Below are 72,089 nucleotides of genomic sequence, written 5' to 3'. Positions count from 1 at the left end.
GCTTAAGGGGTTAAGTCCTGAGAAGGCTTATAGCTCATATCTTATCCTAGCCTACCTAAAATATGCTCAGAACACTTACACTAGCCTACAATTGGGCAAAATCATCTAACACAAAATCTATTTTATAATAAAGTGTTGAATAACTTATGTAATTTATTGAATACTGTACTGAAAGTGAAAAACAGAATAGTTGTATGGGTACAGAATGATTATTAGTATCAATATGTCAGTTGTTTACCCTCATGATCAAGTGGCTGACTGGGAGCTGTGGCTCACTACTGCTGCCCAGCATCAGAAGAGAGCATCATACTGCATATCACTAGCCCATGAAAAGATAAAAATTCAAAGTACGGTTTCTAATGAATGCATGTGCTTTTGCACCATCATAAGGTTGAAAAATTGTTTTAAGTCAGACCATTGTAAGTTGGGGAATTTCTGTAGTTCTGTTTCATTAGAGAATCAGTGGTACTACTTTAATTACAGTCATTTGCCTCCTGATACAATTTTTGATTCTTGACATTTATTTCAATAAATACTTTAGTAGGCATTTTACTACTGTTATCTGTGTGCATTTGTAAGCTCTCTTAGGAAAAATAACCAAATAGGAAATGCTTTCCAAATCTATGCTTCATTGCTGCTGGATGATTAACTACTTCTATTCCTTAAGAAGTAAGATCAGTCTTGCTTTCTGAATAATCAGTAGATTAAATTAGTGTCAACAGAAACTTGGTGATGGCTGGGAGCATGCTATTAAAAGAGCACTTTAAAAATCATTATTAAATAAATGAATACAGTATAGCTGTCTGTTTTGCAAGGCTATCATCTTCACTTTGAAAACTTGTCTGTTCCATTTTACATTTAATTAATGTCATGACAATTTAGATTTTTGTCATGTGCCTGTTAGGCATAAAATGAAAGTATGTTTTAAAGCCCAAGGTTTTTACATTAGCAAGAAGTTTTAATAGATGTTATACATTCAGTTTATTAAACACTAATGGCTTTATAGTTATTCTGTAAACACATAACATGTAAAACATATAGACAATTCTGCTTTTATATCTGGGATCCACAAGGAACACAGTTTTCAGAGTATGTGTAAATATTCTGGAAGGCACCACATTTTAGTGAAAATATTAGAAAAACTTTGAGAATTTTCACTAATATACCAGAAGAGACTGAATCATAAGACAATTGTGTTCACAATGGCATAACTGCAACAGGATTTGCCTTCCTTAGTAAACAACAAGAGAATTTAAAAAAATAAATGAAAACATTATTTTACCATTAGACAACAGACAGAACAAGACAGTAATCTGAAAGAATGGCAACAAGCAAGGTGAGTTTGACAGTCACATTAATTACTGGCTATAGGCACTTTCTAGACCGCGATATAGATGCAAGATGTGGGAAAGTAAACAGACTGTGACAGTCTGGCTGATTTGAGGAGATGGAGATTGAAGTTTGGAGAGGCTGAAGTAACTGGAATTTGTGGAGCAAAGGACCACAGAGAGGAAACTATAGAGAAAAGTTATTCCTGAAATGTACATAGGGCTGCACATGAGGTGGTATTTTTGGCTGAGAACTAAGCTGCTCATGCACAGGGCAAGAATGCATGAAGCTAAGCAAAGACTCACTATTGAAGAGCAACAACTGAAAAGTTTAAGTAGAACAATTCCTAGAGTCATGCAGGGAAGGGAGATTTTCTAGTCCTGATCAACCTGAGTAAAGAAACTTTGTTTACTAACTAGGAAATCAGTAAAGAACATGAATAGATATACTAATTCCTAGAAACATACAACCTACTAAGACTGAATTATGAAGAAATAGAAAACCTGAACAGACTAATAATAAATAAAGTGGTTCGATCAGTTGAACAGTTGAGCTAAACTAGCTCAAAAACAAAATCTTCATAGTCATGCCAGAAAATGAAGTTTAAAAACGAGGTTCAAAAATATCATGCTGATCTACATGCAACTAAACTTCCTGTTAAAACAAAAATCAAAACACTTTAAATGAACATAACAAAATCTAGGCATTCAGAAAATTAGTATTCCAAATGTAACCCATAGCAAGAGAAAAATTAGGCAATGTAAATGATGCAACAACTTAAGGAAATAAATAAAATGAAACAACATCAAAGCTATATGTAGTATCACACTGGAAGAGATAAAATGAAATTAAAATATGCAGTTTATTCAAAAATGCAGAAAAGTAGAAAAAATAACAAAGAAAAATTGAAAACAAATAGCAAGATTATAAACTAAGGTTGCATATATAATTACATTAAATGAGTATTCAGTCTCTTCAGTTAAAGATGGAGATTTTAACAATAGATTCAAAAAGCAAAACCAAATTCTATCTTGCAGTGGTAGTCAAAATAAGAGCCCCCAAGGATGCCTACATTCCAAACTCTGGAACCTGTGATTATGTAACATAATATCATAATACTTGATACATACATAATACTTGATATCAATATAGTATCAAGTAGCAAGGGGAAATTACAATTGCATATGGAATTAAGGTTGCTAATCAGAAGACAGATTATCCCGAATATCTAGGTGGGCACTACATAATCACAAGAATCCTTGAAGGTGGAAGAGGGAGGCAAAAGGAGAGTCAGAGTCAGAGAAATTAATGTGGAGATGAAAACATCAGAGTGATTCTATGTGCTAAGGATTTGGCCTGCCCTTGCTGCTGTCTTTGAATATGGAGAGAGGAGGTGATGAACCCAGGGAGGTTGTTGGCTGCTGGGATCTAGAAAAGGCAGGGAAATGGATTCTTCCCTACAGCCTACAGAAAAAATTAAAACCATAAAAGAGATAAAACTGTAAACAAAAATGACTTTACTTCCTCACCTTTATGCTCTAATAAATTTTTCATATTTTAACAGCATACTTCGCAAAATAAGATTTCCCTACCTTACTATAATCTTTCAATAAATTATTATTTTTAAATCAATGGCAACATAACAGATGTAACCATTTCTCTTGGTTCCTTTATTTACATATTAATTGACATCAAATTTTATTTATATATCTGGATGCTAACAATCTTATGAAATGAAGAAAGAATTGAATTATTTTAATTGATTTACTTTTATAATCTTTTAGAGGAAGACATTATACTATAAAAATACATATTTGCTCTTTTGAACAGTTTGTTGCAAGAAGTATGTCAATATCATATGAATGAATTATTAAATAAAGTATTTAAATGATGGTATTTTTAAAACTTTAGCTATCAATACATAGTGATGCAAAAGTGGTTGTGTATGATAATCTTGCATGATGCCAGTTAATATATTCATTTAACAGATATATGTTAAGCAATCTAACAATGCAAGGTACCAGATAAGTTTGTGCTAATATGTGGTTAAGACTCTTAATCTTAATTCCAGTGAAATGTAAATGAAGGATCAAGTCTTATAATTTCTTTTACTGTATTCCTGCTTTCCAAAGTAGTCAAGTCAAGTAGTATCTCATGCATACATCTTTACAGAGGGGAAAAATCTATAGTGTTTAGATATTGAGCATGTTAAGTCCAGATTTGTAGCTGGAGGGGAAAAAAGGGGAACTTTTCATTGGAATAGTTATGGAAAATGCACATGTCCTTTCCAGATTAAAAAAGAAAAAGACTGATTTTTCAACTATGGTCAGAAATTGCTTTCAACCCCTAAATGAAATAATTAAAACCCCAATAATTTGAAGTTACAATCTCTTAGTATCTGTTTCTTGTCTATTTGTTGGCAATAATATCTGTTTCTTATCTATATCTCTGTCTGTACCTCTATCTAAATCTATATCCATAAGCATCTGTATATCTCTTGATATAAGGAGAGAGAGAAAAAGAGCCATAAAATATTCAGATTTTATATGTGGTCTAACTATAAAATATATTGCAAGGCAAGAAAAATACTATTTTTTTCCTGTCCACCGTTACTTGCAAGCTATATTGAATCAGAGACTCATGTTTTTCAACAAATATGTATTATATATTTACTATGAATCAATATCAGTTTCCTTATGAACATTTAATAAAATGGGTTGTGCAAGTGACTAACTTAGGGTTAGTTTCTTCAGCTTGGCATAGTGTGGAATGTAGGAGCATGTTTGGGTTGTTGCAGGACCCACAGCTTACTATTAAATAAGAATGGATGTAGATGACCCAAACACATAGCAGGTTATTCCTGAGGGGACAGCTAGCCTGATAAATTGGATAAAAGCCACATTAAAACTTGTTTTCCACAAGAATTGGAATTCTACAGACGAAGTGACTGATGGGCTATGTATGTAAGCCTTGTTGGACTGGCTTTACAATGATCAGGATGTTCACCCACCCAATATACCCCTTACTCAGGTCATAATAAATGCTGCAATTAAAGGGGCTCTATTGCATGGGCACCCCATGTAATCTTACTACTACAAAATCAAGTAATGATCTGAGAAGCCGTATCAGATTTGTTTCAGCTTCCACTTATGAATTTTACATATGGTAAGAAAATTAGAGCAATCTACAAGACAATATGGACAGACCAAAAGATAGTCAAGGGACGCACACTAGGAGGTTGGAACACTTTAAGGAACATGATGAACTTAGCAGACCCTGACTGGAGTGACACAGGGGCTTAATTCTGTACTATCAGTTGTTGGGTGGACTGATGACAGGCTCTGCTGATCCCCCAATATTGAGGGGTTCTAAACAAATGACTCTACTTACTCTAGTTTGGAGGAATTTATGATGCCAGAAGGCAAAGAAGGTAATGAGAAAATTGACCTCAAAATGTCAGGGTGATAGTGGGACAAATTAATCGGAATGAGTATTGATGAAAGGGCCACAGTCTGCTGGCCTGACCTTCAGTTGGGGACTTAAAGCCATATGCACATATGTGAGTGAAATGGCCAGGGGTTGGAAAAGAAACTTTTCTGAGGTTTCTTGCCAGGAGATCCCAATGCACTATGATTCCAAAATATGTTGGTGAATTCCTAATAGAGTCTAGATTAGTAGTATATGAGAATGCAATGGTTGATGGGACTAAGATGAAAATTTGGATGAAAATTGGAATATTTGGACTGACTTTATGTAAAGTGATTGTGGCTCTTATACCCAGGATTATTACAATGGATATTGTGTCTGACTGGGGAACATTTCCCCTATCTTGCATAATAAAGCAGAAGGCATGCATTTGTTCTTTGTTAACTATTACTTGGACATGCTAAAAAGGAACTTATATAATTTTCCAAGCTCATACAGTTTTTCTTTCTTTTTTTTTTAAATTAATTTTATTGGAGTATAGTTGATTTATAATGTTGTGTTAGTTTCAGGTGTACAGCAAAGTGATTCATTTCTACATATACATATATTCATTCTTTTTCAGATTCTTTACCCATATAGATTATTACAGAATATTGAATAGAGTTCCCTGTGCTATACAGTAGGTCCTTGTTGGCTATCTATTTTATATGTAGTAGTGTGTATATGTTAATCCCAGACTCCTAGTTTATCCCTCTCCCACCCGCCTTTCCCCTTTGGTAACCATAGATTGTTTTTGAAATCTGTGAGTCTGTTTCTGTTTTGTATATAAATTCTTTTGTAACATTTTTAAAAATTAGATTCCACATATGAGTGATATCATATGATATTTGTTTTTCTCTGTCTTACTTCACTTAATGTGATAATCTCTAGGTCCATCCATTTTGCTGCAAATAACATTATTTCATTCTTTTTTATGGCTGAGTAATATTCCATTGTATATATGTACCACATTTTCTTTATCCATTCCTCTGTCAGTGGACATTTAGGTTGCTTCCATGTCTTGGCAAGTGTAAATAATGCTGCAATGAATATTGGGGTACATGTATCTTTTAGAATTATGGTTTTCTCCAGATATATGCCCAGGAGTGGGATTGCTGGATAATATGGTAACTCTATTTTTAGTTTTTTAAGGAACCTCCATACTGTTCTCCATAGTGGTCATATAGATTTTCAATTGTACCAGTGTCAGATACGTGGTGGATAAAAAGATATTACTGTAATTACTAACATGCTAGAATGTAGAGTTCTATTTTCAACAAATTCTCAGTACCATAGTCCAATGTGACCCATGAAAATTGTGCAAGTCTCATGGAAACCAACAGAAGATAATTAAGGCTTGAATAAAGTACTACCACCTCTATTGTCATCAGTTCCTGATTTGGTTTTAACAGAAAAAAAAAAAAGATAAACCTAAAGGAGACCAGTACTCAGTGATAGATCTTGCATTGCTTTATCTTGATTTCAGTCTTGGAAAAGAAAAAAAAAAAACAAAACTGCAGAGTGCCTTCACATGCAAAGTATCAAAATTTGAATTTACTCTGTTTCCCCCAATGTTATTTGAATTCACCAATTTACTGTAATGATTTGGTTAGAAGGGATTAATGCTGGTCCCCAGTTGGATAATATTCTACATTGATGACATAATGATAATTTTCAATGGTGACACATGTGACTAAGAGATGCTGGTTGATAAATCCAACAAAGTATCCAAGGGCCATCCAAACAGGAAAATTCTTATGAATAACAGGCAGAAGCTACCTGTGACATTCATAGGCAACTAAAAATAAAACACTGTCATTGCCTACGCTCATAACTAAGCAAGAAGCTTAGTGCCTGGTGGACTTGTTTGGATTTGAAGGATTCATATTCTATGTGGATGCTGAAAGCTCAGCCTCTCTGCACTAGTCCTGAATCGAATCTCAGAGACAGGGTTTTGGGTGAAGTAGAAAATAATAGTTTTATTGCTTTGCCAGACAAAGGGGGACACAGCAGGCTCCTGCCCTCAAAAACAATGTGTCCCAGCCCAGGAGGATTTGATGAAGAGTTTTATAGCAATAGTTAGTTCAAGGGTGGGGTCTCTGACAAGACTAGGGTGTGTGCAGGGCCTCCACTCCCTTAATCTAGCCTCAGATGGTTGGTCTCCTAGTCTTGATGAGTTTCTCTGCTCCCTTTAATCTTGCCTCAGGTGGTTTCTTGGTTGCTGCTCCCTGAATCTGCCCTTTGGAACTCAAGGAAGGTCATAGAGGCTGGAGTCTTGCCTACAAGAAACAGGGAACAAAAAAGGCTTCCATGTTCAAGAGTCCCACAGGGTCCTTCTCAGTTTCAATATCTGGGAATTTTGCTAGACACTATCTACAAAAATACCTGAAAGAAAGTCATTTTTGAATGGGGCCCTGAACAGCAGCAGCAGGCTATGTCTGAATTGTAAAAAGTGGTGGCTCATTCCATGCTTTCTAGCCCTTATAACCCCATTACAACTTGGTTTGCAAGTCTATGCAGTTTGAACTTATGCAGGTGGAAGCTTATGGCAAAAGCCTGTGAGTGTTGCCCAATAGCAAGTACTGGGATTTTGGACCAGAAAATTTCCAAACACAGTGGTAAGATACATGCCATTTGAGAGACAATAATTGGCTTATTATTCTGCATTAATTAAAACTGCCCCTATTACTGAATGACTTAAGATAATCTTGAAACCTGAAATACCTACAGTGTCTTGGGTTATGTCAGAAACACTCTACTAAGGCAGTATTCAGAAAAGTTCCATAATAAGATGGAAAAGTTATATGCGAACTTCCTGCTGAAGGGAGGTACTCATTGTATTCATGAGCAGGTAGCCTCTCTTCCTCTAGGGTTGGCTTTGAAACCACCTAAGTAAGTTGCTAGATCCTATTGCTACAAGTGTGTTGCCCTATGAACCGTTCTCAAAGGACACTATAAAGCACTCAACTGACCAGCAAAACACCATGTTTACAGATGGTAGTTCCAGGGGGATGGATGAACAGCATCCTATTTTGAAGGCTGACACAGTACTACAGACTAATGAAAAACTCTAAAGAAGATAGTAAACAAATCAGTTCAGTGGACTGGATTGCAGTGATGGAATAATTGAATACCAATAAAAGCCCTGATGTTTGGGTATATACTAACTCATGGCTGGTGGCCAGTGGCCTGGCCATATGGTCAGGCAGATGGTCAATAAAAAAATGAATTATTAAAGGGATGCCTCTAAGTGTTATGGACTTACTTTAATGTGCTCCTTAAATTCCAATAGGATTTTAGTAAGGCATGTCAAAGCCCATCAGAACCCAGTCACAGACTGAAAGTTAATTAGAACAACCCAGTGGATATCCTGGTGCAGTTGCTTGAAGTGACCACCTGGGTTTCTGAAGTGAGGAGACATGGGGGAGATGCATCAATACAGAGATGGGTTACTCACAGCACACAAGGGAAACCAGTCTCAATACAAACTGTGAACTAATGAATAGTGACTAGTTTTGTCCTCAACTGACTTAAAACCCCAAAATAATTGAATCATGGCCAGTTGTAATGACATCATTCCATAATAAATTCTGATATATGGAGAAAATTCAATTTTGTTAGGAAGGTATAACAAATACTTTTGTAATTCTCATTGATTTGTTCTATAATAAAACTGAAATTTACCATGAGGATACTGCAATGTGGTATAACACTGGCATTATTGGAAAGATTCAAGTACCTAAGCAAGTAAACTAAGCAAATTGGCTTTATAATAATTCTGATATGAATGATCAAATGTAGTGGGAAGTCAAGTTAAATGCTCCTTAGGATATAATACTGATGAAAATTGTCTTGCCTGACTAAAAACTGAATTTGGCTAACCACAAGTTGATTTCTATGCTTGCTACTTCCATGCAAGTTTATCTTAAGGTACAAGTAACTGTCGATCGAGAGAGGAAGCAAATAACTAAATTAGTACAAAAATATTTTTTAAATGTATGTAATGGCTTTATAAAATGGATTAGTTGTTTCTTTAAATCCATCCCTACTCTACACTGACTGCCCCAAATGCTAGGCATATTCGTGCTCATACTATTGCTGTGTATGTAATATAAATTCTTCACTAAATATAAATGCCTAGAAAATTTTGATTATTTTGCTGTAGCAGAATGTAGGCCATGGAATAGAGAGGTAGTCTGTGAAGGAAAGGGTTAATTCAGCAGACCTGAGTTGTTTAAATTCTGCACATCCCCCCAGAAAGGCCTGTCTTCAGGACTGGTCCTTGGATGGCTCCTAAAAGTTAAGCTGAGTCCATGAATATTCTGCCTGATAAGAATGTTTTTCTATGCCTGATGCCTTGACCTACGTATCAGCAGTTTAATAGGCTAACAATGTGGTTTATGGTGAATTCCTGTTTTTGTTCTAAGACTTGGAGTCTGAGTTACTGAGGTCAGTCATATGGGTACTGCATGACTATATGAGTGACCCCCAATCAAAACCATGGACACTAAGGCTCAGATGAGCTTCTCTGGGTAGCAATACTTCACACACGTTGTCAAACATTGTTGCTAAAAAAAATTAAGTGCATCTGTGAGACTCCATTGGCGTGGTCCCTTGGAAGCCTGTGGCTGATTTCTCCTGAACTTCATCCCATGGGCATTTTCGCTTTGCTGATGTTAATGTGTATCCTTCTGCTGTAGGAAGCTGTCACCATGAGTATAAAGCTTTTCTAAGTCCTATGAGCCATTCTGGTGAGTCACAAAGTCTGAGGTAGCCTTGGAGACCTTTAACATAGTTAGAAACTTAAAGAGTGGATCAAATACTATGTAAGCTAGATACAGAGTAAATTTGTCAATAGGCTGAAGAGAAAGCTGAGGAATAAATGTTACATATACCTCATTTACTGTAGTATCCAAAACAGTACAAAGAGCAGAAATAATTGGGTGAAAGGTCTTATGTATACTAACTCAAACATTTTATTCATAATGACTCAGTATGTGGCATTTATATCTTTTTGAGTTTGTGTCCTTAAATCTCTAACACCTGCCCTCAGACATATGATATTTACTGTCCAGCTCTGTTGCTGGCTCTTTTTCTCTGAAAAATAGACTAATTCATGCCCTTCCAGGACCTGGAGGCTATGTCACACATAGAACACCAGAAGCTGGCAGGCTTCTTTATGGGAAAAAAGAAATTTTAGATATTTTGCCTGTTATCTCATTATTTTCTTCCTTTTCCCCCCAGTTTTTTCCACTTTTATGAAGGCTTTTCCTAAAAGCATCTCTTAGACTTCCTCTTCTTGGTCCTGCCTCTCAGTCAAATACATGAGCCTTTCTTTGCATAGTACTTTTGAGGACATACCATACCCTGCACTAATGACAGACAAATGATCTGTTTTCTAAATATATGTATATGTATGTACTTGTTAGATATATATTATGATACTTTTCAGGAGCAAAAAATACCTTTGTAGGTAATTACTTTACATACAAAATAGACAAAGGCAGTGACAGGTACTGTTTTTTGCCTACAGAGCCCACCTCCCACCCTTCCTCCTTTCTAGGAATGACTGCCTCCCTCTGTATATATGAAAATGCCAGGCACTCACTTTCCCAGCTATCTTTGCAGGTAAAATAACATATGTAGTTAAATCCTGGCCTGTGTGAACAAATATAATGTGTTCGTGTTATATATTGTGTTTCTAGGAAGAATTTGCCATCCCTTATAATAGAAAGTGATGCAAAAATAGAAGTCCCCTCCCTCCATTTCTCTATTTAGATGTTTCGATTCACTGAAAATGTTGCTTGGATCTGTTGTAGGCAGTTTGCAACATAAGCGGAGTATCAAAAAAGAAGGTGATATAAGACTATGATATCATTGTTTTGTTAAATGAATAATGGACTCAGCTACCTCTGGTTTCCTGTGTTTAGGGAAAATAACCACTTGGTGTTCTACAATAACAAACACACTAATAGGTTCATAGAAAATATTTTTGAGCCTAGGAGACCAAAATAAAGATGCTTAAGTTTAACTAATATTAAATTTCATAATCAATCATTAACATGAAATAAATATATTGACCATGTTACTGAACTGAACTCAGGAAAGTACAGCATTTATTTGCAGATCACCAAGCAAGGAGAACAGGCAGCGAATGCTCAAAAGACCCAAACTCCCTGATGGCTTTCAGGCAAGGGTTTAAAGGCAACATTAGGGGTGAGGGTTGCAGGGTGCATGATCAGCTAGCTCCTGGACATTCTTCTGATTGGTTGGTTGTGGGTAATTGGGCGATGTTTTGGGAATCTTAATCATCAGTCTTCTGGTTCGAGTGAGTCTGGGGTCTATGTGCTTCTCATCAGCATGTAGTCAACATCCTTCACTGCATAGGAGTCTTAATTTCTGCAGAACAACTCAAAGATATGCTTCAGATTGTTATCTATATCCCTTCAGGAGGAACTAGGAGTTCTCTGACTCTATTATTCAAGCTATTATTACTTTTCTTACTTGACTGCTTTCCTCTGTTTCTGCATTTTCCACTTCTGTCATCATTAACTGCATGATTCTGCTCTTGGGAACTCAGAGAAGGCCTAGGAGACAAAAGCTTTTTCTACAAAAACGAGGTGGGGGACATGCAGTAGCTTGTAGCTGGGAGGGCCCTGCAGGGTCCTGCTCTGTTTCAACCACCTGCTAGGTTTTGTATATTGTTGACAAACTGAGGATATAGAAGTTAAATAAATAATTGTTGCAATCAAAGGTGGAAATGAGATGTTGGGGAAAAATGCTTCTTCCTCACATTTGGAGGAATCAGGAATGCATCACCCAACCATGTTATTTTTTAGAAGCTGATATGTCTGGAGAATGTAATTTCTTTCAGTCACTCATGGTTATGAGGTGAGCTTAGAGATATGACCTTGCTTATGGGAGAGGTGTGTATTGGTCTAGTATGAATACCTGTTCTATAGTGACTGCCGAATTCTGATATTCAGAAGCTCACTTGACCTTACAATTAAGCCTCACTTACAGTTGTCCATTTTAAGAGGTTTTTAATCTCCATCTGTATTATTTACTTCTTACTTTTCAATTAGTCCAAAACTAGCATGTGAAAGAGTGGTTTTACTACAAGACTTCCCTCAAACTTCAACATGATAAGTTAATAATGACCCATTCAGGTAATTAAGAAAATGGCATAGTAAACTGGTGCTGGTGCTGGTGCCCCACATGTATCCCTTTCGCACTCATCTGACACTAGTAACTATGGAAAGATTTTCTGAGAAGCCAAGCACACCACAGAAATCTAGTGATAAACTGAATCATTTGTAGTTTATATGTTTTATTTCCCTGAAGTTAGTTGGGGAGTGGTCTTTATTTTGGCTCCCTCACCAATAAAAATGGCTAGCTGTGTCAAAATCATCACTTTCCTTAGATTGCTCTTCATTGCATATGAATTAGGTTGAATCCCCCAATAAAGCACAAATACATTTGCAGGATACTCCAGCATTTCCTGAAATCTTGATGATTTCCTTCTTACTGTCTCATGGCCTTTGCATTTTGCACTCTGACTTGAACTTTGTGTATTTAGAAAGGACCAACAAATTCTTTACCAACTTTTTTTCTATTTTGCATGGAATCAGTCAAAATTTGGTAGGAGCTAGTTGATGTTTCCTTCAATCACTTATCATAAGGTTAATATTTCCATACACTTAAAAATGCTGACTTCCTGGTGGTACCTGTTTTGTGGTGTTACAATTCATTTTTATATAAAAACTTATTTTGGGTTATTTTATTCATATTTTGAGATAATAGTAGGTGTTTGGTCTCTAGGCATCATACTGAAAATATTCTCAGGTATTTGAAAATAAACTTTCACATAAATTGAATCATAATCAATAAATATTAAGGGATTAATTTCTGTTAAACCTAGACACATACATACAAACACAACATATTAATCAGTCCTGTACTTTTTTGTATAAGCAAATTAATGGCATAACAAATTTCTATTTAAGAACACCAGAGCTCTTCTGAACCAAGAATCACTTATTTTGGCCAGTAGATGTTTTAATTGAATACCTGGGGCTTGACTGCTGGGTGGGAAAATAAACTAAGTGAAAGTGTACATTATTTACCACCACAAAGAGAATAGGAAACATATGAATAATTGAAATAGTTTTATTTTAAAATATATACCTATAAGCTTCACAACTGCAATATAAAATACTCATGTATTCAAAACCACATAATATCCATAAGTCAAATGACTACTGTTAATATTTACAAGGGAAGAAATTCTTTTTAGTCACCTAAAGAAACAATTAAATGGTGAAAACTTAACAAACATGATTGAATAAGTATATATAAACAAGAATTGGGACTTCTCTGGTGGTCCAGTGGTTAAGACTTCACCTTCCAATGCAGGGGGTGTGGGTTCCATTCCTTGTCTTTTTATTTTCATTTATATGAAGTGTAGTGAAGTTGGGCACATTTTCATGTGCTTACCTGACAATTCTTATGATTTGCATTTTACCTTTGGTTTTAATTACTGATGAGTTTTTAAGTTAGTCACTTACATAGTTGTTTATAGTGAACACTCTCCACATTTCTTTCAGTAACTTTTTTTTCTGTAAAGAGTTTAAGATTTTTCAAACCCGAGATGATATAAGGAGGGCTCAGTATTCATGGATAACTTTCCTTTGCTAAATGTGTATCAAAAGTGAGGAAATATCTGTATATTAAATCAGTTTGTCAAGAGAAATAAAAATCAAGCTAAAAAAGAATTACATGATATTTCAGCACAAAAATTAGGGTTTTTAGAAATGTCACCCTAAACTTCCCACATTTTCACAGTTTGAAATAATTTTGCTTAAATAATAATTTGAAATTTGTGAAGATATATGAAAAAAGCCAAACTCTTTTTGGTACCCCTTTTCAAGAACGCCAGAAGAGAGATAATTATCTAGTTGTCTTGCTAAATATACATGTAGTTTAAATATATGATTACTTAATGCTTTTCATTTTTTATGACAATTTTACTTTCTTCCTTTTTTTATTCCTTCTTCTCTTCTTGTAAACAAAATACAAAAAGAAGGCCAGTGTGCCAATGTACTAAAAATATTGTAAAGAATTTCAACTAATAATAACAACAATAATTTAATGTTAAATATTGATAACATACTTTAATAAATGTGTGTGTATACTTATTTAATCCCCATAATAATGCTCTAAGGTAAATCATACTACTCTATTCCAATTTTACCCATAAGGAAACTGAGGCAGCATTGTTATCCAAAGTTATACAGCTAGTATTTAGCAGAGCAGGTAGTAAAACCTAGGCCTTCGGGCTTCAAAGTCTACTTCGTTAAAACTGGAATAAAGGGCTATACACATTGAGGCTTTAGTTACTGGCCAGGTCTTAGGGCTAGGCACTTGTGTGAACATTTAACACATTTAACCTGCAAAAACAACCCCCTGAGAATAGTTTCTGTCATTGTGTGCCTGAGGAATCAAATGCAGAATGACTAAGTAATTTTTCAAAGTTTACAGGAAGTTATATTAGAACTGAAATTTATACTCATTGTTCTATGATTTCAGATTCAAAGATTTGAGGAGATAGTATGCCCAGGTTTGTCCCTTTGAGTGTCAGTTTGTATCTGTTATTCCAGCCTGATTATTCATAGGAATTCATTTAAATATGACAAGCATCTCAATTAGGTTGGTAAATTACATCATTATCCTATTAATACCTCCTAGTTTGGAGCTCTTAAACTGCTCACCTTGAGTTGCAACTCAGAACTGTTACCAGGAGATCACATTATGCTGACCTCTGTAGCAGAAGCTATCTTACTGATCCCATCACCTCATATCAAGCTTCCTTTATAACTGGCTACTTGTATGGTTATCCCCTTAGGTCTCCTCTGGCCATATTTATGTCCGAGTTTCTCCTGCAGGGAAAATGTGTCCCTGTCTCTGTCATCATAAATAATTCTTTTACAAATATAGATTCACCATGAGAAAAATCATTCATCACTTGGGAATTTCTGGGTTAGATGTATTGCTTCAGACCTGTTTGGAATAGGACCAGACACCTCATCCTACCATTCTGATCATTGCTAGGTTTTTAATATCAAACAGTGTGTGAATACTTAGCCATTTCTATAAAAGAGCTTGGATTGCATACTTCTTCAAAAATGTCATAGGAATAAACATGATACTAGATGATACAGATCGTCTGTAATAAAGATGATTTAAGCCTATATTTCCACTATAAAAACATTTCAAATTAGCAGGACTAATGGGAAAGCCAAAGACCCAAACTAGTATCACTGATTGGAATGTCACACAAAGAAGGAGATAAAAGAAATGACAGTATTCATTTCTTTAAAATTAAATAGAAATTCTGTGGAAGCATTTTTTTCCCTGAGAAGCATGAAGCACTGTTGTTATTAGATGCAGATGGGTCAGTTCCAAACTCTAGCTCTGCTTCTCACCACTCACTAGCTCTGCTACATTATATAAATCTACTCTGACTTTTTCTTTATATGTGAAAGATGAATAATAATAGTGAATACATCATATGGTCCTTGAATATTAAATTAGATAATGCATGCTTGACTACTGGCATATAATAGATGCTTAATACATTGTTATCATTGCTGCATTTAACAATCTTATCAAATTTTCAAAAGGGAAATCTCACTCAACCTACTATGACTTTTAAGATAATTATTTATAAGTCAATAGGCATTTTAAGCAAGTGTCAGAACATTTAAAAATTCTTAACATCATAAAATTTATCAATTGTTTTGAAAAGTCAGAGTAAAATATTCATAGTTCATTCTTGGGATTATTTCCTTGTTTTCATTCCGTAATTTGGTTTTGTAGTATGACAATATATTCTTCTTCAAAAAGAGACAATATTTAGACATTTTTTGGGGGGGTTCTTATGCAATATTAGAAAGGACCTGTGAAAATACAGAATGTTAAAAGAAAAATTAACTGCTGTACACAAGTGTGGCTTTAATAATGTCTCTTCATTTTGGAGAGCTTGCTTTGGTGGCAGAGTTTGTCCAGCCCATGAACTTTAGCTCTTATTTAAGAAAAATGAAATGGATGACCCAGGGATACTATCACTCTCTGAAGATAATCATTAACAATTCATGGGAGAGTAACCTCATAAGGTCAGTGACAGGCTCATCTAAGATTTCTTCACCTCAGTGCACAAAATTGGGAGGTAATTGACCAAGTTACCACTGTCCTTTTAGCACTGAAGATTTGTTGATTGTTAGTTGATAGGGAAAATGACATTACTGTAAAATCTTGTCCCTCACATTATCACCCTGTGCATGCAAAGAGATGATTTTATATTAGATCAGGTCTAGGACCTTGAATGAATGAAGAGAAGTTTTATAGGTCTAGTGAAATCTCTTTGCTTTTAGAGGATGAATTATAGTTTTTACTAGAAGGGAGTATTAAGCTAATAGCTTTCAGGCAAGTAATGTATTTCAAAGGGCAAAAGAGCTGCTAAGGTCTCCTGTGCCTTTTTCTTACTTTTATTAAATATTTTATTACTCTAGAAAACACCTTAGAGCTTGTTACTGCAGAAGAGGGTCCTAAAAATGCAATAACACAATGTGCTGCAAAGAAAACTCCCATTCTTATGTATCTAACTTGAAGCTCCAGACTGTAAACAATGATCCTCACAGCAGATGTACCTGTTTTTCAAAATGTATTTCACATAATTTACTAGTAATTAGGCAGAAGCCTTTGTATTGAAGCTGTTTTATAGGTAAGCATCACATTAAAATACCTTCTAGGTATTAAGAAAAAATGGCACCCAACAAGAGGAGAAAAAGGAAGTTGAATTTATTCTTATACTACTGCAGTAGGGGAGTGAAACAGAACCCAACTCCACTGTGGGAACAAAAAGGCTGGGAGTAGGCTGGGGATTTAAGCACTGGGTAAGCTAGTGAAAAAGCACTGGAGGACATTCAGAAAGGAGTGGGGGTAAGGTTGATCAATGGATGTGCCAAGCATTATGTGAGTTATTCCTGAGTTTTCAAATGTTTCTCTTTGTGATCAGGTCATCTATGTTTGCTAATTTGTGCCCACTGAAATTAGGCTCATACCCTCCCTCAGAGCCTGGGAGATAGAGGTGCTATCTCTTTCTATGACTACATTTCAGAGATAGTTCCAAGGACCTTAAGAGAATCTACAACTCTTAGTCATCTTATTATCTGTAAAGCAGGAAAGATGATAATAATTCTTACTGTTTTTGTGAGGATGAAATCAGCTAATGAAATACATCTAGAATAGTTACAAGCACAGGGTATGGCTTTTCGTAAATGAGAGCTTTCATTTTCATTACGTAATATCCACTGCAGCTTTTTTTTTTTCCTGAATCTCAGTGGAACACATTATACTCTTAGAACTGCAGTATAAAAACAAATAATAGAAAATATAAAATTGTAAAGAAAATTATTTGACATTATATGAATACCTTCAATTGTTACATCGATGAAAAATATCAACAACTACTATTACCCAGCTGGTAGAGTTCAAATCTTTCCCCATTCTCTCTCCCAAATGCAGACTATCAGTTTGAAGATATGTGTCCTAAGTATTTGGATCAAAGAAAAGAATAAATCACTTAGTAAGAACATGAAATTTAACTTTACATGCTGATTTTCTGTTTGAAATCTATGATGGGAAATAAAAAGTGGCAATTTTAATGGCTAAAAATGTATATATACACACATACGTATGTACGCATACATACATATATGAACACATATAGGATAAGTATGTATTATATATGGTCTTACTACATACACATATAGGTTAGGTATATTAAATCCATATTTACTCTCATAAAAATTTAGGATAGATTTTTAAGTGGACAAAAATATTTTAGATACCTTTTAATAGAGCCTTAATTACTTAAATAAATAAATGGTAGACGTTAATAATTATTAATATCTTTGGAAATCAATCCCTTATGTAAAACAACCTAGCAGGAAGACAGGCTGCTCTAAGTCTTGTATATAAGGTTTGTGAGAAGTCAGACTGCTCTCTCTAGTAACAATTCAGGAAGTCAAACAATAACTTCTATAGCAATCAGCTCAACATGGCTCAACATTAATCAATAATCAACAGTTATTGATTAATAACTGAGCATTTCCCTGATTTCTGAACCAGTTTCCAATTTACGGCCAATCAGAGAAAGCCCAAATATGCATCCCTAACCAATCATATAGGATGCCCCACTTCTGGTTAGCCTGCTGATAGCTTTCCCATACCAGTGATCTCCAATCAAGGCACACCTAAAGCTTTCTCTTTTTGTTCACTATAAATCTTTTCCACTGCTCTGCCTGATTTTGAGTCTGTACCAAACACAAGTGACAGTGGCTGACTTTCTTGCTGTAGCAAGCTCTAATAAATAGCCTTTGCTTGTTCTTATTTGGTTGGCCTTTGTTTATTTTCACAGATACAGTGGAAGTCCCACTAAAGCCCACCAGTCTGCACTGCCCTTCACCACAGGCCCTAGCCTTTGACCAGGTGCAGTATCCACAGGGGTCCCTTGTGCCTTGCTACTTGCAGGTTGTCTAGTCTGTGAAGATGTAGTAAGTCAGCATGGGGATCTGAACTCCATTTTTTTCATTCTCTTTATGTTGAGTTCCTGGGCTATTTATTATTTGGTTTGGTACTTGGATTTTATTACTGGTTCCTATTTGTTTGGCATCCTTGTTGGAATCAGGCCATTCTTTCTCATCTCTCTTTGCTGTCCTTGTTAACTGTTTTGTGTTATGCAGTCTAAAAGTGTTCTTGTCATAAGAACGAGAATCACAGTGTAGAACACAGGCATATGCCTTATAATCCTGTTGTTCAAGCCTGCCTCACAGACCAGTGCAAATAATTTGGTCATTCTTTATTTCCACAAAATGCAAATGAACTGTTTTCTAGCTCAAGAAAGAATTTATTAACACCATTGTGGAATAAGTCAATTTTGTAGTCCTGATTGCCTATAAATGTGTCTGTCGTTTGCATTCTCCTCTGAAACATTTTTTAAAAGATCTTACTGATTTCCTCAATAATTAATAAGTAAAATGAAATTGCTGACCTATGTTCACTTATATGTGTCTGTCATGAATTTCCTCTTTAAAATTATTTTGAGACTGCATATAAACCATATGAGCTAAAATTTATATAAAAGTAGATATTTTTAACTGGTGAGAAGTTTCATTAAGATTTGAGTCCCTTTAAAGAAATTAAGTAATGGGGTCTTCTTCTTGATAAAAACAACAAAGAACAAAACGGTACACCAAAAATGTTTTCTTCACATTTGAAAAGATGCCTTTCAGTGATTCAAGAATTACATATGAGAATCATAAGGTATGTGTTTAATATGTTTATTATTTAATTTGAAAATATTGCATAAGGCATAATGCTAATTTTCAAATGGATTATCCTGCATCAATTCTTATTTGATCCACTTAAGTTGCTGTTTTAATATTAGATTGTTTTGTGGTTGATATGAACATAGTGGTTGATGTTAGATTTCAATTCTCAGAGATGCAGATGGCTATGACTCAGTCACTACATATCATATTTTCAACAAACAATAAGGAAATACACGCACATACACACGCATACACAAAACCTAAAACGTAAAGGAAGTAAATATTTGTTGCTTCTTTGTAATCTTTTGCAAAGCTAAGCAGGTCTTGTGTGACTCTCTTCAGAAAAGCGTGGAAATCAGGGTAAGTCTATACAGTCTCAAAACAAAGTATTGAAAGCATAAAATTGAGAAGGTACACTGGGTATTTCGTCAACCAAATTATTAAAAATGTATATTTTTTAAATTAAATATCCTTTTTATTAGCATAGGGACAAGCCTATTTCCCAAAAGAAAAAGAAAATTACATGTTTTCTGGTAAAAAAGAAAAATCAGAGAGTGATAATGCTTTGTCCTTCCTAAATGGAAACATAGCTAGAGATTGGGATAAAGAAGATAATGAAGGAGAATATTTTATCAGAAATTATTATAGGAAAAATGTGTGATGAGGTTGTTAATAGAGTCAGCCAAAATAAAGGACAGGAATTGTGCTTTATCAAGTACTTGATGTCTAGGCCCAGCGCTAATCTGTAGTTATTGGAGAACATTGAAAAAAGACAGCTAAAAATTACAATGAAAGGTTATCTGTGGCCCCTAGGTATCCTTTACAAGTTCTAATTTATTGTTTTTCACTGAACTGTTTCAGTCTTTCAATAACCCACACATTCTATTTACTCTAAAACCAAAATGACAGCTAAAGGCCTTTTGTACACGTGTACATTTGAGAAATAGAGTACATTTCCCAGAGTGTTTGGCCAGTATTTTTTTACAAAGACATTGAAATATATAGGCAAAATGGCTTAAGCTTGTTATGTGTCCCTGCTGTATTTTTATACTGTGCAACTTTGATTTTCAATTCCATAATCTGCTGGCTGAGTTTAGTTTGGCTACTACTGTTGGGACACTATCATATATACTTTTTGCTGGTTTTCATCACTTTGATAGTATGATTTTAATTCCCTAGTGATAACACATATGTTCTCGGACATGATTCAAGGAATTATTAAAAACAATTTAAAGAAAATTGAATAAAATAATGGCAAAATATACATCTTGGATGCTTCCAAAAATGCTACCATTGTAAAGTTGTGTGATTTCCTTCACTTAGTTTTACATACATATTTAAAAAAAATCTTTTGAAATCATAATTTATTTGTAATATTTCATCACATTTCTTTGCCTAATAAGATAAATAGTTAGCCATGTTCCTGAATAGTTTTCATAAGCCTAATTATACCATCTGTATTATATACCTTTAATAGATGCTCTAAAATATGAAAACTCTCCCATAGAAGCTTTAATTTTGTTGTTTTTGGCTTTCATTGATGTCATATTGAACACGTATGTGCACATTTTTAAGTCTACAATTTTGATTCAACTGAATGAAATTCAATTGTATTTCTGGGTTAGCCATTGGAAATAGACAGATGATTAATAATTTGTCCTGTTCCCAACAAGCTCATGTTTTAGAGAAAGAGACCATTAAAACATACGTACACAAACACAGTATCTTCTCTTGGTCCCACATATACACAAATATTATGATTAAAGATCTTAAAAACCTAATGAGAAAAAGAGATTAAAATAAACTCATGAAAAATTTGATATAATTTTATGTATTATCAAACACCAAATAAATCTGTGACTTATAAGGCTCATTAATTAGTGTCAATTTCTCTTCAAAATTTGTTAGTTTTAAAATGCCCATTTCAAAGGATATGTGTAACATTTTTCTCTTCTTTGCACTAAGACTTCTTTATAAATTCATAGTATTATTCAAACCTATATTTAAACAAATCTTTACCTACCAGAGAAGTTCTTACTCCACATTTCCCATTCAATTGTATAAATACACAATTTAATCTTACTCCACCCATGACAATTTTATGCACAAACTTATCTATTAGAATAGGGTAAATCATTATAACTTCAGTCCTTCAGTGTCTCACAGGTTTTATCTCAGTTTCTTTTTGAGAATGCTGCAAATAGTTCTGAAGGGGTTGGCTTTGTCTCATCTGCCTTTTATCTCTACCTCTGCTCCTGATCTGTCATCTCAGCTTTGTGTCCTTTGATGTTCCAAAGTTCTAGTTCTCTTTTTCTAATTATTTCCAACTTGAATTACTGCGGACAAAGCTGTACGTGATCTCAAACTCCTTTGACAGTGAAATCTTAAAAGTGAGTTAAAGACAATCACTTGAGGAATTGAAAACTTTCAGCCTGAGACATTGGCTTGGAGCTATGCATAAAAGCAGAGAGAACTTGATACAGTCAGAGGACTGAGGAAGAAAAGCGTTTCTTTCCTTCATGGATTTAACATTAGTGTGATTGTCTGAACAACAACAAAAAAAAAACCTAAACATTTTATATTATTTTCAAATATTAAGTTTTCTTATGTTTATGGAATGAATCTTTTCAATCTATTCAATATGTGATTGAGTGAATCTAACCAATGAGCTTCCAGCTTAATTCGGTATTATTGCTCTCAGTTGACAATTGTTTTCTCTTAATAATTGAAACTAATCTGTGTGACATAGTTCTGCTTCCAGCCAAGATTTAGTGCTTCAGGCAATGAATGATGGTGATACTTGAGAGATGAGAAACAAGAAATGTGAGCCTTATGACTGCCTCATTTACTTCTGTCAAAGCAAAGATTGCACCACACAAAGTTAAACAGGCAAAGAGTTTATTCAAGTTTATTTCAATAGAGAAGAGAGACTTGAACTCAATTCTGCTGGGAAAAAAAAAAAAAAGAGTTGGAGGGTTTTTCAGTGCTGGGTTGGGCTTTTGGAGAAGTACTGGAGGGGGACTTTAGGGAGAAGGTAAATCTATGGGATGTTATTTGTGAGTTAATGGGAATTAATAGAAGTTATTCCTGAGTTTGGAAATGTTTTTCTCTGTGATTAGGCCATTTGTTTGCTTATGGATGCCCACTGGCTCCTACCTCCCATAGGGACTGGGAGACTGGGGCCCTATCTACTTTGTTGTATACATTTCAAAGAGATGGTTCTCAGGTCCTTGAGAAAGACATTCCCTGGGTCCTCAAGTGGTCAAGAGGCTTCTATGGAGATTTACATGCATTGCAGAGAGGCAGAAGAAGAGTTTGCAGTTATAAATTTTCAAGGTAAATGCTCTGGGAAAAGGGATGTCAGGACCATGTCCAGAAATGAATCTGTCTGAAGTACAGTCCAGCTGGGTGGAACTTTAAGACCATCTTGGTCACTGCCCTGAGAATTTCCTTGCCAAGGAGCAAGGATGGAGAACAATACATATTCTTAACAATGTTGAACTTTGCCTGATCCCTGTACACCTGGAAAGCAGTGATGGCTGTAAAATTCCTGATCACTTTATCTTTGGAAACAGTTAACTGCAGGGACCGCCTTTCCTCATGACTAAGATAGTCGTTGCCCACCATTCCCTGTGAGTCCCTTGTTTAACTGCCTCTATAAAACTTAAGGCTTACTTCCTTTTCTGTAAGACATTTTCCTGCAGAAATGAACTTTCTCCCTATTAAAATAGCCTGAATAAAATAATCTTCTTAATTGTCCAATGCATTTCTTTTTCTTTTACAGTTTTCATGCCATGACTCATTTTTAAATTCCCTTTAAAAATGAGTCTTTTTTGCTCCTTTCTTGGCTAGTAACCTGGGGACCAGACAGGAAGTTTAACACCTGATCTTGCGCTTCTGAGTCTTGCTCATGTGTAGCAGGGCAAGAATTTGATTTTGATTATTTTTGAGTACTGGCTTGATTTTAGTGCTGGTTTCTTCTACTTTGAGTTTTATTTTTGGTTTGTTTACAGCCAATAAGTTATTTCCCATTGGGAATTTGGTTTTATGGTCTAACAATTTGGTGATCTCTATAAACAGATTAATGGCTTATAGAGCTCTTAGCATTATTGGATAAGAGACAATGGGTAATCTGGTTTATTATTCTTTTCATTTTTTTCTGTTTTGAGCTCAAATCAATTAAGAATGTGTCCCCACTGAGAAGAGAACAGATCTTTGATATGGACCTGTGAGTTTTATATATCTGTGTTTACTCCTGATCCAGGGATGGGATTATAGAATTGAGTTTATAAGCTCTGATATATGTGTGTATGTACATTTTTGTGTCTGTAATTCAGAGAAGTCTTTACCACTCATTAAGCGTGTAATATTTCCTCCTGCCAGATGGTAATATCAAATTAGATTGTAGAATCTCATTAAAAAAACTATATTCTGATTGGATTAGAGATAGACTTATAGACCTTACATAAATGCAATATTCTCAATTTCTTTTATAGAAAATAAGAAAACTGAACTAACTTCTGAGAGTTTCAATTCTGAGATTTTAAAAGTATCCTTTAAGAAACCAATTTGGAAATTTTTAAGAATTCAAGTTCACATAATTAAGGTAAATCTTTGATAGGTGAGATTGTTACCTAATCAGATTCAGCTGCTCGCTGCTCAAAAAATCAGTACTTAAGTGAGAGAGACAAATGTTGGTAGAAAGAAAATTGCTTTTAATCAGAATGATGGCAATCTGGGGAGATGGTGTACTCAGTGTCCCCCAGAAACCATCTCCAAAGATTCTGCTTGGCCATGAAAGTTTTTAAAGGGAAAAAGGGAAGTAATCTCAGTTAATCATTAAAATGGGGGTCAGAGTCATCACCATCCCCCACTGTTTGCAGGCTTGTGTGCAGGCTTGTCAACTTCTTGTGATTTTTCTTTAGAGGCTATCTTGTTCGCACAGTTTGTGAGATTACTGAAGGGGAAACTAGGAAAGAGATCTGGTCTTCTGTTAATTACTTATTCTTCATTTCTACTTCTTGGATGTATGGTAAGAACCAGCAAATTAGGCAAGGTATTGTGTGGTCAAAAGATTTTAAAAGAGTGCTAGGGCCAGAGATGAGTAGAGCATGGTGGTGCCTGGTTTTAAGGTTTGTGACAAAACAAAGGAGCCTCCTGCAGAGAGCTCTTTCCTGCAGAGAGCCCTTCCCTGTCAAAAGGGGCTTACAAATCCCCACTTGTCAGAACACCATTCCTTTTTTTGTGGGATCATGGGCAAAGGTCCATCTTCTGTAGCTTCTTCATGCTGACGTAGGGTGCCATATTCTTAGAGTGGAAGATGTCAACAGGGGTCTGTAGCATCTCTTTGCTGACAGTTATAGTTGCCTGTTTACATATATGGGCAGAACAAGCTACAATTATTTTGATGCCCACAAAGATATAGATTATTTTGAGCAATAGTGTTAATCCCATTCTCTTAAGGCCAGTTCTTGGAACTGTGGTAGCCATAGACTCAGTACTGCTCAAAATAGAGCAGTTTATGTCATGGCTGCAGTCTGGTCACCATGCAGTGAGCCTTTCCCCTCTGGTAGCAGTTACAGTATATGTAAAACAACTCAGGAATGTGCATCAGACACTGTCTGTGACTCTATAGTCCTAATCATTAGCTGCTTGAGCCTGCTTCTTTATGACTCAGGAAGACCTGGGAGACTTCAGCTTGTCTAAAAACAAGAGGCAGGAAACATGGAGGGGCCTTTGTATTTGGGGGGCGGGAGGGCAGGCAGGGTTCTGCTTGGTTCCAAGATTAGTTTAGTATTTTTGGTTTAATGAAAACAGCTATGCATTTTCTGATTTATCAGTATTAAATATAATATACACATTTTTATTCTACTTGGGTATTTCTCCCTAAACTTATACAGATTTACTGATTAAATAGGCTAGAATTGCCTCTACTTATAATTATGAAAATATAAATTTTTAAACCAAATTGAATCATTATTCTGACAAACTATTGCAATAATGGTTGTATTTTATAGTGTGTCAGAAGATAATTTCAAAAAACTTTAGGTAACTTGCATACTTGGACTGATAGTAGGTTGAGTTAATGGATACTCATAAGATATCTAGAACATTTCTAAGTAAGAGAATGCTACATTGATTACTAAGCCTAATTTAATTTTATATACTTCCACCTTTTATTTTTATATGCTGCAGAAAAACTATATCTTTAGGTCTATCCTGAACATTCATTTCTATCCCTTCGAGAACTGTATAAATGATGTGTATGGCTGTAGACAGCTGTGTTACGTTTTCATGAGCTCTGCAAATTTGCTGTAAAAGGCTGCTGTGTGATCATGCACAATTATCAACATCACCCTATCCCAGTTTTCTCTGTGAAATACAAGTTAGTTTCTTTGGTTAAAAGTTATAAGTAATATGATGTTTAAACTATACATAGATGCACTTGTTCAGAGAAGTAGATCTGTGTAAGTTCTTCTGTAGTTCGAAGGAATAACAAAATCTGCACACAGTCTGTCCAGTGTAAATAATATAATACATTATCAGGCCAAACTTTGCTCATTTTTACCTTTTAAATGACCCCAAAAGTCCATTACTTAGTGTCAACATATCATTAAATAATTTTTAAAAGAGATTCTATTAATATTTATACTTGGTACAAGGATAACTGAGGATAAACCAAGACTCTCTGGGCAAAATAGATATTAAACTTACCCCACAATTAGAAATTCATGGATGACTGGAAACATCAAAAAAAAAAAAAAGCAAAGTTCCAAAAGCACCAGAAACACCAAAGTAACTGTTTTCCTGTACTCTAAGTCAGTTAACATTTCTAGTCAGAATATGCTTCCACCCTACTGTGATTAAGCCTTTTTAAACGTTTTTTTCTTCTTTTAAATTGTGGTAAAATACATGTAACATAAAATATACTGTTTTTGCCATTTTTACATGTACAGTTCAGTGATATTAAGTACATTAATATTGTGCAAGCATCATTACAATCCATCTGATGGAACTCCTTCATCTTGCAAAACTGAAACTCTGTACTCAAACAATAATATTCCATTTCTCCCATTTCCTGGCAACAACCATTCTTTTTCTTGTCCCTATGGTTTTGACTACTCTAAATACCTCAAATAAGTGGAGTTATACAATATTTGTCTTATAGTGATTAATTTATTTTACTTAATATAGTGTCCTCAAGTTTCTTCCATGTTGAGGCATATATTAGAATTTCCTTCCATTTTAAGGCTAAACAGTATTCCAGTGTGTGTGTGTGTGTGTGTGTGTGTGTGTATATAAACATATATACATATATACACATATATATGTGTGTGTATTTCATTTTGCTTATCCATTCACCTGTCCATAAACATTTGGCTTGATTCCATGTTTTACCTGTTGTGAATAATGCTGCTATAATAATGAAGTGGTATATATCTATCCAAGACCCTGTTCTTAATTCTTTGGGGTATGTACACAGAAATGGAAACATTGAATCATGTGATTATTCTATTTTTAATGTTTTTGAGGAAACTTCAGACTGTTTTTCACAACAGCTATAATATTTACATTCCCATCAACAGTGAAAAAGGGTTCCTATTTCTCTATATCTTCCAGCACTTGTTATTTTCTGGATTTTTGTTTCTTGACAATAGCCATCCTAATGGGTCTAAGGTGGTATCGTTGCAGCTTTGATTTGCATTTTCCTAATGATTAAGAATTTTGAGCATCTTTTCATGTGCTTATTGGCCATCCAAAAATCTTTGGAGATATGTTTATTATATTCTTTGCCCATTTTTGGAATCAGTTTGTTTTATTATTGTTGAGTTTTAGGATTTCTCTATACATTCTGTGTTATATCCATAATCAGATATATGATTTGCAAATATTTTCTCCCATTCATTTTTATTTTGTTGATAGTATCTTTTGATGCACTTTTTTTTTTCTATGAAGTCTAATTTTTCTGTTTCTTCTTTTGTTGCCTCAGTCTTTGGTATCACAACTAGGAAATCACTCCCAAATCCAATGTAGTGAAAATTTTGCCCAATTTTCTATAAAAGTTTTATGGTTTTACCTCTTACATTTAGGTATTTGATCCATTTTAAGTTAATTTTTGTACATGATGTTAGGTAAGGGTCCAACTTCATTCTTTTGCATACGTATATCAGTTTTTTCAGCACCATTTGTTGAAAAGACTGTCCTTTCCCCCAGTGAATGATTTTGGCACTCATCGAAAATCATTTTACCTTATTTGTGAGGTTTTATTTCTGGGCTCACTATCCTATTCCATTGGTCTACATGTCTGTCTTTATGCTTGGATAATAGTGTTTTGATTACTATACTTTATAATATAGTTTGAAATCAGGAAGTATGAGACCTCCAGCTTTGTTTTTGTTTTCAAGATTGTTTTGACTCTTTAGCATCCCTTGAGTTTTTATATGAATTCCAGGATGGTATCTCTATTTTTGCAAAAATACTTCTTTGGAATTTTGATAGTGATTACATTAAATCTGTAGATCACTTTGAATAGGATTGACATCTTAACAATATTACATTTTCCAATCTTTGAATATGGGATGTGTTTCCATTTATGTATGTCTTTAATTTTTTCAGCAATGTTTTGTAGTCTTCACTGCACAAGTCTTTTACCTCCTTAGCTAAGTTTTTTTTTTTTTGATGCTATTGTGAATAGAATTGTTTTCTTAATTTTATTTCCAGATTGTTAATTGTTAGTGTATAGAAATGGAACTATTTTTTGTGTTTTAACTTTGTGTCTGCTACCATTTGCTGAATTTGTTTGTTCTAGCAATATTTGTTGAAACTTTAGAGTTTACTACGTATAGGAAACAATAGGTGATATATAGATATATGTGAGAGGAGATGTTTATAGGAATTGATTCATGGGATTATGGAAAATGAGAAGTGCCATAATCTGCCATCTATAAGCTGGTGAATCAGGAAATCTGATGTTGTAATTCAGTCAGTGTCCAAAAGCCTGTGAATTGAGGTATTGGTGGTATAAGACCCTATCTGAGTCTGAGAGCCCAAGAATTACAAGTGCCACCAATGTCTGAGGGCAGGAGAAAATGTTCATCTCAGCTCTCTGGGCATCCCTTAGCCCAGGCAAGTTGACACAAGATAATAGTCTCATATATGTATTCCTAATGCTTTGGAAGCTTTACTGTCTCTTTAGCAAAATGATTCTATGGAATGCCTCTTTGTATCTCCAACGCCAAAAGTTTTTCTTGTAGATTCACTTGTGTTCTTATAGAATATACCAAGTCACAAAATAGACTAGAAATATAATAACACTAACATTATTTATCCCCAGATGTTGAGACAATGTGTAAATACTTTTTATCTTCCCACTGCCTGTATTTTTCAATTTAAAAAGAAATTAGCACATTTAAAAATTTAAGTTCAAGTCTGAGTCCGAGTCTGAAGACAGGAGAAGACCACTGTCCCAGCTTGAAGATAATCAGGCTGAGTGAGTTAATTCTCCCTTACTCAGCCTTTTATGCTCTATTCAGGCATTCAGTGAATTGGGTAGACCGGCCCTCATTGGATAGGGCAATCTACTTTACACAGACTACTGATTTAAATGTTAATTTCTTCTAGAAACACCCGTAGAGACACACCCAGAATAATGTTTAACCAAATATCTGAGCACCCTATGACCTGGTTAAATTGATACATAAAGTTAATCATCACACTACATAATCCTTTATTGTCTCTTTTGCAATAATCTATTACAGAAAAATTAATTGTCTTTCATTTGAATTAGTACATTTTTGTTTTACATGTTTTTGGACTAATGTCTAAAAATTTTATTATCATTCACAGTTTTGGATTTAAGAAATTCTCTTTATAAACCAAGGTGTATTCTCTGTAAACTCTTTGAGAATTTAGTTATGAGTTTATTTCTAAAGCTTAATACTTACATTTATATGATGAATTTAATCTTTGGAAGTACAATCAAAAGCCAGTTTTATTCAATGTGCATATCTAAAGTAAAAACATCTATAAGGAAGTATATTTTGATATTCTAGAAGGAGGCATAAAGGGGAGCCTATTCACAGCTGGCTTATCTTCAGAAGTGATTGGGAAGAAATCTTAAAAATGAATAAGTAGTGAAGATAACTTTTCTTTAATGACAACAGTTGAAAATTCATTTTAGTTATGAGAAATGAATACTAGTATTTTTAGTTGAATAGTCTGATGCTAATGTGACTGTAAATTTACTCCATGGTGACAGAAATTAAGTGAAGTTTCTTTTGAGTAACTAAAACTACATAAAAGCAAGTTATATCTTTAATAGACGCCTGAGACAGAAACCACTTGTAAGTTTAGCTTGTAATATAAATTTAGATTGGCTAAACATTAAAATGCTCATGTGAGTGTTTTTTCTCTTTCCTGGAGAGAAATTGATGTGTAAATTGTGCCCTTTTATTGTTTTTATTGTCTAAAATCTTTCCTGATGTAGGAAATCCTTATATTTTACAAATCCCTCCTTTGCTCATCTTCCTGTGCAGTCTTTGCTCATCTTCCTGTGCAGTCTTATCCATCAGCAATCTGGTGATTCCTACATCTTTCTCCCTGCCTGGACCTATCTACCAGGCAAGAGGTTATAAATCAACTTTCACCTAAAAATATGCACTCTTGCATCCTCTAGAAAACTCAAATACAATGTGGAAGGATTATAAGCAGTGCTTGTTGTGGGTGCATGTTATATTAAATAGGATATCATGGAAATCCTCACTAACAGAGTGCCATTGGAGCCAAAGCTTGAAGAAGAAAGAGAGCAAGCCATGAAAATGTCTGAGGGAAATTTTGTCTAGGCAGTAGAATAGCAATTACAAAGTTTAAAATTATTTATATGTTTCTTCTTTGTCTAAGCTTGGGTTTCACCACTCCCATCCCAAATAGACCTGAGAAAAAAATTTGAGTGGAGATATTGTATTTGGAAATAATCATAGAGAGCAGGAGTGGGATGTGGGACAGGTATACAGGGATGGGAGAAAAGCCAGTAAAGTGTGAACTGCAGAGGAGGTTACACTGTGTGCAACTGAGGACCCTCTACATTTGGGTAAAATGTGTCTCAGAATTGTCTCACTGAGGGATGAAAAAGCTTAAGTATTTATCCACCAAATTCTTCTTTAGTTTGGACTGAATTTTTTAAGGGCTAGAGAAATTGCTCACAGAGAAACTAAAAGACAGGAGTGACAGTGTATATAAAATATCTACAGTACTGAAAATGAGTTTTCAGATGTAGGCCAGTGGGGTGTGGATGGGCTTTGACAACATCTACTGTCCCTCAACCTAAAAATTAGCAAATTGGACTGATTCTGTGTAATACATTTCACTCAAACCTCTCTCTTACATTTATACCACTATTGGCCCAGTTTAAACCTTTACCATAAACTAAGTGATTTTCAACTCTATCAAACTGAACTTCCATTTTTATAACAAGCTTTTTTAATGCTCACTTCACTCTTCTGAAACAAAATTTATAGAAAAATAGAATATAACATACAAAATAATTTTGAAGTACTAATGTAGTATACTAACACTAACATAAAGGAAAAACCAAAAAATAACTTAAAGTAATATGCATTTCAATAAGTATGTCCTGAAAAACCACTACAGGAGAAGGCACAGTAATGCATCATAGTCAGTGACATAGACTTTTACAAAGATATTGAATTGGTAGGTAACTGAAATATCAGGAACTGTGTAGTCATTGCTGATATAATTTCCCCAAAATGAACAACTTATTGTAGAGTTGCAAAAAAACCCAAGTGCAAGTTTCCGATTCTGTACAAACTGCTTGCATTTCTGAAAATGTTACTGTATATTAAAATAAAGAATACAGACGCAGCTAAATTCAAACAACATTTTTTACAAAGTTATTACAATTTTGTTGGCCATAATCCCCATGCTATACATTTTATTCCCATGGCACATTTATTTTGCAAATGAAAGCTTGTACCACTTAATCTCCCACACATATTTCACTCATCCTCCCGTTCCTCTCCCCTCCTCTCTGGCAACTACCTGTTTGTTCTCTCAGTCTCTGATTCATTTCTGTTTTGTTATGCTTGTTCATTTTTTTTTTTAGATTCCATATATAAGTGAAACTTAATGGTATTTGTCTTTCTCCAACTGACTTACTTCACTTAGCATAATACCCCATAGATCCATCCATGCTGTTGAAAATGGCAAGAGTCCATTCTTTTTATGGCTGAGTAGTGTTCCATTTTATATATATACATATGCATATATGTTTTTGAATTAGTGTTTCTGTTTTCTTAGGAAAAAATACCCAGAAGTGGAATTGGTGGGAGGTAAGGTGGTTCTATTTTAATTTTTAGAAGACCCTCCATGCCATTTTCCATGACTGTGCCAATTTGCTTTCCCACCAATGGTGCATGAGGGCTCCCTTTTCTCCACATCCTTGCCAACATTTGTTATTTGTGTTATTTTTGATGATAGCCATTCTGTCAGGTGTGAGATTATATCTCATTGTGATTTTGCCTTGCATTTCCCTGATGATTAGCAATGTTAAGCATCTTCTCATGTGCCTGTTGACCATCTGCATTTCCTCTTTGGAAAAATGTTTATTCCATTCTTCTGCCCATTTTTAATTGGGTTGTTTGATTTTTTGGTGTTGAGTTGTATGTGTTCTTTATATATTTTGGATATCACCTATATCATTTGCAAATATCTTCTCCCATTCAGTAGGTTGCCTTTTTTTTTACTTTGATGTGGTCCCATTTGTTTATTTTTGCTTTTGTTGCCCTTGCCTGAGGAGACATCTAAAAAAATATTGATAAGACTGATGTCAAAGGGCATACTGCCTGTGTTTTCTTCGAGGATTTTAATGGTTTCATGTCTTACATTTAAGTCTTTAATCCATTTTGAGTTTACTTTTGTATATGGTGTGTGAATATGGTCTAGTTTCATTCTTTTACACGTAGCTGTCCAGTTTTCCCAACACCACTTATTGAAGAGACTTTTCCCCCATTGTGTATTTTTGCCTCCTTTGTCATAGATTAATTGACCATGTGTGCATGGGTTTATTTCTGGCCTCTGTATTCTGTTTCATCAATATAGGTGTCTGTTTTTGTGCCACTACCATATTCTTTTGATTACTATAGTTTTGTAATATAGTTTGACATCAGGGACCATGATACCTTACAGTTTTGTTGTTCTTTCTCAAGATTGCTTGGCTGTTTGTGGTCTTTTGGTTTTCCATACAAATTTTAGTGTTAGTGGTTCTAGTTCTGTGAAAAATGTATTTTGATAGGGATTTCATTGAATCTGTAGATGGCTTTGGGTAGTATGGACATTTTAATAATACAATTGACCCTTGAACAACATGGAATTGAACTGTTTGGGTCCACTTATAGGTGGATTTTTTTTCCAATAGTAAATACTACAGTACTACAAGATACATGGTTGATTGGATCTGAAGATGCAGAACTGTGGATACAAAGGGCCAATATAAAGTTACACGTGGATTTTTGACTGCATAGAGGGTTGGTGCTCCTAACTCTGATGTTGTTCAAAGATTAGACACATTAATTCTTCTGATCCACAAGCATGATATATCTTTCCATTTATTTGTATTGTGTTCAATTTCTGTCATCAATGTCTTTTAGTTTTCAAAGTACAGTCTTTTTACCTCCTTGGTAAATTTATTTCTAGGTATCTTATTTTTAAAGTGATTGTAAATGGGACTTTTATCTTGAATTCTCTTTCTGATAGTTCATTATTAGTCTACAGAAATGCAGTAGATTTCTGTATATTGTCTCCTACAAAGTTACTAAACTTATTTATTAGTTGTAATAGTTTTTTGGTAGAATCTATAGGATTTTTTATATATAGAATATCTGCATCATACACTATTTGCATCATGTCATCTGCAAATAGTGACAGTTTTACTTCCTCTCTCCCAATTTGAATGCCTTTTATTTCTTTTTATTTTCTGATTGCTCTGACTAGAACTTCAATAGTATGTTAAATGAAAGAGATAAGAGTTGCATCCTTGCCTTGTTCCTGATCTTTGAGGAAAATCTTTGACCTTTTCATACTTTCGTATGATGTTAGGAATGGGTTTTTCATAAACAGCCTTTGTTATCTTGAGATATGTTCCCTCTATACCCACTTTCTTCAGAGAGTTTATTACAATTGATGTTGAACTTTGTCAAATGCTTTTTCTGCATCTATTGAGATGATTGTGTGATTTTTATCCTTCATCTTATTAATATGATGTATCACATTGATTGATTTGTGGGTATTGAATCATTCTTGCATCCCTGGAATTAACCTCATTGATCATGAGGTAGGATCATATTAATGTATTGTTTAATTCAGTTTACTAATATTTTGTTGAAGATATTTACATGTTCATCAGGGATATTGGCCTACAATTTTCTCTCTTTTTTCTTCTCTTCTTTTTTTTTTTTTTTTTTTTTGTGTGTGTGTGTGTGTGTCTTTGTCTGGTTTTGATATCAGGGTAATGCTAGCCTCATAGAATGAGTTTGGAATTATTCCTTCCTTTTAAATTTTTGGGGAGAGTTTGAGAATACATACTAGCTCTTCTTTAAATATTTGGTAGAACTCTACTGTGAAGCTGTCTGATACTGAAATTTTGTTTGTTTGGAGTTTATTTAAATTATTACTGATTCAACTGCATTACTGGTAATCAGTCTGTTAATATTTTCTATTTCTTCCTGATTCAGTTTTGGGAGATTGTATATTTCTAGGAATTTATACATTTCTTCTAGGTTTTCCATTTTATTGGCATACAATTGTTTGCCTCTCTTGATGAGTCTGGTCAAAAGTTTATCAATTTTGTTTATCTTTTCAGAGAACCAGATCTTAGATTTCTTGATCTTTTCAATTTTTTTTTTTAGTCTCTATTTCATTTATTTCTGCTCCAATCTTTATGATTTCTTTCCTTCTACTAATTTGGGATTTTGTTTGTTCTTCTTTTTTCTAGTTCCTTTACATGTAAGGTTATGTTGTTTATTTGAGATTTTTTTTCTTGTTTCTTAAGGAAGACTTGTATCACCATAATCTTCCCCTTTAGAACTGCTTTTGCTGCATCCCATAGATTTTGAATTGTTGTGTTTCATTTTCATTTGTCTCCAGATATATATATATATATATATATATATATATTTTGATTTCCTCTTTGGATTCTTCATTGATCCCTTGGTTGTTTAGTAGCATATTGTTTAATCTCCATGCATTTGTGTTTTTTTCTTGTAGTTTATTTCTAGTCTCTTACTGTGTGTTTAGAAAAAATGCTTCATACAATTTCTGTCTTTTTAACTTATTGACTCTTGTTTTGTGGCCTAAAATGTGCACTCTAATCTCATAATCTCTTTCACTTCACATCATCCACCTGATTTAGAAGAATGATTCTCAAAGTCTCATCTCCTTTGTTAAATCTCTTTAAAACATTGTGTCCTCACTATTTGTCTTATTTATATTTATTGCAATGTAATTAGGTGTTTTACATTTGTGTTCCCTATTAAACACGATTTTTTGAGCAAAATTATATAACCATATTTTAAAAATTAGTGGCTAACATATTTATTCATCAACACAACTATGAATGAATGAATGAATGAAGTGAATATTTTGAACTAGATTCTTGTTTGGTCACGTGTTCTGTCTACTTATGTCTCTCAATTTAGTGTCCTGTATATTCATTATTCATTATTTGATTTTCTAAAAATTGTGTTCCCAAATTTATTAAAATCAGTCATTGTTTAGGTAATCATTTATTGTTTAAATTGTGAATTTTGTAGTTTTATATTTTTATACCTTTTTTTTTTGCATAGAAGCAGTTATATGCCTAATTTTTAATTGGAGTTTGGTATAAAATGATCTATATATTAGGACCTAGACAATAAAATTCTTACCATGGGACAATGACTAGGAAGATTCTCTTTTTAAAGAGTGTTCTTTTCTCCTAAACTGTATCAACCAGGAGATTTTGATTTGTAATGGACAGAACTATCTTAGAGGACATTGTGAAGTAAGAAACTTTATCATCAGTTGTCCTTTAAAGATGTGCAGCCCTTACTTCTGGCATAGGCACACACAGGAGAAGAACCTCTCTCTACAACCCTTGTTCATTCCTGGGCAATTTTCCCATCCACCTACCTTGTTCCCAGTATTCTGTTTTCATCTCTCTACTTCATGAGTCCTAATTCTATATTTTGTTTTCTAGTATATCCAGCCATAGTTTTGTGTGTATTTAATTTTTTTTAACCTAAATCATTTTTTTTTTTAAGATTTCTTCCTTGGTTCATTCCTTTCTTTCTTCCTTTTTTTCTTTCTTTTTTTAATCTTTCTTCCTTTTTCCTTTAAATAATGTCTTATTAAAAAGTTCATGTCTAAGTATACTTATAGGAGACTAAAGTTTATTATAAACTATTTCATGACCTTAAATGCATTTTCTGTTATCTATATAAATGCCATGCCTTACAACACTGCAATAAAAGGTGACGTTACTTATCAATCAGTATCAAGATCATTGAGCTAGCCAGGCTGAAATTGAATAATAAAACTTCAGAGTTGGAAGGGCCTTAAAGATTATTTAATAATGCAGATCTTGCATTTGCATATAGGTAAGGGAACAGATAAGGTCAGTAGAAGCTGAATTACTTGTGTAACGTCACATAATTAGTTTGAGGATGGAAAAAATACCTGTTCTTTGTTACCTTTGCAGAGCTTTCTCTACCGTATTCCACTGCTTCTGTTGGTCTGACACTCAGGACTAATACTCTTAAAAGTAATCAGATATCAAGGATACTAGAAAACTCTGATATAGTGATTATTATATACTGGGGTGTTAAAGGAGAGAGATAATCTAAAGATATAAATGTATGATATACATTTGCATATAGAATGTAATTGTAGCCATAGAGAATGAAATATAATAAGAGAAAATGGCATAGAATTGAGCTTTGAATATCTCTGATATTAATAGGCAGGATAAAAATAGAAGAATAAAAATAGCACTATGAGATGTAAAAAGAGCATCTGGATAGGAAAAAATCCAGAAAAGATCAAAGGAAGAAAGACTTTCAAGAAGCAGACAATAAAATGAATGAGTAAGATAAGAAGTACAAAATGTCCATTAGGTTTATATTAGGTTTGCGTACATGTAGGTCATTTTTGTCATTAGAAAGAGTGATTTCTATAGATTGATGGAGCAAACTATAGCTGGAAGTTATTAGGGAAGTTCTTGTGAGGAGACCTTAAGGAGATAGTGACAAAACTCTTTGCTTGACTAAACTTTACTCAGGCTCCTGAACCTTCTCCTAGGCCCATCTGTGGACTTCCTATAAAACACAGTTTTAGCAAGAATCTTGCTAAGTCACTTTAGTCAGAATCTCCCCCACCATTGATATCTGATCATGCTGATTTTTGATCAGGTTTCTCATTCTCCACAATCCCCCAGGTGATATCTGATTATCCTGCCCATCTTTAGCAAGAATCCTCTTATATCTATTAGATCGGTTTAGCCAGAATCCCCATATCCCTGATGTTTTCTCTTATTTTCCATACACTGACCACCACCCTCTTCTTTGGCTATAAATTCCCACTTGCCCATGCTGTATTCAGAGTTAAACCCAGTCTCTCTCCCACACTGCAAAATTTCATCATAGTGTTCCCTATACCTATTAATATAATGACCCATCTCCAAATAAAGTCTTCCTTACCAGGCTTTAAAAAGTGTCATTGAATATTTTTTTCTTTAACAATATATAATAAATATGAATCATTTTTCAAAAAGTTTGCTATGAAAGGGTAAGGTGGTATAATGTATTATTTGGAGAGTAAAGTAAAGGGGTAGAAAACTTCTGTTTAATTTTTAGTTATATACTTTAAATAATGAAAGAAAGATAAGATTTAAAGGGGAAATTAGAAAATTATATGAGAGATCAGGGAGACTCAGTGACTAAAATTCTTCCAGAAGGCTAGAGGGCCTGCCTGGTAACTAGCCAACAATAGCAGAGAAAGATTGTGCAGATGCACACGGCTGTGGACTGAGAAAGTTGTGGTGTTTTCTATTGTGATGACTTTTGTATTCTCAGGGAAGCAGAGAAGGGAGATGGGGAGGTGAGGTGTGAAAAAGGAAGGAGGAAGAATCAAAGTCTGGGAATTGTGAGAGAATTTTGAATTAACTATTGAAGTGAACTGAAGAGCAAGTTAGTTATAATATATAGCCAGTTTGGGACAAAAACACAATTAGAATATGAATCTCCTGACTTGAATTACAAATAATATTACAGTTCCCCTCAGTTAAGTACTAAACTTAAATATAAACAAAAGTGGATGTTTTAGGAGATATGGATATGTCATTTGTTTAATATATATAATGAGGCATTAAAGAGGTAAAAATTTAGTACCAGTGATATCTTACATAAGAGGAAACTACAGTATACCTATCACTTATATTCACTCTACTCAAATAAAAGAAGGGAAATCTAACTTGATGATATTTTAAAATTATGTGTGACAAGTTCAAACAGATAGTATAAGAGCTTGAAAGTAGAAGGATAGATCAAATTCCTGATTTCCATTCTAGACAAATATTTGAGCCATACAGCTAATATGGATATCTGGTTACCAAATTCAGGCTAGTTTACCTGTATTAATTTATAGTCCCATCAGCAGGGTGTGAGAGTACCTGTCCCACTTAATTCTTGCTAATCATAATAATATTTGTAAACTTTATTTCTTGAAAGGTGATAAAAATTAACATGAAGAGAGAAAAATTGAATTGTGTTGATTTGTTTAATTTTTTGAATCTGAATATTATTTTGCTGTGTGTTTATCCTTTTCTGAATGTGTATGTATTATACATCTCATTTGTCTATTGAGTTTTGGTTATCGTCCAGCTGGTTTTCATGAGATTTATTATACTGTATATACTTTGTCTGGCTTAAATAGACTGGTTAATAGTGTTGCTTTTTAACCATATACTCAAAGAATTTGGGGGCAGTTTGCACCAATTTAACAGCTCTGTTTTTAATAGCAGTGAGATTTGTGAGTTACACCTGGTCCTTCTGAGACTCCCAGAGGGCTTTGTCTTTAGGGCTGGTTACATAAAAGCAATATGCCTAGGTGACCAGCAGACTACAGCAACTCTGTCTTAGTTCCAAAAAGTTTCATGGCCAAAACACTGGTTCCTGATTTGAGAAAGAAGAATATCTGGTACAGACCTTACAGAGGTAAGGCAATTGGGGAATCACATAAGATCTGTTCAGACTCCTTGCTGTGAGGCAGCCCTTGGTTGTGATTCATGTTTCAATTAATGCTGTTGCTATACTGTATTTTTCTGCAGTGAACTGTGGATTTGTAAACATTTTTATCTACGGTTCTGTGAATCTTGATCGGAAATTGAACCTGTACAACTGCCACAATTAGTACAGATTATTTAAGAATACAATTTTTATATGTCAAAATTATTTATATTTTTATTTGTGATTTCTTTCCTAGACATCAACCTGAGATAATTAAAAGAGTAACTCCCTCCCTGCTGCTTTACACCTGCCTTTAAGGTGTTCAGGTGTTGATTTACTTAAGGATTATACATACATTGCCTATTTTCAGGTGACTAATGATGAGAAAATAGTGCCTCTTCTGGAAATTTACTTAGCCTAAGTTACCTCACTTTAATTACTTTGAATAGAGTTAATTATGAAAATATGCCTCTGAGTAGCTAAATTTCAGGTACTAACAGATATTTCCAAAAGGGATCTTATTTCGTATAATTTATGTGATATTCTGATAGCTAGAAGATAAGACACAATGGTGTAAAGTGTTTTCTCCAAGAGTTCAGTGGCAAAAATAAAGAATATGGAGCAGTCAAGAACGTATTTTTTTAAGAAATGGCAAATGATGATGGTAACTGTCATGTATTCAGAGATCTCTTTGTTCCAGACCCTACATAAGCATTGTCTCAATTAATACTCCAGGTTAAATTATGGCATAGTATTCACACATTGTAGATGAAAAATAATGGTATAGAAAGGCTACATAACTGCCACAATTTCCCCCAGATAGGAGAAGGTATACCACCAATTCAAAAAATATGATTCCCGGAGCTTAACTCTTAGGTATTCTCTATTCAGTATGTGCTTACTATGCTCCAAGTATTCTTCTAATGCTATTGCAGTTACTGAAAAAAATCACTCACTGAATTTTCCTAATAACCCAATGGGGTAAGGTATTATTATCCCATTTTACGATTAACTAAATTTCACACTTTCAGAAAGTGGAGGAACTGAGATTCAAATGTAGACAGCTCCAGAGTCTCATCTCCTGAGTGTTAAGCTATGTTGTCTCCCATAGGCTCTACTGACCACAAAATGATAATTTTATTTATTGAACATTCTCTGTATACTTGGCACAGTGCTAAAAGCTTGTGTGCCACATGTTGAGAACAGTAAAAAAAAAAAATAATAATAACTCTTTATTGGTGGTTTTTAAGGGAGGGAAGAGAAACAAATTACAGTTAATGCTCCTGTACAAGAATGTGTGTTCCCTGGTTCTTTCCTACAACTCTTGTCGTTCTAGTGATTTGATATGCTGAAAGAGAGAAATTTATAACCATAATTATAGTATACATGATAGTGTGATAAGTGCTCAAAATGGTTATGGAGGACAAAGGGGACAGTGATTAACTCAATTTTTGAAGAGTAGGGAGTGGAAATGCTACATAAATACTTTTAATCTGGGCCTTGAAGGAGAAGCAAGAGTTGTCTCTGTTTCACTGTGAGGTAATATTTGATCCAAACCACAGAGACCAGAAATTACAGATAATGGTCAGCAACCTGGTATAGTTGAACTTTGTACTGTTGAACACTTATGTGTGAGAAGAAGGGGCAAGGATGTAATAACTTAAAGCAAAGGAACAAACGTTTTAATAATTTCAGTTGGGTAGACTTATTAGGTGTTTTAAATATATCGTCCAATTTATTCTGACAACTCTGTGAGACAGATTTTAGGATTTTTATTTTACTGATGAAGAAACTGAGCCATGAAGAAGTTACATTTCCTGTCCAACATGACACAATTTTAAAAGACAGTTTCAGGTTTCAAAAATAAGCCTCTTTCCAAAGGACACACACTCTGACTACGTAATAATGCCTACTCTGATTATGGAGGAAGGTAGATAGTTTGAACTTCCATATTTAATAACATATATATATCTATAAAGAAGGATATAAATTAAGAGTTTTTCAGTTAATCATTCAGGCAAGAAAAAAATTGATTTAATTTTTTCAGTTCTAAAATCAAGCACAATAGATCACTTTAAACATATCATTGAAAAAAAAAACTCATAGCATGAGCTGCACGCAGCTCATATTCTCTTCAAAAATAAATTCATGGTTAGTCAGTGCCAGGTTTGATAATAAAAACCTACCATCCTCTAAATACAAGGATAAAAGCACTCTCCTGAATTGAATTGTGTTGTATACTTAAGTTATATATTTTCATTGATCTAGTCAACTTGTTACTATCTTATGTCTTTTTAAAAAATGGCATAAATTTTCATGATGCTAATTCAGATCAGCCCTTGAGAAAAAGCACATACCTGTAAATAAAATAGAATGCATCTTATATTTTGCACTTTAAGTCCTTATTTTTCTTTTTTTTATAAAGTAGTGATTAAGTATCAGTAAAGATCGAGCTTTGTGTACATCTTCACATGGATGTATTTCAAAAAAAATGCAAATGATATGAAGTTTTATTTTATTGTATTTCATTTTTTCAGTTAGTGTTATTTGGATGGAAAACAAGAAAAAGTATAATGGCCATTGTGCTATTTGGTTGACATTGTATCACTTCTTCCATTTGAATTTGATTTTTCCTTTTGAAGAACCACTATTCATACCACATCGGTCCACATAATTTTGAGTGATGCTCACTCCACCTTCGAGATCCCTGAGGTGGCCTCATAACCTAGACTTTCTCAGAGCCCCCTTTTACTCTTGTTTAGCTTGCAAATTACTTTTCTTTCTCTAATGATATGTTTCCAGGACATTCTTTGGTTTTAACTGGAGAGATATTTTCTGTCCATCTGAAATGTAGATCATGATAGAACAATGGAGCTGTAGCCATATTTCTTAATGATGGCTTGTATAGAGATGCCTAGAAAATGAAGTCAACACAGAGAAGGTCATCACCAAGAGAAAGAGAAAATCTGTACCATAGTCAGTAGTTTGGGGCCCTGAGTCCATCCATGTCTGGATCTTTTCATGGATGAATGAACAAATGTCTTTCTTTTTTATTTTCTCCCTCCCTCCCTACATTCCTTCCTTCCTTCTTCCCTATTAATCTTTTCTTTCTTTTTTCAAATTAAAGCTACTTTAAGATGAAGTGTCTATCAATATCAAAGAATTCTTATTACTAAAGGAAGTGACATTTTTAAAAAATTAAAGTTTATATACTGGCAGATTACTGCTTTGCTAACATACTGAAGGCAGCTTAATAATGGCAAGTGACCATGACACTTCTGGGATCTCACTTTCAGGCACAAACCTCAGGTGATTCAGTTTCAAAAGTCTTTTGACTATAGGTATATTCACTCAAAATACAAATTACCAAAAGAGGACTTGAATAACTTAGCTTGTGACACATTAAGACTATTGCTTGGTGTAGAGGTTACCCAAATTTGGGTTTAGTCATCTCCTCCCATATGGTTTAATGTATGACAGTGCCAAAGGAAAGAAGGGCTGTACCAGAGAAGTTGGAAAATGATGTTCTGTAGGAAATAAATGCCCAGTCAAATGTATAAACATATGTACCAAATTGCCATAATAAATGAGAGAAGGATGATATTTCAAAATGAACTATTCATATTTATAATATATAACCACAGATTAATAACTGGTTTGGCAAAAGTCTATATTTTACCTGTGGAAAGATTTAAGCATGGATAATCTATTCAAATTATTCTAATTAGATATCTTCTAAAAACAGAAACTTGGCTAAAGGAATATATAAAACATATTTGGGAAAATCAGTTTCACAGCCAGAAACTACTAAGTGATTAAGAGAATGAATGGGTACATAAGATTTCAATTTCCAGCAATATCACAGATTAGAGACACTGAATAAACTTCCTATTGAAAACAACTAAAAACATAAGATAAAATATTTAAATACTTAGTATTTCAAATATAATGCCCAGCTGACAAAAAGTAGCAAATCCTTAGAGGCCAAAAATAAAGTGGAAGCTGAAAGGTGTGAAGACAGACAAATACTAAATCTGGTTCTTGATCTGACATTATGCTCTGAACCCTAATGTGCTTGGGCTTTTGCTTTAAATATTTCAGAGGACACTGGAGCTGAATTAAAGATTAAGGCTTACCCAAGGCAGCAAGTCAAAGAACATCCAAGATAAACTTGGGATGCCAAAGGGCTTTATCCACATTATAAAGATGAATGAAAAATAAACTTTAACCTCTAAGCCTGTGCTCATGAGGGTTTAGCATGGAAATATTTGAAATTTTACTGTCAAAAACCTTCAAGCAAACAGTTTATTTTAGAGGAGTGACATCTCTAAGATAGCAAAGTAGGAGACCCCAACCTCTGTGCCTCCACAGAGATCAACAATTAAATAGCTATCCACAGAAAATCAGATGGCTCGGAGAGAGCTCAGGAGTGCACTTAAGAAACTTCAGCAACACAGTGGAACAAAAATGTTGAGAATAACTACACAAAATGGAAAGGAAGAAGAGTTTCATTTTTGCCTGCATCATCCAATCCTCTAGGCCAGAATTGTTCAGTGCCAAGAGGGAACTCTCCAGCTAGAAAGAGTTCCCCTCACTGGCAAGTGGAGAGCAGGGTGAGTAACCAGCTTCCCCAACTTTTCAGGTCCGTGCACAATGGACCTACTTTAGCTTCATCCCACCCAAAGACCAGCAAAGCTGAGATGTATAGAAATGGCTAGGAACAAGAAGGAAGAGCAGGGACTACCAATATCAGCTATGGAACATGAGCGGCCGTGGTTCCCAGTCCTCTTCAGAGGACTATCTGCTTTCACCACTAAAGAACCAATGGCCATCACAGCTGCCACTAACCCCCTGCAGATTTCACTGGTTTTGCCCCACAGGTATTCATGTTGGCAGATGCCAGTCACTTGAGTTCCTCTCCATTTCCTCTGCCCCTGTCCTGCCCCCACAAGAACAGGGGATCCATACCCACATCTATCCTAGACCTCTGTGGCTGGGTGAGTACAGTACACTAGCCTAGAACACCCTGGCTGACCCCCACTGCTGGGAGTGTGATTGGGACTAACCCATCTAGCTGTGTACTTGCACACCACTAGGCTGAGTCTGTTCACTGCCCTCTACTGCTGGACAGCCATCCTGCTGCCACAGTAGTACACGCCAACAGCCAAGTCCTCAGCAGCTGCCAGTGTGCTCACAGTTGGCCCAGGCACTTGCTTCTGGCCCTGACCCCCACCACTACATATGTGTTTGCAACTGACCCCTGCCACTACACCAGTACCTGCAATTGGTCCCCGCAGCACAGTGTGTGCACATCACCTACTCTGGCCATCACGGCTACATGCCCTGGTCCCTAGCTGCTGAAACTGGGGGCACTGCTGAGGAACCCAACAGCCTTGCAGCCAGTAAGAACCTCCTGCAGTGCTTGTCAAGGTCCATGCAGTTGTCAATGTGATGAGTCTCAGTGGCCTGAGCCAATGAGACATTACATTCCCCTAGGGCCCAGAGCTGCCATACAGTCCTGCACTTGGCACACTACACAGGTAGACCTGGGGTCATAGCATGTCCCACCTGTTGGTGAAGAGGAGACTGCTTCTTTACATGTGCAGATACCTCTGTAAGGCTACAAGGATCAGGAAAAATCAAACATGACTCCATCAAAGAAACACAGTAAACTAATAGTAACTGACTCCAAAGAAATGGAGATACATGAATTGCTCAACAGAGAATTTAAAATAATTGTTGTAAACATGCTCAGACATCAAGAACACTGATAAAAATTGAAAAAAATGAGGGAAAAATACAAGAACAAAATGAGAAGTTCAACAAAGAGATAGAAAACATAATTTAACCAAGGAAGTGAAAGATCTATACACCATAAACTATAGGGTGTTGATGAAAGAAATTGAAGAAGATATAAGTAAATGGAAAGATATACTGTATTCATGGATCAGAGAGTTAATATTGCTACAATGCCCACACTACCCAAAGCCACCTATAGATTTAATGTAATCCCTATCAAAATTTCAATGGCGTTATTCACTAAATAGGAATAAAACCCTAAAATTTGTATAGAAACACAAGACTGAATAGCCAAAGCAATCGTGAGAAAGAACAAAGATAGAGGCAACACACTTCCTGATTACAAACTATATTACAAGGCTACAATAACCAAAACAGTATGGTACTGGCATAAAAACACACATGGACCAATGGAACAGAATTGAGAGTCTAGAAACAAACCAATGCATATATGGTAAACTAATATTTGACAAGGAGCCAATGGGGAAATATAGTCACATCTATAAATTATACTATAAATGATGTTCACATGCAATAAAATGAAATTGGACCCCTATCTTTCACCATTCACAAAAATTAGCTTGAAACAAAGACTTAATTGTAACACCTGAAACCATAAACATAGGGGCAGAAGCTCTTTGACATCAGTTCTGGAAATGATTTTTTGGATATGAAACCAAAGCACAAGAAACAAAAGCAAAAATCCAGAGAGGAGTACGTCAAATTAAAAAGCTTCTGAACAGCAAAATACACAATCAACAAAATTAAAAGGGAATCTACAAAATGGGAGAAAATATTTGTAAACCATATATCTAATAAGGGGTTAATATCCTAAATATATAAGGAACTCATAGGACTCATGAGCAAAAAAAAAATCTGATTAAAAAATGGGTATAGTAGGGGACTTTAACACCCCTCTTTCACCAATGGACAGATCATCCAAAATGAAAATAAATAAGGAAACACAAGCTTTAAATGATACATTACACAAGATGGACTTAATTGATATTTATAGGACATTCCATCCAAAAACAACAGAATACACATTTTTCTCAAGTGCTCATGGAACATTCTCCAGGATAGATCATATATTGGGTCACAAATCTAGCCTTGGCAAATTTAAGAAAATTGAAATCATATCAAGTATCTTTTCTGACCACAACGCTATGAGACTAGATATCAATTACAGGAAAAGATCTATAAAAAATACAAACACATGGAGGCTAAACAATACACTACTTAATAACGAAGTGATCACTGAAGAAATCAAAGAGGAAATCAAAAAATACTTAGAAACAAATGACAATGGAGACACGACGACCCAAAACCTATGGGATGCAGCAAAAGCAGTTCTAAGAGGGAAGTTTATAGCAATACAATCCTACCTTAAGAAACAGGAAACATCTCGTATAAACAACCTAACTTTGCACCTAAAGCAACTAGAGAAAGAAGAACAAAAAAACCCCAAATTTAGCAGAAGGAAAGAAATCATAAAGATCAGATCAGAAATAAATGAAAAAGAAATGAAGGAAACAATAGCAAAGATCAATAAAACTAAAAGCTGGTTCTTTGAGAAGATAAATAAAATTGATAAACCATTAGCCAGACTCATCAAGAATAAAAGGGAGAAGACTCAAATCAATAGAATTAGAAATGAAAAAGGAGACGTAACAACATTCCCAAATCCTTGTTTCCATAATACTGTGCTGCCCCCAATCTGTTGTTGGCAAAGTCTTTCTTTCCCTTTTAAAAGTAATGTAACATTTAGCTATCTGGTTTACAGCACTCCTCGTTTCTAAAATCTTTAAATCATACCGCTTTCAGCCTTCTCCGAAGTGCTCTCAACTTCCTGTGATGTAATTCACCTAGCTGAGAAGATGGGAATTCAGACAGAACACAGAAACATTGTAGGGTCTCTGCATACTTCTGGGATACCAATCCCACTTACTAGCGTTTGGTCTGCCTTCTTCATTCCTGTAATCATCCTTGATAGAGAAGACTGAAACAAAACGAGAGTTAAGGAAGTGTTCGTTTTCTTTGTCCTCCATTACCTGGTATTTTGTCGGCAATACTACATCCATTGCTTGGTGGTCTTTCTTCTAGCACTGCCAAAAACCCCTTCCTGATTTTTCTTTACATTTTCTGTCCTGCAAGGCTGAGCTCATTTTGAACTTTAGCCATACTGGGACTATTCTTGGATGCTTCACGCTTCTTTTATTCATCTTTAGTTGTATACTCTTCATTCCATCCTTCATGTAAGTTTTCTCTAGATCTGGGATATTTTTTTCAGAGTCACCTGTGTAACTTCTGACATGTCTCTCTTTTCTCTTTCTTTTTATGATCATTTAAAGGTAAAAAAAATTGTTAGAAAGTTAAAAATTCAGTTAAAATGTAAAACTTGTGCTTTTGGAGGTTTCCAAGTACTCTTGACCCATCTTACCTTCTCTTATATAATCTCAAGTCCCTTATAGAATCCCATATAGATTCCCCTATGGAATCTCATTTTCACATTTTTAAAGGAATACCTGATTATACCGGGGTTTCTCCTTTCTACCCATCTGATATTTAAGAATAAGAAGGTTGATTTCTGCTTATATTCTTGCTACTTCTATGACGACAGACAATTCCTTTCTGTTACTGTTTTGGTCTGGAATGGCACTTCTTCCAGGTAGTGCTGAAATGTCAGCATTCAAGTTAAGAACTTCTCAAATACTGTACTTTTAATCAAATAAAACTTCACATATAATTTTTGGTATCTGTTCCCATGACTACAGTCTTTCCCTGTGCTCATTTTCTGATCTATTAGGGACACATATCTGGTTGGTGGTCTCCCAAAAACTCTCAGAAATATTGTTTCTATATTTTGCCCTTATCCTCACCACATACACTTCAACTTGCTTCCATACCAGGTTCATTAGTTTCAACATAGTTGTTATAGGCAGAATCAACTGTATCTTCTGCCTACTTGACTACCTTTTCTAACCTGTCATTTCTTTGGCCTAGGACACGCTCCACTTTTTAGTCAGATCTTAAGTCTCATCCAACTAAGTCTCAATACTACTATGAGATCATATTTACCCTGCTAGTCTATCACTGTAATAAAATGTATTACCCATGTTTTTTAGGAAAAGATCTCATGATTTTAAATACTTTTTTACTAAAAACAAATGAATAGTCATATCTTAAGATATGCCAAATTTTGGGTGAAAAATATATATAAACTTTTGTTTATCTGTAATTAAGTTATAGTCTAGTGTTCTAACACACCATGCACATACATACATTCTTCTTAAGAAAAAACATTTTAGAGTCTTTACAACACTATTTCACGATAGATTTAAATTTTTCAATAATCACTTTCACACAAACTTAGCAGGTCCTTTTCACTCACTGAATTAGAAACTGTATTTTATGAATATTTTAAAAATTAATTATCAGTTTCGTGTATCAGATTATTTCTAATTTTCTTCCTTTAGGATTCACCAAAAGCCCAGCTACGCCGGACAATAGAATGTTGTCGGACCAACTTATGTAACCAGTATTTACAACCTACACTGCCCCCTGTTGTTATAGGTAGGTTAGCAGAGAAAAGTGCAATCATGATTCTCAGTGAAATATTTTCTCTGGTTTTAACAATAAGCAAGCTTTCTAGAGTTCAACACTACAAGTTATTTTTTCCTTTTAAGATGTGATCGAAAGGTAATATGTCTTTTTCATTGTTTACTTCCATTATCAGGTCCATTTTTCGATGGCAGCATTCGATGGCTGGCTTTGCTCATTTCTATGGCTGTCTGCATAATTGCTATGATCATCTTCTCCAGCTGCTTTTGTTACAAGTAAGATAATTATTTTGATGCAAAATATTTTGTTGAATATTAGATATAAACAGTTGTTCTTAAAGCCAGTAGGCAGAAACCATTGACAATGTATTTCAGGAACCATTAACTTGTATTTTCTGGTTATCTCCTTTAATTAACTATATTATAGTTTCTTAAGGGAACAGAGGACCTTACTACTAATCAATTAATTGGACACTACATTATACTTCTTGTTATGTTCATGAGTACTTAAGATATTCTTATTTATAGAATATTGAACTTTCTTATATCTAAATTTAAAAACCTGACCCCATATATGCACTACCAAATGTAAATTAGATAGCTAGTGGGAAGCTGCCGCATAGCACAGGGGGATCACCTCTGTGCTTTGTGACCATGAGAGGGGTGGGATAGGGAGGGTGGGAGGGAGGGAGACGCAAGAGGGAAGAGATATGGGAACATATGTATATGTATAACTGATTCACTTTGTTGTAAAGGAGAAACTAACACACTATTGTAAAACAGTTATATTCCAATAAAGGTGTTAAAAAAAAAAAATGGGTAGAGGACTTGACTAGATATTTCTCCAGAGAAGACATGCAAAGGTTAATAAGTACATCAAAATGTACTCAACATCAGTAAGTCCTCAAAGAAATGTAAATCAAAACCACAATGATATATCACCTCATGCCATTAAAATGGCTACCATCAAAAAGATAAAAGATAACAATTGTTGGTGAGAATGTGGAGAAAAGTGAACACTGGTGCTTTGTTGCTGGAAGTATAATTTGTAAATTTCCACTATGGAAATCAGTATGGAGTTTCCTCAAAAATTAAAAATAGAACTAGCATATAATCCAGCAGTTCACTTCTGGGTATATATCCAAAGGAAACAAAATCACTATCTCAAAGAGATAACTGTACCCCCATGTTCATTGCAGCACCATTCACAATAGCAAAGACATGGAAACAACCTAAGTGTCCATTTACATATGAATGGGTAAAGAAAATGTGATATATATTAGAATAAATATATTATATATTAGAAATATATAATAAAGTATTATTTAGCCATAAAAAAGTAGGAAGTTGTGCCATTTGCAGCACATGCATGGACTTTCAGGGCATTATACTAAGTGAAATAAGTCAGAGAGAGATGAATACCATATGATCTCACTTATATGTGGAATCTAAAACTATGGAGCTCATCTTTTTTTAAATTAATTAATTAATTTTTTAAATTACATATAGTTGATTTACAATACAACATCATGTTAGTTTCAGGTGTACAGCACAATGATTCAGATATATATATTCTTTTTCAGATTCTTTTCCCTTATAGGTTATTACAAAATATTGAATACAGTTACCTATGTTATACAGTAGGTCCTTTTTGTTATCTATTTTATATATAGTAGTGTATATATAATATATAATATAGTACATATTAATCCCATCCTCCAAAGGAAGGGACAGAAAGGAAGGAAGGGAGGGAGGGAGGAATTGGGGGAGGGAGGAAGGAAGGAAGGAAAGGGAGGAAATAGAGGAAGAGGAGAGAGGAAGAGAGGGAGGGAGGAAAGAAGGAAGCAATGCAGAAATAAGGAGATGAATCAGCAGTTTCAACAGACAGCCAGGTCATCAGATTTGGGTGTAAAATAAGTATGAAGAATTAAAAGTGGGGATGAAAATGTGTGTAAGGAAATACAAGTAGATTTGTAAAAGTACAAAAGTAAACCTCAAGAAATATTTTAATTGTTAAATTAAAACCTCTTATATTAGGTGGAAAAAATTAATATAAAGTACCCATAATACATACAAAGATAGAAAGAAATAATGACTACTGTCTGTCCTTCATATCCCTATCCAAGGGCTCAGCACTGTCAACAGAGGCCCTGGAGGGCCGACTGTCCTACACCATTTTATACAAGGGACTAGAGCATCTGTGAATTTTGTTATCCATGGGGTTCTGGAACCAATCCCCTGTGGATACTGAAGGAAAACTGTATAATGTTAAGAAACATAAACTAGAATAAGAAGTTTTAGAGTGAGAATGACTAGCCTGGATGGATGAATGCATAGATAGATAATAGACAGATATATGTAGATATATCCAGATATAACAAAGAGAATGTGACAGGCATATTCAGAAGACAGTGACTGAAAATTCACTGATGAGCACAAATAAATAATTTTAAAACAGTTCATACATACTTATAAAATTGAAAATCACTAAAAATAAATCATAAATGCTAATAGAAAAAGAAAGATTTCCTTTAAGTCAGTGATAGGGTGACAACTGACAACTCCTTAGTAAATTGGAAGCCAGATAATAATGAGAACATGAAGAATATTAAGAATTTTCTTTTGAATACTTGTAATAACAAATGACTCAATTGAAAATGATTCAACATTTTCAAATTTATTCTTTCCCTTAGCAATTTCTTTAGGCATATAGTATGGTTATTTTTAAAATTCTTAAAACTATATAAGGCTAATTTTGTGTTTTATATAATGTTATTAACTGATTTATGGAATTTAGATTACAACTAAACTTTAGTTCTTTCTAGATTCAAGAGTTTGTGAAAAGGCAAAATGGTACAGCCCTGGTTATATGTACTGCTCTCTGTATAAATAGCAAGACAAGCAAGCTATAATTTATTTCAATTATTTTATTTATATTATCAGTATTTTATTATGCCTCATAAAACTTTCTTATAATTCTATTTATAGTTGAAGTAAAATAAACAGTTACCAAGAACCTACCCCTTTCTAGGTCCTTTATAGGGAGAAGTGCTTTTTGATATCTGAAAAAAAAAATTTGATACTGGGGGAGAAAAAGAGATGTAGTCAGATAAGTATTTCAATAAAATAATAGTGTTGGATATTTTGGGTGGAAGAAATGGAAACTCTTCCTTAAAAATATTAGCTATGATTTGAAGGAATTGTACATGCAGACTTTCTAGACAGAAGTATCAAACACATACTAAGAAGGTAACTTGAAAGAGCATGGCATTTTGGGAAAGTGAATTATTTTTATATAATTAGGGTTGAGTTCCAAGTGGAAAAAGTGGCAAGAGACTAATTAAAGTTGTCTATAGTTTTCAGATCATGAAGGACACTCTCAGGTATGAAAGAGATATTGGTATTTATTCTGAGTGAAAAAGAACACTATATAATGGATTTTGAAATAAGAATGACAGGATTAAAAATTTTTTTTACATCTATTACTCCTGAAGCAATATGAAAGACAGTAGGTTCATCTGCAGTATTTTCTCCCATTCTGAGGGTTGTCTTTTCATATTATTATCTTCTTTGCTGTACAAAAGCTTTTAAGTTTAATTAGGCCCCATTTGTTTACTTTTGTTTTTATTTTCATTACTCTAAGAGGTGGGTCAAAAAAGATCTTGCTGTGGTTTATGTCAAAGAGTGTTTTTCCTATGTTTTCCTCTAAGAGCTTTATAGTGTCTGGTCTTTCATTTCAGTCTTTAATCCATTTTGAGTTAATTTTTGTGTATGGGGTTAGGGAGTGTTCTAATTTCATTTTTTTACATGTAGCTGTCCAGTTTTCCCAGCACCACTTATTGAAAAGGCTGTTTTTCTCCATTGTATGTTTTTCCCTCCTTTGTTATAAATTAGGGGACCATATGTGTGTGGGTTTATCTCTGGGCTTTCATCCTGTCCCATTGATCTATATTTCTATTTTTGTGCCAGTACCATACTGTCTTTATTACTGTAGATTTGTAGTATAGTTTGAAGTTGGGGAGCCTTATTCCTCCTGCTCCATTTTTCTTTCTCAAGATTGCTTTGGTTATTCGTGGTCTTTTGTGTTTCCATACAAATTGTAAATTTTTTTGTTCTAATTCTGTGAAGAATGCCATTGGTAATTTAATAAGGATTGCATTGAATCTGTAGATTGCTTTGGGTGGTATAGTCATTTTCACAGTATTGATTCTTCTAATCCAAGAACATGGTATATTTCTCCATCTGTTTATGTCATCTTTGATTCTTTCATCAGTGTTTTATAGTTTTCTGAGTACAGGTCTTTTGCATCCTTAGGTAGGTTCTCCAAAATATACAAACTGCTCATGGAACTCAACATCAAAAAAACAAATAACCCAATTAAAAAATGGGCAGAAGACCTAAATAGACATTTCACCAAAGAAGACATACAGATGGCCAAGAGGCACATGAAAATCTGCTCAACATCATTAATTATTAGAGAAATGCAAATCAAAACTACAATGAGGTAGCACTTCACACCAGTCAAAATGGCCATCATCAAAAAGTCTACAAACAGGGCTTCCCTGGGGCCTTTGCACCCCACGGGGAGAGGCCACAACAGTGAGAGGCCCACGTACCCCAAAAAAAAAAAAAAAAAAAAAAAAAAAAAAAAAAAATCTACAAACAATAAATGCTGGAGAGGGTGTGGAGAAAAGGGAACCCTTTTCCACTGTTGGTGGGAATGTAAATTGATACAGCCACTGTACAGAACAGTATGGAGGTTCCTTAAAAAACTAAAAATAGAACTACCATATGACCCAGCAATCCCACTGTTGGGCATGTACCCTGAGAAAACCATAATTCAAAAGGACATATGTACCCCAACATTCAATGCAGCACTATTTACAATAGCCAGGACATGGAAACAACCTAAATGTTCAATGACAGATGAATGAATAAAGATGTGGTACATATATACAATGGAATATTACTCAGCCAAAAAAAGGAATGAAAGTGGGTCCTTTGTAGGGATGTGGATGAACCTACTCTCATACAGAGTGAAGTAAGCCAGAAAAAGAAAAGCAAATATCATATATTAACATATATGTGGAATCTAGAAAGATGGTAAAGAAGAACCTATTTGCAGGGCAGGAATAGAGATGTAGACATAGAGAATGGACTTGTGGACCCTGTGGGGGAAGGGGAGAGTGGGACAAATTCAGAGATTAGGTTGGAAATATATACACTACCATGCATAAAATAGATAGCTAGTGGGAACAAACTATAAAGCACAGGAAGCTCAGCTCAGTGTTCTGTGTTGACCTAGATGGGTGGGATGGGGTTGGGGTAGGAGGGAGGTCCAAGAGGGAGGGGATATAGGTATACATATAGCTGATTCACTTCACTGTACAGCACAAACTAAGACAACATTGTAAAGCAATTATACTCCAATTAAAAAAAAAAATGAAATACAGCAGGGAAAGGATACCACTTAGTAACATGTTACAAAAATCCAGGAGGAAATTAAAGAGATATAGATTAATATACTTTCTATTTATAGGTGCCCATTTTAATCTGATAACTTTAAAATAATTTCCAGTATGCAAAGTTTTATTTCATTCATTAAAAAGACTGCTTTACAATAAGTCCCCTACATACGAATAGTTCTGTTTCAAGAGCACATTCATAAGTCCAATTTGTTCGTAAGTCCAGCAAAGTTAGGCCTATGTACCCAACTAACACAATCGGCTATATAGTACTGTACTGTAATAGGTTTATAATACTTTTCACACAAATAATACATAAAAACAAATACAAAAAATAAAACATTTTAAATCTTACAGTACAGTACCTTGAAAAGTACAGTAGTACAGTACAACAGCTGGCATACAGGGGCTGCCTTTGCGTCGACAGGCAAGAAGAGTTACTGACTGGAGGAGGGAGAGGAGGTGGGAGATGGTAGAGCTGAAGGATCATCAGCAATAGGAGACCAAAGGCGAGCTGCAATTTCACTCACTCCTGACGTTGATGGCATAGTGTTACTGACTGGAGGAGGGAGAGGAGGTGGGAGATGGTAGAGCTGAAGGATCATCAGCAATAGGAGACCAAAGGCGAGCTGCAATTTCACTCACTCCTGACGTTGATGGCATAGTTTCTGATTCCTTGCTGGATTCAGTTCTGTCTACCCTCTTGAAGAAACAATCCGGTGATGCCTGGGTAGTAGCTCTTTTTTTTTCTCATCAGAGATGACATGGTAGCACTTGGATTACATTCTGAATGGCTGCTGCAACCTTTGCATACCATTCTACATTCGGGTCCTGTGCCTCAAAAACTAACAGTGCATCCTCAAATGAAGAAAATCCCCTTGCCATTTCTTGTGCCGTGAATCTCTTCAGTTCTTCAGTTACTTCTTCCTCTTGTCTCTCTTCATCCTTTCTCTGGGCCTCCAATTCCATCCAGTCTTCACTAGTAAACTCGTGCTGCATAACAAGGAGTTCAGTGAAGTCATCCTCTTGCAGATCTACCTCCAGCTTCTCGCTGAGGGTCACTAAGTTGCTGAAGACCTCTTTGGACTCCTCATCCACCTTCTCAAATCCACGTAAATCTTGAACAAACTGCAGGCAAAGTTCTTCCAAACCCCTTTCATGGTAACGACCCTAACCTCACACCAAGCAAAGTCAATGTTTTTTATGGCCTTGTAGATGTTATAGTCCTTCCAAAATTGTTGCAAGTTTATTCCTGATTCATCACTCATCTTTACTGTCTTTACAAAAAGTGTGACATAAATAATATTTCTTGAAAGTTGCTGTAACTCCATGGTCCATAGGTTGGATGAGCAACATAGTACAGTATTCGGGGGCACATGCACTACTTTGATGTTGGGATGAAAGTGGTCCATGAATGGGGGCTGACCAGAACACTGTTGAGCAGCAAAAGAATGTTGAACTGGACATCCTTCTCCAAGCAGTATTTCTCTACCTCCAGGATAAAGTGGTGGAAAAACCAGTCCTGGAAAGTGGCCTGTGTAACACAGGCTTTGGGATTACTCTTCCACACAACAGGAAGATAGCCCTTGGCTATGTTTTTAAGGGCTCTTGGGTTCTCTGAATGATAAACTCAGAGAGGCTTCAGCTTCATATCACCAGAAGCATTGCCACCAAACAACAGAGTTAGCCTATCCTTTGCTGCTTTATAGCCTGGCATCAGCTTTTCCTCCTTACTGATGTAACTTTGCTCTGGCATCCTCTTCTAGTACAGTTGTGTCTCATCCACATTAAAAACCTTCTTGGGTAAATACATGCCTTCATCAATAATTTCTCAAAGTAGTTCAGGAAATTCCCCAGCAACTACCGTACCTGCAATCACTGACTCCCCACTTACTTTTATATTGTGAAGTTTGGCTCTAGCCTTTAATCAATGAAACCAGCCATGGCTGGCATTAAAAGATGCACCCTCTGATTCTTCGCTGTGTTTCTTCTTCAAGTCTTTATAGAGGCTTTTAGCTTTCTCTTGAATCACCATTAAGCTGAGTGGGACTCGATGCTGAGGCTGATCCTGCATCCACACACTGAGAAGTTTCTCCATCTCCTCCATCACTTTTCCACACTTCTTCAATATTATTGTCGACATCCTTGGCACAGCAGACTTCACATGTTCCATGATCTTGTCCTCTTTCTTTAGAAGTGTGCCAGTGGTTGAGTGATTCATGTTGTAAGAACAAGCGATGTCTACCATCTTTTCATCTCTCTCCACTCTCTCAATTATTTTCAGTTTTGTTTCCATCGTTATTGCTTGGTGCTTCTTAGCAGTACCAGCTACATCACCACTGCTTTTACGCTTGCTTCCAGACATCCTGGGCTTGAAGTAAATATACTGTACTACTGTACTCTATACAGTTCTGTACAGTAAAGTACACAAAAGCACAACCACTTGTAGAGGATGCATGCACTTGACAATGCACATCAGATATGTGAACTAACTGATGTGATTGACCACATGAATGCATGCTCACATCTTTGAAAGTTTGCAACTTGAAGGTTTGTATGTAGGGGACTTACTGTACATGATTTCCTCTTTAGATCCATTAACTCTTGTCCATTCTATTACTCTTTGTTTCTGTATATTCATGGTCTTTTGACCAGTTTTTGTTTGGTCCCGTTTTTAATCTCCACTTATTTATATTATCTTTGTGTTTGGTTACAATTTTATTTAATATCCTAGCTTTTCATTTGTATAACACTTTAAGAAATGCCTTTTCCCTGAGTACTCACACTCCATACATAGCTAAATCTAATAGATTACTTTGGATTACTCTATTGCACATCAGGCTCTCTGAACTCCATGGACTAAGTTCATCATTCATTCATTTGATGTTTCTGCATCAAAGAAGAAGGGTCCTACAGTGATGAAGAAATGAGAGAATTGAGGGTAATAATTGAGGCATGCCTTGTAAGGCCATAAGGATGCAGGAGTTAGGGAGAGGGAAATGCAGGTGATTCCTCATCCTCTAACTTTGGTCACTTGGATGACGTTGATTTCACACTCTGAAACAGAAAATGTCGAATACAGATGGAGGGTGTTGAAATCTGCCTTTGATCTGTTAATTTCAAGATACATAGCAGGTGATATAGAGGTCAAGATATAATTCAGATTTCAATGACAATGGTCTAGGAATACTCAAAATATAGTTAGTAGTTGAAGTCACTGAAGTGAGTGAGATTTCTTAGGATGTATATGAGTGAAAATGGAAGAAAGGCACACAAAGGGAAGGAATAGGAGAGAAGAGGACAAGAGTAAAGAAGACAGCCTGAGAAGAGAGAAAAAGAGAGAATTTTTTTAAAAGTAGAAGAGAACTGGTACTGCTGCCAAAATCTCAGCCTCTGTTCACCAGTGCCAAATAGAAACTTGGAGACAGAGGTCTGGAGGAGTAGAAAGGAGTAGCGTTATTACTTTGCCAGGCAAAGAGGGGAACAGGGGGCTAATGTTCTCAAGACTGTGCCCCCTTTCCTGGGAAGCTGGAAGGGGTCTTATAGTTTCAGGGTGGAAAATAGGGCTGTAGATAAGGAACAGGGCTGATGTAGTCTTTCATTCTTCTTTCCTTCTGGAGACATTGAGATCATTAGGCCTGGCATCAGGTGGTTCCCAAATAAGTTCTGGTGGTTCTCAAGGTTATCATTCTGTGACCTTCTTTTTGGAATGAAGAATGCTCACAAAGGAAAGGAGAGTTAGGGAGTGTTGTCTTGGAGAAGTAAACATCAGGTGCGTAGTACAACCTTAGCTAGAGGGCAATCATTTTCACAGGGAAATTAAGCAAGAAAGAGAGGGAGAAAAGAAAAAAAATCAGTAGGAGACCAGTTGCATGGGAGGAAAGAATAAGGGCTGAATAAGGGCTAACATAATGGGGGGTGCCTCAACTAGTTTCTGCTACAGCAGTACCATGAACAGAATCCTGAAGTTAACAGCTTTTAAGAGGATAGAGAAACCTATGAACTTTATATACGTATTTGAAACAAAATTCATCTCTATTCACAAGCATTTACCACTGCAGAAAAAAAAATAAAACACAACAGAGCAGGGTGGGTGGGGGTGGCAGGAGAGCCAGTGGGTTAAAAAGATTGGTGACAGAGAAGGAAAGAAAAAATTTCAAAAAGAAGCATCATGTACACTGCTCTAGAAACATCAGATCAGAAAGTACTGAAAGTCATTTACTGCATTCCACAACCAGGATATCATAGTGTTCTTGACCAAAAAAAAAAAAAAAGTTATTTTTTTTTAATAACAGAGGTAAATAGATTTCAGTTCGTTGAGAATAGAGACAGTGAATATCTTGAATATGAACACTTCTCTCAAGGAGGTAAAAATATAAGGGGATGGAATGAGAAATAGCAGAATTAAAGAAGGGCTTATATCCGAGAAGTTTTTGTTTGGCTATTTGTGCTTTTTAAAAAAATGTTTAGAAGGAAGACAATGGAACAATTTTACAAGATGAATAATATCAATCTGTAGAGATATTTGATGGAATATTTTCACTTGTCTTAAGTATGTGCTTTAAATACACTTTCTTGGAACATTAAAGGAAATTAAAATTCAGCATTTTTGTTTGTGTAAACTACGTAATTAGTTCCCCACTTACTCCATCCTCCATGGGTTAACGGGAATTAAAGTAGATAAAAACTTTAGATTATTTGAAGTTTAAGTAAATAATTACAACTTTGCTATGAATGCGCTGTTACAAATTAGAACACAGATACTGCTAAATTTAAGAAGCTATTCCCTCTCCAGGTAGCAGGTCATAGGCTTCTACACAGAATTTTCAGTCTTAGATCCTGCTGCCTTATATTGACAGCATAGAAGCCCAGTGGTGGGAAAAGAGGAGGGTTCTTGTGTTAAGAAATCATTTAAGACACGCAAGTTAACTGGCTTTTGATTTGAGGCATGGAGACTAATATGGTGCTCATAAAGACACAAATAGCTAAATACAATAATAAATACTAAAGATAGCACTTTATTAATTCAAAAGTACATGTACATTTAATAGAAAAGGGCCTGGAATATACACGGGATTCAATATTATTTAATGAAATAATTTTAGAATCATGAAGATAAACTTTGAGTTTCTCTTTCTATTCAATGTAAAATAATGATTTAATGTCTCAATGTAAATCAGAGTAATTGGAGTATAGATTTAGTTGATTGGATGACATAGTCTATGCCAGCCTCAGCTTATATTGTTTCTTTTTTGTCTGATATTGTTTTTTGCTTTTTTTAAAAAAAATTAAGGCTTTTTTTGTGGGGGGGGCGGGGAGCAGTTTAAGGTTCACAGCAATATTAGGAGACAGTACAGAGATTTCCTATATCTGGGAGGAAGAAATTTTCTTTTACCCATATAGGTTTTTCTGGCTGGTCAAAGAATTACATTGACATGAGACAGATTAACAGGAGAAAATCAAACAAAAATTTAATAACATACATACATGGGAGAGACCCAGGAAAACTGAGTAAACAAGATGGCCAAAGCCTTCACCTTAAACATCATCTTCAGCTAAAGACAAAAAAGAATGTTGGGGGTAATGGTTTGGGACTTCAAAGGGGAGGAAAAAATTCACATGGAGATGGAAAAGCAAATGTTTGGTAAACAAATGTCTGCTGGACCTTTCAAAGACAATCAGACACAGAGTAAACTCTGATCTCTAGGTACGGCCTAGTCTCTCCCACCACATCTAGCCCATATTCTTTGCAGATATCTCTGGTGATAGCCCTTTATCTAAATTCTTTAAGGAGCTAAGAGCGGGATAACAAGAAAGAATTCTTGAGCCTTCTGTTTCTTAATAAAAATCAACCTGAAATAATCCTCATACCAGTGAGACATTTTGGGGTGGCAAGTTTTGCTTCCTTACACCTACATACCTCCTGCCCCACAGATGCCTAGCTTCCCACATTATCAAAGTCCCTCGCCAGAGTAGTACATTTGTTACAGTTGATGAACCTACATGGACACATCGTAATTACCCAAAGTCCATTGTTTATACTAGAGTTTACTCTTGGTGTTGTGTAGTCTGTGGGTTTGGACAAATGAATAATGATTTGTGTCCATTATGGTGGTATCATACTGAGTATTTTCGCTGCTCTAAAAACACTCTGTGCTCTGCTATTCATTCCCTGCCACCCCACCACCACACAGATCAAACACAAACCTCTGGCAGTCGCTGGATGTTTTTATTATCTCTATTATTTTGCTTTTTTTCCTGATATTTTTATTCCAGAGCATATAGCATCATCCCTGTAAAATGAATATTTAATGGTTTTGTGGACTAATATAGTTCAGATCCAAGGTTCAAAATCCAAGATTCTTTCCCTTGGAGTGTTAAAAGTAAGTAGACCTATTGGTAATATAGAATTGACCCCCATTCCTTAATAAAAGAAAAATACAGTCTAATAAATAAAATTCTATGCCAATAGAAGGAGTCTAAGCTTGGGCCTATAGGAATGAATGCAATTCTCTTCTAAATACAAATTTCCAGCATTGCTTGAATCAACCATGTTGTTGATCCTGAATTCCTCCACAGTTGCATTTCCTCCATAGTTACACAGCTTTGTTGTACTTAACTGAATAATTGTGGCAACAATTATGAGGATGATGATATTTTTAGGGAAAAAGATCAGTAAAATACGAACTTCAGAGTGTGGCAACTTGTCATTTATAAAGAAGAAACCTATTCTAGCATGGGAAAAGATAGTTATCACATAATGGAGTTTTTCAAGTAAATATGCAAAATGCCATTCACTGTCACCATTGGGGTTTGGTTTTCAAATATGAAAATAAACATATGCATAAATATTGAAGGATTACATACTTTGTGCAATATACTTAGTGAGGTATTTTAATGAGAGAATATTTTGCATAAAATATATAGGAGTAAATGGTTCCTCAATGACTTAAATGTTTTATTTATTTTGGAGGGGTAGGACAGGTAATTTATAAACTTGAATAGTTAAATAGAATCAGAGACAGAAAGAATTAAAATAATACTGAAGTCCATAATCACTACAGGCATCCAGAGAAGGGAATGATTACTTAAAGAAATAGGTTTTCAAAGTATGTGTCATGTATTCCCTATAATATTGAGCCATTATCACATGAACATTCAAAGTGTACCTACTGCCATAGGAATATACAAATGGTGATATATACTTTATAAAAAATTAAGTACAAAATGTTTAGTACAATATTCTATACATTAAAAATATAGAAACTTAAAACTATGCAGTTAGAATATTTTATGAAATTAAAACTTAAAGCAAACAAAATTGAGGCAGTTCAACAAGCAACATTTCTATCGGAAATGATTGAAATATTCATTACTGGGCAATATAAAAAGGCTAGCTTCTGAGAGTAAAATTCTTTGATTTCAGATTTTATTCTTGGTATCATTTAACTAATTAGCTAAATGCCTTGCAGTTGAAAAGCAACTGTTATAAGCCAGATAGAGACCACTGTAGTTTCAGTAGTTCTTTTGAGTTTCTGAAAATTTCTTCCTCCTAAAGGTCATCATTGATACATAGTTCTAAATTGATACTTTCTGCTGGTCAAACACAGAAATATGACTTCACAGTCAAATGTAACAGACTTTATTTGCTTTATTTGTTTATCTAAATAGTCATTGCATACTGACATGTCTTGGTTTAAAAAAAAAAATTTAAGTCATTAAATGAGCTGAATGGGACAACTAGAAACAAAGTATTTGACCCAGTTTAATTTTATTTTAATATACATGTTTCAACAAGATTTTTCAACAGAATGTTACAGATTCAGTTTTTCTATCACCAGCAGGTGCTGTGCTCAAAAGCTTAAACAGTTATGGTAGTTTAAGTGGCAATAACTGAATTAATTCAAGTAAAATGAAGGATAATTTCAGTTTCTAGCTGTTAACCTCCTATTTCTAGCAAAAACAATATGGTCCCTCCTTTTAAAAATTTTAGTGGAAATTCAGATAACCCTTATTAAATATGTATTATTGCCACTTACCTAAACACATTTATTAAAAAAAGAAGATGCTAAAATAGGACTCACTTTTTGTAAAGCAGGGGTATGAAGATAAGAAACTATGTGGTGGTAATAAAAATAATGCAGTATTTACTTAAAATTTGAAATATGAACTTTTAGGTGTAAGACACTGAAGGAGACTCACTTGTTTTTTTTCTCAAATGGGCTGAATTGCATTTGAGGTCCGTCAGTATGTAGCTTTCTGAATATCACACAACTCTGATTTTCAAGGGAGTTTTGTCTCTAAAAATAGAAAGATAATATAAACTGTAGCCTATAATTGTTAGGTAACAAGTGTGAGAGTGAACTAAAGTTCACATGACTGAAAATACAGAATAAGCAAAAACATTAGTAAACTAAAGCAACGACCATTTTAATATGGATTTTAACATTTAATCTTTGGAACTACATTTGAATGGCAAAATCAATGCATGTTATTCTACATTTATTGATATTAAGCATTAGTTTTGATTAGTAAAGCTAGATTTACTTTAGTCAAGAAAATGAGTGTGCCAGGCAGTAGAGGGATCAAATTTTATTTCCAGTCGTTACAGATTGGAGGACTTAGTGAAAATAATAAAGTGTTTCCTGTTTTACCTTCTTGGTATAAAGATACTCTTAGAACAGTAAACCAAATAGTGTAAGCCTTTGGTTTCCCTCGACAGTTTGGTTTTAAGTTAGAATCATTTTCTGAAAAGTCAGTGTCATGAAAGACGGGTGAGGTCAAAATATTGTGTTAAATTTCTCTCTGGGTAAATTTCCCTCTGCTGCTATTACATTATTCGATATCTTAAAAAATCATATTCTCTGATATTTAATTATTGCAACTCTTTTCTCCGTTATGAAGTAATATTCATACATTATTAAAGAAAATCTTCCGTACTCATTGACTTTCTGATATTTATGCGATATTACTGCTAATAAATAACACGTCATAACCAATGGTTGCATGTGTGTCAAATGACTCTTAGAGTGTGACCTTTCTGCTCAGAATACACTGACTATAATGTTAAAAATACTTTTATTCAAATGTTGTTGTCCCCAAATCTGTGTCTTAGGGAGTAATTGTTAAAGGTTGCAGTGATGACTTTGTCCACAAATGTAACAATAAAAAGGGTTTTGATAAAGAAATATATTTAAGAAAAATAATCAGTCAAGTGGCATTTTAGGGGGAGTGCAGTACAGTATTGTTTAGAATCTATAATATTTTGAGCTCAAAAGTATGCATTATGACATAATGTTTTATAAATCAACACTAAATTATAATTCCTTTGAGAATGTCCTTCTAAAATGGGCCTTGTCATTTGTATTCTTGACATGAAGAAGGAAAAACTTCATAAAACTTCTACAAGTCAAAGCTTTCTCCAAGGCTACGTAGCTACTTTAATGTGTTTTTCTCCTAAATTTTTATCTTGAACAAGTTAGGATTACCTAAACTTCCAAAATAAAGTCCCACATTTCTTTTATATTAGTGTATATGTGTTAATGTAGGCACTCTACATAAAGTATTATATAATCAACATAAAAACTGAGCTGGATTTCTGTACTTAGTGAAATTACTTTTCCTATTAACAAAAGTTTTCATTACAAAGATACAGTCTATGCTGCATCTACATATGTAGCATTATTAGCAAAATAGCTATTCTCATTTTCTCTGATTCCTGGAAGGACTGCAACTAGTATGTACTGTAATCTTTTACTCTAATGAATGACTCTGATATCCCCAAAGAGTATTTATTAATGCCTTTCTTATTAACCAATTAATCATTCATTCTTCCATCCATCTTCCTAACATTTTTAAAGCATCACCTGTGTTCCAGGCATTGTGATATATACTTGTGGAACAGAAATAAATAGAGTTGAGATGAATTTCTTGTAATTAATTTACTATGGTTGAAAAGCTGAGTTAAGAAGGGTACCTACTAGGGAGAGAGTTTGTTTACTTGGAGTAAAAACTCACATAAAAGTTTAATTTTGTTAAGTAACTCCTTTTGTTTAGGGAAATATTTTTTGTCTCATCAATAGAAGCTGAGGGTTCATGAACCTGAGCTGTGAGGAGATAGTAAAATGTTTAGCTAAGTTGTCTGCTAAAAAATGAACAGGCATCTAGGGATGTAATAGATCAAAAATGAGAAAAGACAGTGATACGTGGGAAGAGGAGAGAAGGCAGAACAATAGGGTCAGAGACTGGTAGCTGGGTCGTTGGATGGGGCTGAAGACTTTAAGAGTTGGAAATTTGGGGGCCATCTGAAAACTATCTTCCATAGCATGCTGTCATATAGCATCTCCCATAGTTAGTTACACTTAAATCTTCAGCCAATAATTTATTTTCTGTAGTATTATTTGTGGCATAGGGTAGAGGAAACAAAGAGATTTCATGCTTCGAAATTGGATCAGCATTAGACCACTGCAAATAGATGGAGTATGAGAATTCATCAAAAGTTGAAAATCACAACCAGGTGTAAATAGAAAATAGCAATCAAAAGAAAGTTCTTGACAGATAATGAGAAAGCCCTTAGTTTCACAGAGGATTTATGGCAGGATTGAACCTGTCTTATCTGGAAATTAAGGGGCACCTGCCAGTCGGGCTGCACTAAGCATATTAGTATGCCTGTTTTACTCCCACTTTCAAGTCTACAGTTAGCATTTTATAAAGTCACAAGGCAAATACCTAGCTCTATCATTCTTCCTCTAGAAATACTAATTTTATCTCCTAACTCTTCCCATTTTCTTTCACTTATGTCTTTTCAAGTGTTCTAACTTATTTGAACTCTCTTATTGATTGAAAAATAATGGTTTTTCAGAATCAAGTTGAATATGTCTACTGTAAAATGCTGAGCTTCCATTTCCTTAGAGTAAATTTTACTGATACTGAGTGAAACTTTTATTGGCACCCAGGTGTCCACACTGTGGACCAAAAGCCCAGTCAGAGAAGGCATCAATCTGTCCAGGAGATAACCCTTACACTGGGCTTATGCCATCCCTCCACTTGGGTCACCTCCTTTTGATTCTCCTAGCTATAGAGTCCACTCATGTCACAGTGGTTGTCTGATAACTGTTTCTTTTAAACAATATTTTAGTAAACTCTGCAGGAATTACTTTATAAAGTAATACCTGAGAAACAACTCTGTAAATGTGACACTATAAAGATTGGAAACGTTCTACATGTGTGAGATTTTTTACACATGAGATTCGTTTGATTTTAATTTCTTTCAGGTGAATGTTTAGCTAAGGCCATCTCTCAATTTTGAATAATTGTATATTAAGAAATAGGATCTCATTTGCAAGCTAAACAGCACCATGAACATTATAAATTTCAGAAGATATATCTGGGATTTTTTCATGTTAAAATATTTTTTAATCCTAAGGATGCTACCAGAAAACTACTAGAGCTAATCAATGAATTTGGTAAAGTAGCAGGATACAAAATTAATGCACAGAAATCTCTGGCATTCTTATACACTAATGATGAAAAATCTGAGAGTGAAATTAAGAAAACACTCCCATTTACCATTGCAACAAAAAGAATAAAATATCTAGGAATAAACCTACCTAAGGAGACAAAAAACTTGTATGCAGAAAACTATAAGACCCGCCTGAGCATCCCTCCCTCCTCGGAGCCCCTCCCCCTCGGCATCCGGGTGCAGTGGGTGAACCTTCCCCGTGGCCCAGGGCTGCGCTCGTTCCTCGCCACCTGTCCTCTGCCTCCACTCCTGGGGTCCTTGAGGATGGAGATGACACCCCCACGGGAGCGGTTCTGAACTAATCACTTGAGTTCATCAGGATTGGCTGGGACAAGCACGCAGCTCTCTGCTCACCTCCACGCTTTATCCGTCTTGTTCCACATCTTCAACGCCTTCCCTCTCTCTCTGTTCTCTCCAGCTGCTCCAATACTAACCATCCGCTAAGAACAAGCTCAATTCCCACCTCCTCCGTAAAGCCCTCCAGGACTACCCTCTGTTGATTCTTTTCCCTCTGAGATCCTAGAGCACGCTATACCAACCAGTTTTCAGGGGGAAATTCTTTGCCTCTCCTCCTGTGTGTTCATCTTTTCTCTCCAACTCGACTATAGCGTTCTTGAACGGAAATCAGTATTACCGAGTGACTGAATATACTTTTCACGAGTAAGAAAATCAACTTAGGATTTTTTAACTTTACAGTAATGCGAAAGCAATACGCATTCAGTAGAAACTACTTCGACTTTTGAATTTTGAGCTTTCCTCGGGCCCACCGTATGGGGAAAGACACTTCCTCCTGATGCTGGGTGGCAAAGCCCCAGCTCCCCACCAGCCACGCGACCACACCAGGAGACAGCGGATAGATGCAACCACCACGGACCCAGACAAGCACTCTGCTTGTCAGTACAGTAGTCAATAAATTACACGAGATGGTCAGCACTTTATTAAAAAATAGTCCTTGCATTAGATGATTTTGCCCAACTATAGGCTAACCTAGGTGTTCTGAGTGCACTGAATGTAGGTGAAGCTAAGCAGTGATGTTTGACACGTCAGGTGTATTAAATGCATTTTCAATTTATGATATTTTCAACTTACCATGGGTTTACTGGGACGTAACCCCATGGTAAGTTGAGGAAGATCTGTACAACAGAAGCAGCAGCCAAGGAACCAGTAGGAGAAATAATGGTTTTTATTTAAAGACAGTCACGGCATGGAAGCAACCTAAGTGTCCATCAACAGATGAATGGATAAAGAAGATGTGGCACATATATACAATGGAATATTACTCAGCCATAAAAAGAAATGAAACTGAGTTATTTGTAATGAGGTGGATAGACCTGGAGTCTGTCATACAGAGTGAAGTAAGTCAGAAGGAGAAAAACAAATACCGTATGCTAACACATATATATGGAATCTAAGAAAAAAAATGTCATGAAGAGATTAGTGGTAGGATGGGAATAAAACACAGACCTACTAGAGCATGGACTTGAGGACGTGGGGAGGGGGAAGGGTAAGCTGTGACGAAGTGAGAGAGTGGCAGGGACATATATGCACTACCAAATGTAAATTAGATAGCTAGTGGGAAGCTGCCGCATAGCACAGGGAGATCACCTCTGTGCTAGGGGTGGGATAGGGAGGGTGGGAGGGAGGGAGACGCAAGAGGGAAGAGATATGGGAACATATGTATATGTATAACTGATTCACTTTGTTGTAAAGGAGAAACTAACACACTATTGTAAAACAGTTATACTCCAATAAAGATGTTAAAAAAAAAAAAGAATAAATAAATTAATTAATTAATTAACAGTGTAAAGAATAGTGCCTGGCACATACTAAGTACTTAATGAATAAATGGCTGTGATTGTTAGTTTAAAAAAAAAAAAACTTTATCAAAATAACTATTGGGATGGACCTATGTATAGTGTCATATATATTCATGAAATTTACAATGATTAACTAGGTAAAGCATAAACCACATTTTTATTATAAAAACATCTTCATTTATATTCTAGGAAATACAGTAGGCACAATTTCCCCATTGTTACATATTCAGAGAGGCAGTTTTAAAGATAGGGTTTATATAATGTTTTACTCTCTCATTTTTATACAAACACTGAAAAGGTAAAGTTTACTTTTCAGGGTTATTGATCATATGATATACATTAATTTTTATTTGTCGTGACACAGCAATTTTTAAAATGCTAACAATTAGAGCAGGAGTTTTGGAGCAGTTAATATGAGTACTCGTAAATTTTTTTCAATGATGCTTGTTACTAATTACTGCAGAACTATATAGGTAAAAGCAGTTGTTCAATAGTATATACTCAGGAACTGTTCAACATAATACAGCTGTTCAACAAGTGAGAATATTATGGTATGGGATTTCAGTTTAGAAAATGTGCAGTATCAAAAATTTAAAATGAAATAATAAAACTAAATCAAATCTAAAATATTAAATCTAGGTAAAATTTAGATTAAAATTAAATCATGTTCAATGTCAAGAAGAGTGAGCAAGGTAAACAGACTTATTCATTTGAGTAGATAATTATAATTAGATATACATTAGATAATAGAAGAATTGCAGTACTACATAGGTAAAATACCTAACTTGTATATAAGAATGAAATAAAGCTTTCTGAGGAAAATGATAGTTAAGGTGAGACTTGAAGGAAAGTTAGGGATTAACCTGACAAGGGTTGAGAGTATATGGGGAGGAGGATGCAGAATCATTCAAGTACAGAACCAGTATGTATGAATAGCAAATCAAAGAGGAATGAGAGAAGGGAAGAAGGTCAGTAATGACTGAAATATATGAGACATAAGGCCAGAGAGTTAGACATGGAACAGACCTTGCAGCACTCTGTAAATGTTAAGTAGTTTGAAACACATTTAAGGGTAATGAGAGTCTTTGAGTCTTTGACTCCATTAAGTAAGAAACTGATATAAGATTTGTCTTTTATTAAGGTCACTCTGACTGTAGAGTGAGGAATGGATTGGAGATAATTCAACCAAGGAAAGAGACAGTATTGATCTGAGACAGGGGGATGGAGAAATAGAGTTGGAAATAAGATAGCATAAGATAAAATCAGCCAGTCTTGCTGACAAATTTAATGGGGAAAGGCAGAGAAAAAAATTGAAGAAATAACAATAATGTTCAGGTCTGTGGCATGAACTACTAGGAAATTGTCAGTACCATTTTAATAAGATGAAAAACAAAAGGAAAGGGATAGGTCTGAGGCCAAGAGAAGGATTTAATTATTGTTGGACATGCTGAGTTTGAAACATATTTCAGGCCTTGTGGTGGAGATATCCAATAGGGGAACTATGGGGGTTTCAAGCTCAGAAGTGGATGGACTAGAGATATGGATTTGTTGATCTTTGCAATGCTACATATACATGGCAATTAAAGCCCTGAGAATACTTTGTGGAATTGCATAGTTAAAATCATAGGATAATTTTAAAGTGATTAAAAATTTAATAATTGTGCCTTGAGTTGGTTATATCTGCTGGGCTTTAGCAAAGTGAGAGCAAAGCAGAATGTCCCAAATTTAGTTTCCCTGAGAGAATTCAACTAGGAAGAACCTAGTCATATTAGGACTCTGCTCCTGGAAATAGGTGGCAGACAATTAACAATCATTGAATATTCATGATCACTTCCACAGTTCTCAGCCAACTTGCAGTTGGGGCCATATGATTGGGTTTCTGGCAGGAGCCCAGCTATACAATCATGAAAACACTTTCCATATGAGAGGAGTCTTTGAAAAGGTTGTAAAGAAATAAAGATTAAGACCTGTAAATGAATATTCTATATTATAATAAGCATTCTTGTCTTTCATCAACATTCTCAGGCAGTGGCCAATTCTGACGGGGCTATGGGAATGGGAGTTAATGGGGAATGTATATTGTAAGAAGGAGGTAGACCTGTTGGTCTTGTAGGATCCATTAAAACTGAGTATTAATATCTTTCACATATTGGGGATGGGAATCCTCTGGTGTTTTGTCTTTAGTTAATCATAAACCATGATATTCCCATGAACATTAAGATCCCACACATATATGGCCAGGAAAACATCAACCTACCATATAAAAGCCTATGTTTAGTTCACACTGAGATCAATATATCAGTGGTTCTCCACTCCTCAAATATTTTACAGATCACTTTACAGAGAAATTTACCAAAACAAATTACTGATTGTACGAAAGAAAAACAGAAGGATGACTATTCCAAGTATGGCATGTGGGCACAACATATTAGAAATCACCAATATTGTTGGCATCTGTCCTCATTTTTCAATGAGGGGACTTTGCTTCAGGCTCAGTAATGTATAGTATTAGAGTGAGCAATCTAGGTGTTTTTATACCCTCTATTTATTCCTTCCCATTGATGGATTGAGTTATCTTATTGGTGAGATCTGGAGATCTGGACAGACTAGAATCAAATCCTTAAAGTCAAGCTAACCACTGGCTGGGGTCACTGTATTAAAAATAGATATATATTTGTCCACTGATTTATCATAATTCTCTTTACTGCATTATCCTATTGGCTTGTAAAACAGGCCTCACTAATCTTTCATGTGGCTGCCTGGCAAAGTGCTATTTAGCACACCCAAACGTCCACACAGTATTTCCAATTATCCTCAATTTGGGGTCTCGTTTTTGCAAGTGTTTCTTTTTCTCCTTCAGTGGTATAGCTTTTTTCCTGTCCCCTACTCTTTCCCTGACTGCAACGTACACAGTCTATTTCCTTCAAGCTGTGTCTCTTGTTGACAATGCTTTTTCACCCTTTAGGTGAAACAGGAAGGCTGGAGAGTGCTGGAATGGGGAGAAATTCTCTCCCCCAGCCAGAGTTTGTTTCCAGAATTGAGCTCTGGCAAAGTCCTTTCACCTGGAGACTAGGCTTGTCTTATGGAAAATGCTTTGGCCACACTTCATAATAGTTACTCTCCTCCTCCCCGTCCAGAACCAGCAGTGGGCTTTCTCTAGTTGCAGTGAGCCGGGGGCTACTCTTCATTGCAGTGTGCGGGCTTCTCATTGCGGTGGCTTTTCTTGTTGTGGAGCATGGGATCTAGGCATGCAGGCTTCAGTAGTTGCAGCACACAGGCTCAGTAGTTGTGGTGCACAGGCTTAGTTGCTCCACAGCATGTGGCATCTTCCCGGGCCAAGGATCGAACCCATGTTCCCTGCATTAGCAGGCAGATTCTTAACCACTGTGCCGCCAGGGAAGCCCCCCAGAGGATTTTCCTGAACCCTAAAATAGAGAACCTGGTCAGGTTCCTAGAGGGGAAGTTCATGAAAGTTTAAGGAAGCCCTAAGAATGTTCCCCTCAGAAGTTTCTCACTCTCTATTCCATACTCTGCCTCCAGCAACTCACCAAAATCACCATTTAAGTGTTTCTACCAGTATATTGATCTTGTAGTTTCTACTTCAGGTAATCAGACCCACCTTGCTCTATCGCTCTGGATGCACTTGTCTTTCCAGGTTTTATGGCAATTGTGTGCCCTGCAACCTTAGTGTCCAAGAAAAACTATTGATTCTTAGTTTGCCTAGCTTTATCTTGTTCTAAGAACAGGAGTGGTGAGATCAAGCACTTTGCACATTAGAGCTGAAACTGAACCTGTGTAATTCAGTACTTTCTTCCACATCTATACCTATGCCACTTTGTGGTAGTTTGGCTGCCCACAGATGAGAGTAAATAAAACCCCAGAATAAGTCATTATAGGTTTTGAAAAGAAATGGTCATCACCTAGAGATTGTGGACTTTGAGATTGACAGTGTTTAAAAATTATGGATCTGTATCATCAGGGGAGCTTTTACAATATGGCAGTATCTGTGTTCTACCCTAAGAGATTCTAATTTAATAGGTTTGGGATGGGTCCCAGACATCAATGCTTTTTGATATCTCTCCAGGTTACAGTAACATGTTAACCAGGTTGAGAGCCACTGCCACAAAAGAACTTAAAAGACCATCTCTAGAAAAAATTTAGGATATGGCTTGGAGGTGTTCCAAGTGAGGGAAGGAAAGAGAGTTTTTCATATTGCCCATTTGAAAGTTTGAACATTTTAGCTGAAAAACATTTGAAACTATATAGAGAGAGAAAACATTGTTGGGGCATGGCATTCAAGAATAATGGTACTAATTGTGTCACTCAGGGTAACTATGCTGCTTATACTATCTTCTAAGGATTGTTACCTCACTCACAACCCAAACTGTACTCCTTTTGGTAACAGAGAGAGCTAGTAAGAGTTCAAGAGGTTTAAAACTGACCCAAGGGCACAGATTCCATATTTATATGTGAATTTACTTTTTAATAGGACTTGAACTAATTGTTCTCTCTCAAAAGTTGTAAAAGAACCAGGTAAAAAAAAGTGTTAGCCAAACATAATAGTGTATACGTGCAATATATAATGTTTTAGGGACCATGAGGAATGATTTGTAAATTGAAGTTATACAGGAACAGATGCTAGGAGTGGCCATGTGAAGCTCGCTGATCTATCTGTGGCAGAACAGTAGAGCAAAGCGATAAGAACCACTGACTAGGTCCCTAGAGTTACTTTGAATTCAGCATTAAGTTCCAGCTTCAATTGCTAGAATCATATTTCCACTTCAGTTTTCACGTAGTTAATCTGACGTTTCTGTGAGATTTTATGTTTATCCTAAAAATGTAACCCCTTATTTGATGTAGTTTGAGGAGTCTGTTTCTTGCACTCAAATATGGCTGATTAAGTTATTCAAGGAGCCATATAATTTAGTCCAGTGGAGCACAGGGTCATTTTAACCTATGTTTAAATCTCAGGCTCAGCCATGTCTAAGTATCCCATTTAATTAACAAATACAGGCATGGGGACTCCCCTGGCAGTCCAGTGGTAAAACTTCACCTTCCAGTGCAGGGGGTGCGGGTTCAATCCCTGGTCAAGGAGCTAAAATCCCACATGCCTCATGGCCAAAAAACCAAAACATTAAACAGAAGCAATATTGTAACAAATTCAATAAAGACTTTAAAAATGGTCCACATTAAAAAAAAAAAAAACTTAAAATAAAAAATACAGGCATGGCTCGTTTTATTGCACTTCACTTTATTGCACTTCACAGATATTCTATTTGTGGCGACCTGGGTCAAGCAAGTCTATTGGCACCATATTTGTTATGGTACCTGTGATCAGTAATCTTTGATGTTACAATTCCAAAACAATTACGATTCTCTGGAGGTTCAGATGATGGTTAGCATTTTCAGCAATAAAATATTTTTAAATTAAGGTATGTACATTTCTTTAAACATAATGATATCACA

The sequence above is a fragment of the Physeter macrocephalus genome, chromosome 11, assembly GCF_002837175.3.
Source record: "Physeter macrocephalus isolate SW-GA chromosome 11, ASM283717v5, whole genome shotgun sequence".
Lineage (NCBI taxonomy): Eukaryota > Metazoa > Chordata > Mammalia > Artiodactyla > Physeteridae > Physeter > Physeter macrocephalus.
Note: the sequence above shows the minus strand (reverse complement) of the source record.